This window comes from Miscanthus floridulus, chromosome 7 (genome assembly GCF_019320115.1).
Source record: "Miscanthus floridulus cultivar M001 chromosome 7, ASM1932011v1, whole genome shotgun sequence".
Taxonomy (NCBI): Eukaryota; Viridiplantae; Streptophyta; class Magnoliopsida; order Poales; family Poaceae; genus Miscanthus; species Miscanthus floridulus.
In genome coordinates, this window is record NC_089586.1 from 46956823 (window position 1) to 47028911 (window position 72089).

The following is a 72089-nucleotide window of genomic DNA, read 5'->3' on the forward strand; positions in this document are numbered from 1 at the left end:
AACTAACCACCTTGGCTGCACAACGATGCCTTGGTTAAACAACTCCATCTCGATTGAAAGACACGCACACACGCCCGCTAACAAACACCCCTCATATAGTTCTACCCGAACCGCCCGGGGGCTTGAGGGCTACACCCACGGGTGTGCTCGCGCGCACCCACCGACGAAACAAAAACCTCCCCTGCTAACAACACGGAAAACCCCCTAGACGGTTCTGCTCAAACCGTCGAGGGCTCGGGGGCTCCTGTTGGGTTCATAAACCTGGGGTCCCTCGTAGACCGACTTCCCCGCAAAAGCTCGGCCCAAGCAGACAGCGCGCAACTCATGGGCCGACCCAAGAGTCTAAAAAACAGGCCATAAGGGCAGTCCAGTCATCGACCGGAAGGTCTAGCCGAGGAGGAACAGCGCCCGCTTGTCGACTCTATCCCACCTCTCCGACCAAAGTGCTCACTTCGGTCTCCAGCCGCCTTCGGACGGTTTCTCCGACCGGAAGGCCTGGCAAAGCACTACCTCTTACTCTGACCCCACGTCTCTGACCAGGGTATGCAAAGACCCTGCTCACTGCACTTCTCCGACTAGTGCAACTAGAGCTGACTAGGACCAACCGACCGGGGACGCCCACCCAGAAAGGACCAGGGAACGAACAGAGAAAGCAAGGCAAGGCGCTCAAGTCAAACTGTGATACCAGGGACCGTACCCTATACACCTGCAGGAATAGTACTCTACAACCGCCCTGACATAAATAGTATTGTAGGCGCTGACATTTCCCTCTATAGTATTGTGGGCGCCGTTAACTCCCATTCGGTAAGCCCCCCCCCCCCCACATGCCTCTAGGCATTGACAGTGTTGTGGGCGCCGGGATTTACCATACCGAGTGAACATGGTGAAACTCCTCACATGCCTCTGGACATCAATAGTATATGTAGGGGCCGACATCTGCCATACCCGAAATAAGACGACGTAACCTCCCACGTGCATCTGACATCCAACAGTGTTGTGGGCGCCTACCATCATCCTATACCCACCGGCGTGGGCAACAAGACTTAGAAGCATACGTACTCTCTCCCTCTCACTTGTAAGACCATCCCCTTCATCTATAAAAGGGGATGCGCTCTCTCCCAAGAGACTCAGTTGATTCAAGTTCATACAAGTTAATCCAGATTGATCAAGTTCACTAGCTCATAACCACAGAACCGCCAGGTTCAGACCTCAAGCACACACTTGAACATTTAGCTCATAGAGGAGCTCTTGTCGCTCTTGGCCCTTCTGACTGGAGCCGACCGGACCTCTCATGCACCCCATCTTTTTCCTTCTCGTTTGTAACCCCACTGCACACTTCGAGCACCTGGGCTCAGGAATAAAGTCACTGACCGACTCAAACTAGACGTAGAGCACGTTGCCTGAACCAGTATAAACCCTATGTCATTGAGTACTAGACCACCTCCGATCACAACGTACGGCAAAACTACAAATATTTACTTGTTTGTCACTTTCTGCACCGACATCGTGTATGTATGCTTTTTAGTTTATGCATTTTCCTGTTTAATTGGTGCTTAGAATTCATAAACACAAGCCCATTATATGATTCCATTCAATATGGTTTCAAGATGATGCATTAACGTTTAATCTTATGCAACTTTTATGTTAGGTCTGTTAGGGAGCTGTAATTATGTATATGTTGATAAGTTCTGTCACTGCTCATACGTGCCTTCACGTATTCTCTATTTGTAATGTTAATTTGGTTTATAGGATAACTAAGTTTATGCATGTTAACCTGACTTTCTGCTGTTGATGTGATAATGTTAAATGCCACAATGTTCCCTTCTGTTATTGCTCACCAACTGCACAATTTTTTTAAGGAGTCCAACTGCATAATTTTTGTATGGATATCAATCGGCTTTGTATTGTTGTGTTTGAATGACACATTTATGTCCTGCTATCTGATAGAATTTTATGTTCTTTTTGTTGGTCTCTTAAATTTGGAAGATGACAAACCACCAAGGCTGTGGAGAATATTAACCTTACTTAACAGTTCTGTATTCTCTAGTATTCCTTTCTTGTTTTTTTTGCAAGGTACCAGGTTTTCTTTTCTACTGTAATTTATTTCAATGTTAACTTGTTATAGTAATTTTCACAAAAAAGGAGCAGCATATTTATTGTCTCTCCTTGGTGGGGTGAGGTCATAGCTATGTGATTTAATATATTATTTCCCTTACCATTACTTCCAGCCACCTGAAAGAGATGTCATTTGCTCTGTTACATCTTTGAGAAGTCTAATTTTTTTATCAGGTATTCGTTTTTTGCCTCCATTGTTTTAGTACAAGTGAAAATTAGACCTTTACTTGCAGAATGATAGTTATTCATTAAGAAGAGGACCATGGACACTATTATGGATCTACTGCTTGCTTGAACTATCTCCTATCGACAATAATTTAACTGCTTACAACCTACTCTACCAATTCTGCAACTTATGATTTTTCTAGAAAATTCTGTAACTTGTAGGATTCACAAATCAGCCAGCCACATAGATGTTCAGATATCTTGACACTTTAGGAGATCAGGAGTGATATATATGAATGCCACACTTACAAAATTGTGGTGTTGTTTCTATGAAGGATGAGTAATGAAATGAACAAAGATTGCCAAGATCCTTTAATAAGAGTTCTATCTGAAGATTTTGAAACATGGGTTTCTAGTACTACTTTAGACATGATTGGAGCTTTTCTATTTTCAAGACGGTGTAGAATGGAAAGTGACCATATTTGGACCCTTGCAACGTTGATATAGGATTTTAGCAACACATATATGGGTTGCAAAAGGGAGTTTCATCTTGTAGTGGTAATGTAGGATAATACCTTCGACTTGGCTTTTAGCAATACTTTAGAGGATCGCCCAAGGTGTGTTTGGCAGATACGACAATGGAAGCCGAAGTGGTAGAGGAAGCTCGTCTCCTAGTTGGGACTTTTGTGCCACAATTTGAAGCTAGTTTTTTGGACCTCACCTAGTAGTTTAAAAGATGAGTTTAGATTGGAACACCTGATATGGTTTTTTGTTAGAAGTATTTTGTGATGCCAACAAAAAAATTGATCTGATGTACTAGGAGATATGCAATCATGAGCAAGCAACACAGTTCTGATATTTTGTGACTATACTACTATGGATTGCTTTGATGAATTATATGGCATGTACATGGCGTTGATGACTTTCGCCGAAGCTTCCTGATGATGGGCGTTGGCCTCTCCTGATGATGGTTGCCAGCCTAGCCTCCCACGATGACACCTGGGGCGCTAGGCAAAGGCTGATGGCTGCGTGCTCACCCTCCAGATGACAATGAGCGACGGCGTTTCACATGATCGTCTAGGGTGTGGCGTTTCTTGCGAGATCAATGTAGCCTGAACTACGATCGAGCGAACAAACGATGCTCACGTAATGCTGCTGTCACTGAAAGGCTCACCAAATATATTATCTATAGCAACACAAAAACCATGGCAACAGTAACATGATATTGCGTCTATTTAGAGTTGCAAAAGTACCTAACAATTGCAACGCCACCGAAGATGATTACAACCCAAAAAAAACATGGCAATAGGAACATGCTATTGCATCCATTCGGAAATCTTGTCGAACACACCTCAGTAGCCCAGTGGTAGATGAGTGTTTGCTTGTACTTTAGTTCCTGGGATCAAATCCTTTGTGGAACATTTTTTTTGTCAATAGAATACATTATTTAGAAATGCATGGAGCATTTTGTCTATTGCAACCATTTTTGATATATTGTAACACTTTTAGGCCGTTGCATTAGGGGTAGTCTAATGCGTGGAGCATTTTGTATATTGCAACCAATTTTGTATATTGCAACACTTTTAGGCCGTTGCATCAGCGGTAGCCTATAGCAACACAAAAAAATCGTGGCAATATTAATATGATATTGCGACCATTTAGGATTGTAGTTGCAATAAGTACTTAACAATTGCAATCCCACAAAAAAATTATTACAACCCCAGAAAACTGTGGCAATAGGAACATGCTATTGCATCCATTCGGAAATCTTGTTGCAATAACCACCCTAGCAATTGCAACACCATGGAACATTATTGCAACCCATAATAACCGTGGCAATAGTTACAAGCAAAAGCAACCAAATCCAATATATTTGCAATAACACCAAGTAATTGCAACGAAAATCAATACTGCTGCAACTCAAAAATGCCATTGCAATAATGCCAACTAATTGCAACACAATTCTTAAATGGTTGCAGTAGCACAAGCCTGTTGCAACAACAAACCATACATATTGCAATAAATTTAGTCCGCTGCATTATAGGCACATATTGCAACTATTTTTTAAAAAGGTTGGTATTGCAATCATGTGGCGTGGCATTAGAGGTAAAACCTTATAGTGATGGCAATATGCCCATATGACTATACTAGTTTCTATTGGATTTGTTTCGGCCAGCAACCTCACCTCTTGTTGGTTTTACATTGTTTCACTTAACAATGTGAGAATTAGTTACAGATTCTACTAGCAAAATGTATGCTGCCTAGGAGTAATTCAATTAGATGAACTGAACTGGTGTTATGAAACGGCGCCTCATGATACACAAGAGCTTGCATTGCTAATGCTGAAGACAAATGGACCAAATCAAGACATGCATATGTTTCGGTCTGATTTCCTGCAGGTAGAAATCCATTTGGTTTGGTTCTCATACTCGAGTGTGCATGCTGTTAACAAGTTTTGGTGTCAGTCCAGACAAATTTGGATTGCCATCCACTCCAGGCACATGCTCCTGAAACTGAATGAAATCCTAGTGGAGTAAAAAGCATTTCTTGGTAGCATTTGTTTATTCTATTCGCATGGTAGTATTTGTTTATTGATGGGGACTGTCAGGCATGGACGAACAGCAATGATCACCGCTCCAGGGGATTAGATTATTTGTGTGGCTGATTACCATCATTAAGGACGCTACCGATGAGCTTAAACTAGTACTACTCTTAGAACAGTACTACAGCTTTGCCATGATGACGCTTTACCTTGGAACAGTGTCAGTGTGTGGTTTATTCATTTTCCTGTCAGATTCTTCGGTCCCATCTCCGGGTGGATTCTTTAAATTCTGTTTATAATTATACTAATCTTTGCAAACGCTTTGGTTAGTTGGCGACGCCATTTTGTGCAGTTATTGGGCTAGTTCGCTAGATCCATCTAACCTTATGCAATTGCTTTGGATAGTTCGGTCAATTCAGAATTGCATAAACGATTCTGATGACCGATGAGAAATACTGTTTTGGGGAAAAAAATCTTGTACAGTTTTTTTGGAAGGGTGAAAAATCGTGCAGTTAGTACTAAAAAATCAGAAATGTTTATCCTGATCTTCTGCAAGAACTGTAGAAATCAAACCATAGTAGTGTACCATGTTTTCCATGCCAAGAAAAGCCTCCTTAGGGTCCTCCTAAATTTTAGTCGCTGTCCCATCAGATGTTTGGACACATATATAGAGTATTAAATATAGACTAATTACGAAACTAAATACATAAATTGAGACCGTTTTGCGAGACAGATTTTTTAAGCCTAATTAGCTCATGATTTTGAGAACGTAATGCTACAGTAGCATATACTAATAACGGATTAATTAAACTTAATAAATTCATCTCGTGAATTACTGACGAATTCTGTAATTTAGTTTTTTATTAGTATCTGAACACACCTTATACGACACCCTTATAACACCTCCTTAGTCTCTCCAAGCGGCAAAGCAAACAAGTGTCGGTCAAAAGAATAGGTGCCGGCGTGAACGAGTTCGGGGGCATGTTTTGAGGGTGCACTGAATCATTGCATTCCAAAGTGCATAGGCTGTGTAGCTGGTGCTGGTAGCTGTCCATGTAGAGGAATGGAGTAGTAGTAGCTTTGCTGTGGCACGAAGGAGCAGGACGGTGTCATTGGTGTGGGGTGCCGCATTTCAATTATGACGCCTTTAACCCTTTTGGGCCCATGGATCGATCGATTGGAATGATCCCGCCATGCCTTGACAGGAATAATGTGCTGGTGCTGCTGGTGTTTAACGCGGCAGTGGCACAGAGGCTGACAGGCCGGGTCAGATGATCGATACCAAAACAAAACAAAGCCCTTGTTTAGTTCCACCCCAAAATCCAAAAAGTTGCTACAGTACCTGTCACATCGAATGTTTGCGGCCCATGCATGGAGCATTAAATGTAGACGAAAAGAAAAACTAATTGCACAGTTTAGTGGGAAATTACGAGACGAACGTTTTAAACCTAATTAGTCAATGTTTGGACACTATTTGCCAAATAAAAACGAAGGTGCTACAGTAGTCCCAAAATCCAAATTTCGCGAACTAAACAAGGCCAAAGAGAGAGAGAGTTAGGGTGTGTTTAGTTGGCGAAATGAAAATTTTTGGATATTACGTTGAATGTTTCGGGATGTCGAAAGAGATTTTCGGATACTAATAAAAAAACTAATTACATAGCTCGCCTGGAAACTACGAGACGAATTTATTAAGCCTAATTAATCCATCATTAGCGCATGTTAGTTACTGTAGCACTTATGGCTAATCATGGACTAATTAGTCTTAAAACATTCATCTCACGATTTCCAACTAAACTGTGCAATTAATTTTTATTTTCGTTTATATTTAATACTCCATGCATGTGCCGTAAGATTCGATATGATAGTTTAGGGTGAAAATTTTTTAGAACTAAACCAGGCCTTATCCGGAATAGTTCTGTAGGATCTGAATCTTCTTGTTAAAAAATACGCCAAAATGGCTCTATTTTATTCTACTATTTCACTTCCTCCGGAACAGAGGATAAGTATCTTGGAATGGTATAGATTTTTGTGTTGAATCCAACCCACAGGAATTATGTTGACCCCAAATTCGTAGAAAGTTTTTCTTTTCTTGGAGTCTCTCTGTCTCCTAGATGGCTAGATCAAATTCTATACTTTTCCTTTGATCATAATGTATTATCCTATTCGAGCCATCATGTCATAATATGACAAACAAGGATTCCTTTGATCATAATGTATTATCCTATTCGAGCCATCATGTCATAATATGACAAACAAGGAGTTAGAGGTTGTAAGGGATGAAGCCTCCAAAGCTAAAAGCTTAGAGGGTGTTTGGATCCGGTGACTAAAATTTAGAAGGTATGTCGAGAGGATATTGTATGGGGTATTCGGATACTAATAAAAAAACAAATTACATAATACGTCAGTACTCCACGAGATGAATTTTTAAGCCTAATTAATCCGTCATTAGCACATGTTTATTGTAGCAAAATATTGTCAAATTATGGACTAATTAGACTTAAAAGATTCGTCTCGTAAATTAGTCACAGGCTATGTAATTGGTTTCGTAATTAATCTATATTTAATACTTCATGTATGTGCATAAATATTCGATGGGACAACAACTAAAATTTAGGAGGGGCAACCAAACACCCCCTTACTGGTCCACAAAGAACCCAGATAAATTCCTTTCGACATGCACACATATCACATCGCAGGCCCATATATATGTCCACATGGGTGAGTCCTAGCGCATGTCTAGATGGAGTTGGAGGCGTTACACGAAAAATGCAGAATAGTGAACAGAGCAAAAGAGGTGATATCTTGAATCACGTCACTAATGAGCCATTAGTGACATGGCACAAAATGATAGAACGTGTAACCTTTGGATACGATACCACTATAAAAATTAAAAACAGGATGAGTTTGTTTCTATATTTGCATAACGATATAAATAAAAATTTATTGGCATGCAAGTTCATTCCAACCCAATTTTAGGTTCGTCAACAACTCAACAATGCTTCATCGGAAATGGTGTAACTCTTCTATCTGGAGTGTGATAGAGGCCCATGAGTACTTGATGGAAATCTTATTTGATCAGCTTTCAAATGAGTTTGGTCTCACATTAATATCAAGTCAACAAGACTCCCAAATCATCACAATAATTTTCTTTCTAAGCACATTAAATAACTCTTCATTAGAGGATGTTTATCTCTTCGCTCAAGGAAATTTGCTTCATGGCGACTCGGATGATCTGTCCGCCTTATCCGACCGAAGGTCAGTCGGGCGAGATGGCCAAGCCAAGTGCTGGAGTGTCCAACCTTTTGCCTCAGGCCAATTGTGATTGAGTCAGTTGGCTTAGTATCTGGTGGGAGCGTGCGAGTGCACCCACCTGGTGTAGCCCCTGTTGATAAACTTTTTCTTTATACTACCCCTTTTTATATATCATTTTCATTTTGTTATAGACAACTTATTTTAATAAAGATACCAAAATAACATCGAGTTTTCCACATATGCATACACAATGATATGTAAAGGAAAAGAATTCCCTTCAAATTTAAATATACAAGAGAAAATATTTATTATATATACCTTTTAAAAGTGGGATTCAACACAGGTCATGAAAGGGAAAACCGGAGACTTGGGCTATAGCTATAGCAACTTAACGAGGTGTTGTGTTGATGGAACGAGAGATGATGGCACGAGTTGCATTGCAGAAGTAGAAATAATGCTTAGGTCAGGGCGTCCGATCGTCTGGATGCTCCACCCACCCTCTGCGTCGTCGCTGCCGCACCCACCCGTCCTCTGCGTCACCGCGCGCCCACCCCGCCCTCTATGCGTCGTCGCCTAGCTCCGCGCTACCGGCGAGCACACCGATGACCTCCACACGCCACCCACCTGCCCTCTGCGCCACCACCGCTCGTGCCACACCACCCAACCCCCGCCCTCTGTGCGTCGTTCCCCAACTATGTGTTACCGGTGAGCTTCGCGCCGCTCGTGATCACACCAATGACCTCCGTGCGCTAACGAGTCCATTCGCCAAAGTAGCAAGGAGATGATCCCACTAAAAGAGCATGTTTCAAGCGTATGTTTCAAGTGTTTCAGAGGTATGTTGCAAGTGTTTTATATCGATATTGCAAAAATAGATTGAGATGTTACAAAAGTCGATCCGGATGTTGCACATGTTGCGGTGTCTATACATGTATGTTTCAAGTGTATGTACCAAATGGTGCAAGTGTTTCATCTGGATGTTGCATATGTATACATGTTGTAAGTGCATGTTTCAAGTGTTTTAGGTGTTTCATATGTATGTTGCAAGTGTTTCATCTGGATATTGCATATGTTTGCCATGGCCTTCAAGTGTTTACAGGTGTTTTGCAAGTGTTTCAAGCATATGCTCCAAGTGTTTCAGCTGTTTTCGGATGTATGTTACTAGTGTCCCATCTGAGTGTTGGAAAAGTAGATGTAGTGTTGCACATGTTGTAATGGAACCCACCGACCATATCCACCTGCTACAGCTGCTGGGTGATGTCTAGGCGACACGGGCTTGTTGTTGGGGCGCCGCCAAGCGAGCATAGACGGGCGTGTGAGAAATCGAGCGCAGGTGTGGGGGCCTACGTGGTAGGACACGCGAAAAATAGGCAGCGCGGGCTCCATTTCTCTTGTGCGCGCGGCACCTTCCGACGATAGCGCTCCGGATCGGACGTCCGGGCGCTAGCAAGTCTCCGACAGACTCTCCATATCCTTCCTAAATGTTAGGAATATAGATTTTGGTGAAAAATTATCCTCTAACAATCATCCAACACCCTATTTGCTTGATTGTATCATCTATGATACAGTGTTTTCTCTCTCACAATAAAACAACATCAGTCGGCTTATAAGCCAAAGAAACGATCAAGCGAATAGGGTGCAAATATAGCCATCTTGTATTCCGGATTTTTCGCTAGCCAAAGATAGAAGACGAGAATGGCTCTCTAGAGTGCGCATGTGATATAGAAAAACTGTTGGAGAGTGAAAAGATATAGAAAGCGATTTTTATGTAAATGGCTCTGTAAATGATTATTTAGAGAGTGAGATTTAGAAAGACTCGTGGAGACTAGAGAGTCATTAACCTTATGTTGGAAAAAAAATTCCTCTAATACTAGCTATATTTACATGTGATTTAGCTAATCTCTCAAGATGCTGTAGTCAAAAACACATTTGCCTCTACATTCTTCTTACCGACATAGGGGGTGTTTGGTTCCACGGACTAAATTTTAGTCCATGTCATATTGGATGTTCGGATGCTAATTAGGATGACTAAACATGAGTTAATTATAAAACTAATTACACAGATGGAGACTAATTTACGAGACGAATTTATTAAGCCTAATTAACCCATCATTAGCACATATTTACTGTAGTACCACATTGTCAAATCATGGACTAATTAGGCTTAAAAAAATTCATCTCGCAAATTAGTCGCAATTTATGTAATTAGTTATTTTTTAGTCTATATTTAATACTCCATGTCTAAATATTCAATAAGACAGGGACTAAAATTTAGTCAAAGGAACCAAACATGCCCCTAACGCTGCAGGCATGCACTTCCTTTGCCACGATCTGCACCGGTTTCTCATCTTTTCGTTCTCGGTTGCACCAGAGCATTCAAGTCCCCAACCGATCATCCATGCCGACATCACTAGCCAGTTACACTATCTAGCTCTTCGCCGACTTTAACCGGATGGTCTAGAGTGTAGTAAAATTCAATTTGCATTTTTCATATCTAGGTACCTAGATTAATTTCCAACAACGCCCAAGCACAGGCAGGTCAGCACTTAGGGTATATTTAGTTGGGGAGTTGAAAATTTTAAGGTGTTACATCGGATGTGTTGGAAGAATGTTGGGAGGGGTTTTTGGATACTAATAAAAAAACAAATTACAGAACCCATCAGGAAACTGCGAGACGAATCTAATGATACTAATTAATCGGTCATTAGCACATGTGGGGTTACTGTAGCACTTAAGGTTTTTCATGGACTAATTAGGCTTAAAAGATTCGTCTCGCGATTTTGCTGAGAACTGTGCAATTAGTTTTTTTTCGTCTACATTTAGTACTCCATGCATGTGTCAAACATGCTCTTTTACTGTAGGAGGCAAATTTTTTTGAAAACTAAACACGCCCTTAATCCTCTTCGATCCCCAACGACGTAAATTTTGCCCAAGTGCTGATCTGTCATGACTTCATCTCTGCCTGTATAATTTTCGTTAAACGGGGAGTCAAGGTTCCACCACCTGTGGTTCACTGATCATGAATCCTGTTAGTTGCTGTGAATCAAACTTTTGGCATGTATTGCAAGACTTAGAATAGCTCACAAGATCAAGCAACAGATTAAGAAGATGATGCTAATACACTACGGCATATCATTCTCCTCTGTTAGAGTCTCAAGCTTTCACTCTGATGTTATGGTGGATCCGGTGACTAAAATTTAGGAGGTGTCATATGAGGGTGTCGCATGGGGTGTTTGATACTAATAAAAAACAAATTACAGAATCCATCAATACTCCACGAGACGAATTTATTAAGCCTAATTAATCCGTTATTAGCACATATTTACTGTAGCACTAAGTTGTCAAATCGTGGACTAATTAGGCTTAAAAGATTCATCTCGCAAATTTGTCATAAAACTGTGCAATTAGTTTTGTAATTGATGGGACAAGGGGTTGTTCCTGATCTTTTGGTGAGTGTGGATAAACTTGATTTGGGGTGGATTCGACGTTGGCTGTCCGACTACAACGACCACAAGGTTGTTGCGCCTTAGCAACAGGTACACCGGCTCCGATTGTGATGTTCTTGCCGTGCCAAGAACACCATGAACCTGCAAGCAACCGAGAACAAGCAAGAACAAGACGAACAAGCAAATAACTCACGGATTTAAGCCAAAGGCTGAATCTGAATCACAAGTTGGGGTCTTGAAACAAGCAAATTGAGTGGTCTAGCCGACACACGCGTTTACAAGGAAGCAGCAGCAGCTATCTTGCATCTAAACAAAACACATCCTCATTTTGATGGCTGCTGGTTCTATTTATAAGGAGGAGAGCACAAGGGGGAGTGGGAAACCCTAATCTGGACGTCCCTCAATGGGCTTTAGTCAGTACAAGGCCTAGGCCCAAGCTGTAGGTCTGTGCGTCCTTTTGCTTGCTGCGCACAGCTTCGGTAGATTCTGATAGTGGGGTTGGACCATCTGAAAGAGGACGACGCGCTCTTTCCAACAAATCAAAAACTAGCTTCATTGGATCTCGTATCTAGGAGTTATGGTACTTTTGATGGAGTGTTTCCTGCTGCCTCGAGATGAGCTGAGCGTCCCATTAATGATGATTCCCACTTGTTTGGCTGCTCCATCCTCATCGTGGGGTCTAAACATGAGGCAATGGGGTCTTGACCAACATTCCTAAGAATAAGACAATCATCACCATGATTTAGTAGCATCCAATTCTGAGACGAGTTTGTATGAACAGCGAGGAACGACTTTACCTGATAATTAAGTTGTCGTGCTCGAGCTCTTGTCATCGGACCTTGTTCTACAGCAGGTGTGGTTGTATCAATGGAAGGGATGTCCTCATCATCCTCCCCTTCTTGCAATTGAGTCGTCCTCGACTCTAGTTCATCCTCTTCTCCCAAATATGGCTTCAAATCTGCAATGTTAAATGTGGGGCTAACCCCAAAAGCTGCAGGTAGCTCAAGTTTGTATGCATTATCATTAATCCTTTCTAACACTTTAAAAGGACCATCGGCTCTAGGCAGCAACTTAGACTTTCGCAAATCAGGGAACCTATCTTTTCTCAAATGGAGCCAAACTAGATCACCTGGTTCAAAAATGACATGTTTCTTCCCTTTGCTACCAGCTAGTTTATACTTTGCATTCATGCACTCTATTTTCTCTTTAGTGGTTTCATGCAATTTTAAGATCAGTTTGGCACGTTGTTTAGCATCAAAGTTCACTCGCTCCGAGGTCAGAAGAGGTAACAAATCAATAGGAGCACGTGGCACAAACCCATAAACAATCTCAAAAGGGCTTTTCTTAGTGGTAGAACGTTGTGAACGATTATAAGCAAACTCAACATGAGGCAAGCACTCTTCCCACATTTTAATGTTCTTTTTCAAAACAGCCCTAAGCAATGTAGATAAGGTTCTATTGACAACCTCAGTTTATCCATCAGTTTGGGGATGACAAGTAGTAGAAAATAAAAGCTTAGTCCCTAGCTTAGCCCACAAAGTTCTCCAAAAATGACTAAGAAATTTTGCATCCCGATCAGAAACAATGGTGTTAGGCACACCGTGCAATCGAATAATCTCACAAAAGAACAAATCAGCAACATGTGTAGCATCATCGCTCTTATGACATGGTATGAAATGTGCCATCTTAGAAAATCTGTCCACAACAACAAACACAATATCCCTCCCCTTCTTTGTTCTAGGCAGTCCTAAAACAAAGTCCATTGAAATATCTTCCCACGGTGCACTTGAAATAGAAAGAGGCATGTATAAACCATGAGGATTAAGGCGTGACTTAGCTTTCTAGCATGTTGTGCAGCGAGCAACGAACCTCTCCACATCTCTCCTCATCTTGGGCCAAAAGAAATGACCAGCAAGGATGTCCTCTGTCTTTTCACACCAAAATGTCCCATGAGTCCTCCTCCATGCGCTTTCTGCAACAATAACAAACGCACAGAGCTAGCTAGAATGCATAGCTTGTTAGCTCTAAAGACAAACCCGTCGTTGAGGACGAATCTATTCCATGTTTTCCCCTCTTGGCAATTCAGCAATACATCTTTGAAATCATTGTCATGTGCATATTGTTCCTTAATAGTTTCCAAACCAAAGATTTTAAAGTCAAGTTGTGAAAGCATGGTGTAACGTCTAGACAAAGCATCAGCAATTATATTTTCCTTTCCCTTTTTGTGTTTGACGACATAAGGAAAGGACTCGATGAATTCAACCCACTTGGCATGTCTACGGTTCAGTTTTGCTTGACTACGGATGTGTTTCAAAGATTCATTATCAGAATATATGACAAACTCTTTGGGCCATAAATAATGCTGCCATGTTTCCAAAGTCTAAACTAGAGCAAGCAATTCCTTATCATAAGTAGAATAGTTCAAACTAGGGCCACTCAACTTTTCACTAAAATACGCCACAGGTTTTCCCTCTTGTAACAGCACACCACCCAACCCAATTCCACTAGCATCACATTCAAGCTCAAAGGTTTTGTTGAAATCAGGAAGTTGGAGTAAAGGTGCGTGTGTTAACTTATCTTTTAGAGTGTCGAATGCATTCCTGTGTGCTGCAGCCCAAGTGAATGCCACACCCTTCTTGGTGAGCTCATGTAGCGGGGCTGCAATGGTGCTAAAGTCCCTCACAAAGCGGCGATAGAACCCAGCAAGTCCTAGAAAACTTTTTATTTGTGTGATCGTAGTGGGAACTGGCCAGCTATGAATTGCCTCAACCTTGGCTTGATCAACTTCAATACCCTACGGGGTCACAACATAGCCAAGGAAAGAGACTCGATTTGTGCAAAATGTGCACTTCTCAAGATTACCAAATAATTGAGCATTACGTAAAGCATCAAAAACAGCACATAAATGATCAAGATGTTCCTCCAAAGTTTTGCTATATATCAGAATGTCATCAAAGTATATCACCACAAATCTGCCAATGAAAGCACGTAAAACTTCATTCATTAATCTCATGAAAGTGCTGGGTGCATTAGTGAGGCCAAAAGGCATGACTAACCACTCATATAGACCGAACTTGGTTTTAAATGTTGTTTTTCATTCATCTCCTAACTTCATGCGAATCTGGTGGTAACCACTATGCAAATCAATTTTAGAGAACACAATTGAGCCGCTCAATTCATCAAGCATATCATCTAGTCTAGGAATTGGATGATGATATCTAATTATGATATTATTAATCGCTCTACAATCCACACACATGCGCCAGGATCCATCTTTCTTAGGAACTAAAAGTACGGGAACAGCGCAAGGGCTAAGAGACTCATGCACATAACCTTTGTTAAGCAATTCTTGCACTTGGTGCTGTATCTCTTTAGTTTCCTCCGGGTTGGTCCTATAAGGAGCACGATTTGGCAAGGAGGCCCCAGGAATGAAGTCAATCTGGTGCTCAATTCCCTGAATTGGTGGCAGTCCTGGTGGTACCTCCTTTGGGAAAACATCGGCGTACTCCTGCAAAAGGTTAGTGACAGCAGGAGGCAAAGAAATAGGAGTATCCTCAAGTGAAAACAAAGTTTCTTTGCAAACCAAAGCATAGCATATAGTAGTGCAAGTATCAATCTCATCCAAATTAGATTTGGTGGCAAAGTAACAAGAGCCTTTTAGCTTGATCTCATTTTTATTATGATGAACAGATTTGCTAGACTTCTTCTTATGTTTCTCAAGTTCATTAGCGACAATCTGATTTTCACTAGCAATAGCCTGATTCTTAAGTTTGCTAGCTCTAGCAAGTTCATCTCTTAGAATAGCCTCAGGGGACATGGGGTGCAACACAATCTTCTTGTCATTATGCACAAAAGAGTATTGATTTGTTTTACCAAAGTGCAAGAAATCTTTATCAAACTGCCAGGGTCTACCTAACAACATAGAGCATGCTTGCATAGGCACAACATCGCAGTCAATGGAATCATGATAAGAACCAATGGCAAACTCTACCCTTACCAATTGTGTTACCTTCACCTTGCCGCTGCTGTTAAGCCACTGAATGTAGTAAGGTTGCGGGTGTGGTTTTGTGCTCAACGAAAGCTTCTCCACCATTTTAGCACTTGCCAAGTTGTTGCAGCTTCCTCCATCTATGATCACACGGCAAGAGCGTTCCTTGATCACACACTTGGTTTGAAACAAAGTGTGGCGCTGATTTTGTTCAGCCCTCTCCATTTGGGCACTTAGCACCCACTGCACCACGAGGCTCTCATAGTGCTCAGCAGCTTTAGCCCCAATGTGTGCTTCGTCTTGTTGGAAATCATCTCCTTCCTCTACATTGTTAGCAGCATCATCTCCTTCCTCTACATTGTTAGCAGCAAGCAAAGCATATGTTTCTTCATCAAAATCACTAGCAGAGGAGTACCCACCATCAACTCGCACAACCATCACACGTGTGCTTGGGCAGTCCTTGCGTACGTGGCCATATCCTTTGTAGCGTAGGCACTGAATATCCCTTGTTCTTCCCGTGGATACCACCGAGGATGAACTCTTGGCAGATGTAGCCATTGCTCCTCTAGTTGGTTCACTTGGGCATGGTACAGAATTTGTTGTAGATGAGCGTGGCTTGATGGTCGAGGAAGATTGTGGGGGTGCACGTGTTGACAGTGCAGCAGCATTGGAGGGTGTCCACGGGCTAGAATGACCTATAGGAATGTTAGCCCTCATGCTAGCTTGTCGTCCCTGCACTTCTCATTCAGCTTTACAAGCAAGGTGAAATAAACGATTGATAGAATTATATTCCTTGTAAGCTAGAATGTCCTGAATCTCTTGGTTTAGCCCACCCATAAATCTAGCTATGGCACCATCCTCATTTTCCTCTAGCCCACAACGAAGCATACCCATTTGTAGCTCTTGATAGTACTCTTCTATAGATTTGGATCCTTGCCTCAATTGTTGCAACTTATGTAAAAGATCACGGGCATAATAAGAAGGAACAAATCTAGCCCGCATGACCTGTTTCAAAGCATCCCAAGTTGGTGTGTTATTTGGGTTCTTACGATGGTATTCATACCACCAAATAGAGGCAAAGTCAGTAAACTCACTAGTTGCAGCCCTAACACGTTTGTCCTCAAGGAAATCATGGCAAGTAAATTTCTGATCAACAGCTAATTCCCAACTAAGGTACATATCAGGATTATACCTGCCATCAAAAGCAGGTATGGTAAATTTAATCTTGCCAAATGAGTCATCGGCATGTACCTCTTGCCGTGGTGGGCGAGGACCTATCTCATGGCGGCGGCGATGTTGTTTGATGCGTCGATGACCATTCACCTCGTCATCAAGCTCAGTGTCCGCTGCATATTCTTCTTCATCATGACCAGCAGCGCTGCCCCTGTTGTTGTTGTTGTGTTTGCGTCGTTCGAAACCATCACATCGATTCTGTTCCATCCTCTCCAATCGCTCCAAGACACCTACAAGAGATGTATTAAGAGAACCAAGAGTGCCTTCCAAGGAAGCCAACTTGGTGTTGGTCTCAATCTGAGCCGTCTCTAGTTGACCAAGGCGCTCATTTGTGACACAAACGTCCTCATCAAGGTGTTCAGCATGGAGCCTCACTTTGTGTTCAAAGTGTTGCAGCAAGGCTTTCGATCGAGGTGATTGTGGAGGGGTCCTTTCACCTTCTCCTGCCATGGTTAGTATGCAGCAAGGGAATCACAAGAAAATATGTCCTACCAACTAACTGAATTAGGTGGCAACAATTTTCATTCTCTCAGCATGTGCAACCGAGTTCTTACATGTCCTTACCTTGCTATGCAGATGGTGTTGGCGATGGCAAGAACAACACAAGTAGTAGCAAGTAGAACCCTGTGACATTGTAGATAATTTGTGGAGCTGTAGGTGGCTTAAAAAATCAAGGTACAGCTGGAACCACGTTAGTCAATGCAAGTTGAATAAGTGTTCAAAGATAATACCATGCTGGTCCTAGGCTAACCCGTGCTAGAGACGCGAGCCTAGACACAAATGTTGTCACCGGACAGTAGCAAACAATGGATATGATGAGAGTAAATAGCATCAACTTAACCCTTCTTTTTTTGTTTCTTTTTTCCTCCTTTTCCTTTCTTTTTCTTTTCTATTTTCTATTGTGTTTTCTTTTTCTTTTCGACAAGTAGCACAAACTGAACTTTTGCAATATGATTATAACAAGAATGCAGCAAGTAGCATAGACTTTCTTTTACTAGGGATAAGGATTGCAACAAGTAGTACAAATATGCAATTTGAACTCTCTTATTTTCAAAACTGAGTGTACTCAGATTTGCACCAAAAGGACAGGTGCATAAGGTAGTGTTTGTGTAGGCGTGGCTGAAGGTGATGGTGGTGTGGGTTTCATCAAAAAGGTCGAGAGAGCAACGGTGCTTTTGGTGGTGGTGGTGGTATTGGTGGAGATTGCAGCAGCTGAAGTGGGGGGAAAGGCAACAGCGGATTGTGTGGTGACTGAAACGTGACAAGAACTCGAAACTCTAAAGGATTAGAACCTAAGAACCAGCACTTGACACCACGATGTAAACCACAAACTCAACAAGCAAAGAACTAAGCAGATCAGCAAGGCTCAAACTTGTGTTTGGAATTTCAGTTCTATCTTATTTTTATATTTCTGGACTATAGGTAAAGTAATGAATGGTAAATCACTCTGAAAGGATCAAGATGCCCAAGAGGGGGGGTGAATTGGGCTAATTCTAAATTTTCTTGCAATAATCAAATCCTATGGTTAGCCCAATTAACCCCTTGTGCCTAGAAAAGTGTTTCTATTAATCTAACGCACAACAGACTTGCAACCTATGTTCCAAACTTACTCTAGCATGGCAATTCTATGAATGTAAAGACAAGTATTGAATTGCTCAAAGTAAATGCTCAAGGTAAATGCTCAAAGTAAATAGAGAGAGAGGAACGTGGCGATGTTTTGCCGAGGTATCGGAGAGTCGCCACTCTCCACTAGTCCTCGTTGGAGCACCCGCGCAAGGGTGTAGCTCCCCCTTGATCCGCGCAAGGATCAAGTGCTCTCTACGGGTTGATTCTTCAACACTCCGTCGCGGTGAATCACCCAAAGCCGCTCACAACTTGAGTTGGATCACCCACAAGCTCCGACGGGTGATCACCAAGCTCCCAATCACCACCAAGCCGTCTAGGTGATGGCGATCACCAAGAGTAACAAGCACGAACTCTCACTTGACCACGTGAAGCCTAATGAGAAGATGGATGCACACTTGACTACTCTTGATTCACTAATGAGGCTACTCTCTTGGATTCTCAAATCTCAATTACCTCACTAGGACCTTGCTCTTCTTGGCACTCACAAACGTGTTTCTCAGCTGTTGGAATGAGCAAAAGTAACTCCACACACGAGTGGAGCTTCTATTTATAAGACAGCCTAAAAAATGAACCGTTATGAGCTTCTGCGGGGTGACTGAATACTCCGGTCATATTGACCGGACGCTCCAGTCAGTTCAACCCGCGAACCAGTGAAAATGTGTTGACCGGACACTGGCAAGGTCTAGTCACCACTGACCGGACGCGTCCGGTCGCATTAAACCCTTACTGGAACCTTACTGGACTCGACTGGACGCTGAACCCTCAGGGTCCGATCAGTACTGACCGGACGCGTCCGGTCGTAGATTCCCTTCTCTGGAACCTTACTGGAGTCGACCGGACGCTGCCTTTCAGCGTCCGGTCACATGACCTCTCCAGCGTCCGGTCGCACCGAACACAGTCTGTTGATCAAATGAACTGACCGGACCCTGCAGCCAGCATCCGGTCGCACCAGGGCCAGCGTCCGGTCAGCATTTGACCCTCCATTCACTTCCAACTCTCGATCATATGTGAATGAAGTTTTCTCCAAAGGATCTTAGGCATTCATAGGAGCTACCTAGAGCTAGTTTTAACAAGTGTGCACCACACCTAACTCACTAGACTCACCTAGGTCAAGCTACCCATCCATACCCCTCTTAATAGTACGGCCAAAGGAAAAACAAAGTCCTAAACCACTCTAAGTATCTCTCCAACTCCAATCGACACTTAGAACTAGTCATCCTTAACCTTGTCATCCATCCTTTGAAAACCGAAACGATTTCCATCGTAGGGGCATGACAACTTTGATTTCCCAATTTATCTCCATTACCGTGACCTAACTTAATTGCATCTGCAAAACACACGTTAGTTATAGTAATCTTGTATTATCATTAATCACTGAAACCCAACTAGGGGCCTAGATGCTTTCAATCTCCCCCTTTTTGGTGATTGATGACAATACCACCTCGAGTATGTGAAAGAGTGAGGTTTTTGACGGGCTTGGTTCATATAAGCTTTTGTCGATAAGAACAAAAGTGTTAGTCAAGCTTATATGACCCAAGCCAACACAATGTACTCAAAAGGATATGAATTAAGCATGAGTACAAGTAACAAAGCTCATTTGCATCGGAGTATAAAAATGGAAGCAAAGGCAAATGAGCATGACACAAGTGATATGACATATACATAGTGTAAAGTAGAGAGCACACATGTCATATATCACAATCACATAGATATAATAATATGCATGAAAGTAACACACGAATGCATGAAAGTAATAGTGTATCACACAGATAGAACTCCAAATGTATATAATAAGCTAATACTAATACTAGATAACTAGCTCCCCCTAAAAGTCGCTCCCCCTGAGTCTACATACTCGAACCCTCTCCCCCTTTGGCGTCAAACACCAAAACCTAAGGGTCGGTCGGCGGGGCTGCAGCGGACAAGCCAGGCGCTGAGGTACGAGGAGCAAGCTGAAACTGGGTGCCATCATCATCTAACCTTGAGCTCTGAACTGACTGACCCTCTATGGCTGGCAATGTCTTTGAAGCGATCTGGGTTTGAGCTGGGGCAGGTGCTGCCTGTGATGCTGCTGGGATGTCAGTCGTAGGATCTGACGAGGTGACAGATGGGGGGAGCCTCTGAGTAGTCATAGCGACTGGGGCTACTGTAGAAGGACCGGTAGTATGCATATGAGGCGGTGTAGGCATGCCGGTCAACTCGCTGAAGGATGCTCCAAGACTCCTGGAGACTAACGTGTCAGGCATGAATAGCGAGGGTGACTGCTCTAGTGAGAAGCCCATGTGATATGGAGTGAACTGCGGGGCTACCACTGGTGAGGACAACCACTGGGACACCTGAACTGTAGGTGAAGCAAACTGAGCTAGAGGCTGACCCTGACTCTGAAGCCCACTGGGCTGTACAGCTGGAGTCATCGAAGTGGTGGCAGGCTGAGCAAGCTGGGGCGAAGGCTGTGGCTATGGGGCCCCAAGTGTTGTCACTATATGCTGCATAAATCCCATAAGCTGCTGCTGCATGAGTAACTACTGCTAATGCATCTGCTGCTGCTGCTGCTGGAGGAGCTGCTGCTGCTGCTGGAACTCATCCTGACGAGCCTGAAACTGTGCGAAGTTGGTAGCCATCTCCTATGTCTGTCATGCCTGATCCTGCTGCATCCGCTCAAGAATGGCAATCAATGCAGGGTCCGTCTGCGGTGTAGGTGGAGCTGAGCTGGAACTGCCGGCCTCTGCATCGTGTCTGCATGGAGGCATCTGAGGAATCGGCTGATAGTCATCATCCGAACTATCATTGGACTTGGTCATCTCCTGCTGTGCCTCAAGTTGCTCCTCCTCAGTAGCGGCTATGCCTCTGATGATCTCGTCCTGCTGAGCTACTGACTCTGGAACATCTGGACGACGACTGGGCCGAGCGGGTGCCTGTGGTTTGCTATGCCGGATCCTCTATGCCATGTTATAAGCCAGAAACTCTGTGGTGGCACCTCCATACTCGACAACCATCTCTAGGGTCCTAACCTGCATAGACTGAAGCATCAGGAAAGTGATCCAATGTGCATACGGAAGCTGCCTGTGACCCTTGAAGCCCTCAGCTATAGTATCCTCCATCTCTGATAGAAGGAGGTCCTAAATGTCGAACATGGTCTGCTGCATCAGGGCATTAAGGAGCCAGAGCTACAAGCGAGTTAGACCCTCCCTGTATCCCAACCTGGGAAGTAGTGTCCTCCTGATAATGGCCTCTAGCACTCGCGCTGTGGGAGTAAGGTCACTGGGGTTCCTCCTCGACCCCTCACCAAAGGGCTCCTTGAAGCAATGGCGCACAAGATCTGTAGGGGGCACCAACCCTCCATGAGGGCACCTGGGAGGCTTCTGCTGTCCATAGCATACCTCATGCAATCTGACAGGCTGATCCTGTAGCCTCAGTATCTCTCGGGCCCTAAAACTCATCACCCTATAGTCTCTGCCGTTGAATGCAAAGTGTATGAAGTTGTGATGCGGATCAACATAGAGTGAAGCATAAAACTGCCGAACCCAAGATGGTACATATACTCCTGTCCGGCCAATCAGATCTGTCAGCCCCGGCAAATATGACAAGTAGGGGCAGATATGCTCTCCGGCTGCTGCCATAATAGACCCTATACTATAGACTCTCTAAGATCTAAACACTGCCCTGCTGTTGAGATAAGCATTATAGAAATCCTCCTGGAGCGGTGTATAGAAACCCTCTGCTGCTCTCTCATCCCTCCTCGAAGGGAACCACATGTCAAACTCAACAAACCTCAGCTGGCGAACCTGTCTGGCTATGGCGGCCCTCAAGTCAAGGTGTACCACTGGAGGCGGACCCTGTGGTCTGGGTGGTGGGCGTGAACCCCTATGCTGTGTAGCTGGCCTCGGTGGAACTGTAGCACTGGTACGACCAGAGCGGTGCAGCTGGGGTGCTGGCTCGGTCTCCTCGGCCTGCTGGCCCTCCTGAGTCTCCTGAGCTTGCTGAGGCTCTACTGGTGGGGGCTGCTGCTGTGGCTCCTACTGAGACTCCCCCTGACGCTGAGGCTCTTCAATAGCCAGACGACATCCTGCCATCATGACAGTCCCAGGTGGACTACCATGAAGTCGCTCAATCTCCCTCAGTCTACCCTGAGCATCGAGTGCCAGATGATCTGCTATGATGACTCCACTGTAGGTACCTCCTCTCTCAGCACGCTCTACGGCCTCAGTGACTGCTACTGCTCTCGCTATCTCTGCGTTGGGGTACTTGCGCTTCTTGGATGTCACCTGCTTCGTTGCCTTGCCTTTTGATCCTACAGGCTGGCGAGGCAGGGGCCTCCGATCATCATCTCCTGGACCACCACTAACATTCTTCGTGCGAGCCATCTGACCTGACAAGAGGATGAACTGCCGCTGACAAAGATAAACTGTCAAACTGACACTCCCGAGGCTTGGCCTCGATCCGTACTCGCGAGCTTGGCTCCGAGTTGACTGACAACTACCACAAGAACCTCAACGGCACCGACTCGCTGCATGATAGAATAGATGGATATACGAGTAAATACAATATATCTAATAGATGCGAAAACCCTGGGAAGCAAGCAGTGGGTACGTAATTGAAGCGACAAGCATGCTACCTGATGATCAGCGATCCGGAAAAAGAAGAGACGTCGTGCGGGGAAACACTGAACCGGCTAGGGTTAGGGTTCACGAAGCTCTGAATGTGATTTGAAATCAGTGCATTGCAATTTGATATAGGTCACAGGCAAATCAAATTGGGAGCAAAGGTCTGGCCTTACCAACGAATGAGGAGGCTAGGGCTAGGGCACGGCAGATCGGCTCTGGCGGCGCTGGATCACGAGAGGCATGCGTTGGCTTGAGCGCGTGAGGAGAGGCGCGGTGGCGTGCGAGGCTCTACTGCGGCGGCTCAGTTGCGGGAGGCCTACGGATGCGGTGGCGCGAGGGGCACAGCACGGGCAGTCGCGGATGGTGACGAGCGCGGGCGGCTGGAGATGAACGGCGGCAAGAAAGGTTGGCGGCATGGTGGAGCGGTGGTGGCACGGTGGCTAGGGCACAGAGGTAGCTGTGGCGAGCTTGTGGGTTAGGTCAAGAAAAAATGTGATGGCTGTGGTTAAATGAGGACCCCCAACGCGACTGAGAAGGAAACAGGAAAAGAGTCCTGATGCCACATGAGATCCACTGACCGGACGCTCCGGTGGTAGCGACCAGACACTACCACCCAGCGTCCAGTCGATTCCAGAGAGGTCCAATTTCTCTAGAATCGTGACCGGACGCGTCCGGTGGTCCATGACCGGACGCAGGCAGGGTCCGGTCAGTACAGCCTGATTCTTCTTCAAACGATCGGGCGCTGGATCCCTTCCTGACCGGACGCACCAACGCAGCGTCCAGTCACTCCTACAGCAGCAGTTCACCTCCTGTGAACTGACTGGACGCTGGACAACAGCGTCCGGTGGTCTTTTTCTAGCAAATCTTCAAAGTTCCTTCGCGCTGCCTGTTCCCAATCAAGTCCCAACTTGAATAAGATCCAAATAAAACACCAATTGGGACTAATGTGAGTGACCTTTCTCAAACCCTCATATTTTTTCAAAATATTTTGCCTTAGGCTATAATTCTTTTTTAAGAAAATAGGCAATAAGAGGGCAAATGGAACAAAACGACAGAACAACATCCATGCATATGCAATACTTTGTAAGTAAATCTAGTTGCTTGTCAAGTTTGATCCAAGGTTAAGCTTCTTCACACGCTTTTCGGCGGTTATCTTAACCATGTTAGACAAGCCCTATATGCATTGCCAAAAATTAAACATGTTGTATATTACAATGAATGCAAGGGACAACACAAGCTCAATTTTTAGTGAAGTTGCTAAAGTCAAGTACATTGAGCTCATTCCGCAATCTACAAAATGTAGCATCATCTAGCGGTTTAGTGAAGATATCCGCTAATTGATCTTCGGTTCTTACACCTTCTAGTGATATATCATTTTTAGCAACATGATCTCTTAGAAAGTGATGGCGGATATCTATGTGCTTGGTGCGAGAGTATTGAACCGGATTATTTACAAGTTTTACTACACTTTCATTGTCGCACAAAAGAGGTACTTTTTCTAGAACTACACCATAGTCTAGCAAAGTTTGTTTCATGTATAAAATTTGTGCACAACAAGCACCCGCGGCAATGTATTCCGCTTCGGCAGTGGACAAAGCCACACTATTTTGTTTCTTGGAGGACCAAGACACAAGTGATCTACCAAGCAAATGGCACCCTCCGGATGTGTTTTTTCTATCCACTTTGCATCCGGCATAATCCGAATCGGAATAGCCAACTAATTCAAATATAGCTCCTTTGGGATACCAAAGGCCAATGCTTGGTGTGTGCTTAAGATACCTAAGGATTCTTTTTACGGCAATTAAATATGTTTCCCTAGGACTAGCTTGAAATCTAGCACACATACACACACTAAACATGATGTCGGGCCTAGATGCGGTTAAATATAACAAGCTACCAATCATAGAACGGTAGAGAGTTTGATCAACCAGGTTACCTCCCTCATCTAGGTCGAGATGTCCATTGGTAGACATTGGTGTTTTGATTGGCTTACATTCATCCATCTTGAATCTCTTGAGAAGATCTTTTGTGTATTTCTCTTGAGAGATGAAGATGCCTTCTTTCATTTGCTTGACTTGAAAACCAAGAAAGAATGTAAGCTCACCAATCATGGACATCTCGAACTCCTTCGACATCAATTCACCAAATTCTTTGCATGAGTCTTCATTTGATGATCCAAAGATAATATCATCAACATATACTTGACAAATGAAGATGTGCCCATCAAGTTTCTTGGTGAATAGTGTGGTGTCGACCTTCCCAATAGTGAAGCCCTTCTCAATGAGGAAATCCCAAAGACGCTCATACCAAGCTCTTAGGGCTTGCTTAAGCCCATATAACGCCTTGGACAATCTATAAACATGATTAAGATATCTAGGGTCTTCAAACCTGGGAGGTTGATCAACATAGACTAGTTCATTAATAAAGCCATTTAAAAATGCACTTTTCATATCCATTTGATATAGTTTTATTTCATGATGTGATGCATATGCAAGTAGGATACGGATGGCTTCTAATCTTGCAACCGGTGCAAAGGTCTCCCCAAAATCCAATCCTTCAACTTGGGAGAACCCCTTTGCAACTAGTCTTGCCTTGTTCCTCACAACAACACCTTGATCATCTTGCTTGTTATAGAACACCCACTTTGTTCCAATGACTCTTGCACCTTTTGATCGCTCTTCAAGAGTCTAAACTTCATTGCGAGTGAAGTTGTTCAACTCTTCATGCATGGCATTGATCCAATCCGGATCTTTGAGAGCTTCTTCTACCTTGGTAGGCTCATAGCAAGAGACAAAAGAGTGATAAGCAATAAATAAAGTAAGTTTTTGAGATCGAGTCATTACACCCTTTGATGGACTCCCTATGATGAGATCTTGTGGATAATCTTGTAGGAGAGGTGTATTTCTTCTATTGACCACTTGAGGAGGAGGTTGTGGAGCATCAACATCTTGTGCTTGTACCACCATTTGCTCATGGGAGATATGAGTATCTTCATTTTCTACTCTCCCATCTTTCTCACCATCTTGTGGCATACTTAATGAAGAAGGTTGATCAATGACTTATACATCATCTTTTGGCTTGATGTCTCCCACCGGAATATTCTTCATAGCCTCCCTCAATGGTTCATCACCTACATCATCAAAATTCTCATGTGCTCCTTGGGAGCCGTTAGATTCATCAAATTCCACATCATATGTTTCTTCAACCAAGCCGGTGGCATGATTAAATACTCTATATGCTTTGGACTTTGATGAGTAACCAACAAGAAAACTAATATCACAATGTCTTTGAAACTTCCCTAGGTGTTGCCGCTTCTTGTAGATGTAGCATTTGCAGCCAAACACCCTAAAGAAGGAGACGTCCGGCTTCTTCCCATTGAGCAACTCATAAGGAGTCTTGCCAAGGAACTTTTGAAGGAATAAGCGGTTGGATGCATAACATGCGGTGTTGATTGCTTCTGCCCATAGAGCTTTGGGGGTGTTGTACTCATCTAGCATTGTCCTTGCAAGAGTGATCAAAGTCTGGTTCTTCCTCTCAACTACACCATTTTGTTGAGGAGTATAAGTTGCAGAGACTTCATGCTTGATCCCAACTTCATCACAATAGGCTTCAATGTTTGTGTTGTCAAATTCTTTGCCATTGTCACTTCTTATCTTCTTGAGCTTTACTTCAAATTCATTTTGAGCTCTCTTGGCAAACTTCTTGAAGCAAGATGCAACTTCGGATTTGTCATGAAGGAAGAATACCCATGTATACCTTGAATAGTCATCAACAATCACAAGACAATAAAGATTCCCTCCCAAACTCTTGTATATTGTTGGTCCAAACAAATCCATGTGTAGGAGTTCTAGCACTCTTGTGGTTGACATGAAAGCTTTGGTTGGATGAGTATTTGCAACTTGCTTGCCGGCTTGACATGCACTACAAAGCTTGTCCTTCTCAAACTTCACATCCTTCAACCCTCTCACCAAATCATTCTTCATAAGCTTCTTGAGTGAGCTCATCCCAACATGAGCAAGTCTTCTATGCCATAGCCACCCAAGTGTTGTTTTGATGAATAGGCAAGTCTTCAAATTTGCATCTTCGAAGGTAAAATCCACTAGATATAAGTTGTTGTATCTAAATCCATTGAATATCATTTGATTGTCATCTACCTTGGATACAATAACCTCCTTCTCGGTGAACAAGCATTGGAAGCCAAGATCACACAATTGTCCAACGGATAGCAAGTTGAAGCTCAATAAAGCAACATAGAGCACATTGGAGATGGAATGATCATTTGATATTGCCACTTTGCCCAATCCTTTAACCTTGCCCTTTGAGTTATCTCCAAATATTATTTTCTCTTGTCCATCTACCTCTTCATCTAGTAAGGTGAACATATGAGGATCACCGGTCATATGTTGAGTGCAACCACTATCAATAACCCAATGACTTCCACCGGTCTTGTAGTTCACCTACATACAAGAGATTCAAGCTTTAGGAATCCAAACTTGTTGAGGGCCCTTCACCTTCTCAACAAGTGACTTAGCCACCCAAATCTTCTTAGGCCTATTCTTGTTAGGGGAACCTAAGAACATGACTTTCATCTTTCCACTAGAGTCCTTTCTAAGCATGTAGTGAGCATTAAAGGCAAAGGGTCTAACATGCTTGGGCAAGGGTTGTGGCGGTGGAGTTTGACACTCATGAGCAAAGTGACCTTCTTGTCCATACTCAAAACATCTCTTTGGCTTTGGATTTGGCTTTGATTGTTGTTGTTGAACTTGAGCCTTCTTCTTCTCTATACTTGCCACATATCCAATACCACTTCTATCCATCTTCATGACGGTGTTCATGAGTAGCTCACTTTGGAGGTGCTTGCCTCTAGCAAATTTGCTTAATCCAATCTTGAGATGCTCTTTCTCCAACTTGAGCTTCTTATTTTCTTCCTTTAGAGCATCATCTTTCTTCTCTTCCTTGAGCTTCTTGTTTTCTTCTTTGAGCTTTTCATTCTCAAGAATCAACTCTTTATCATGATCAAGAGTTTCTAGCACAATAGTGTTGTGGCTTTTTATTTCTTCAAGATCTTTCATGAGCTTCTCATTTGTGTTCTTGAGCTTGACATATTCATCATAGTCATTGCACTCAACCACTTGCTTGCCTTTGCCACTAGATCCTTGCTTAATGCTCTCATCAATCAAATCATCACATGATGTAGCTATATCAATCTTAACAACATGGTTAGTAGCATCATGTGGCTCATTTGGTAGGAATTCTTGAGCAATGACAAGAGTATCATGATTGATCTTAAGAGTTGCATACTCATCTTTTAGCTTATTGTGACTAGTGATGAGCTCATTGCGCACCCACTCAAGTTTATCATGTTTATCTTTAAGCTCTTTCTTAGAAGATTTGAGCTCCTTGAGTTTGGATGATATAGCATCATTAGTTTCTCTAAGCTCATCATTAGCCTTTTCCAATGTATCGCACTTAGCTAAGAGTGAATCATTTTTAGCATCAAGCTTTTCATTTATAGCTCTACTCTTTCTAATGATCTTAGTGTATTTTCTTAGTATTTTGACAAGATCATCATATGTAGGTGAATCATCATCATCGCTATCGCTATCATCATCACTAGCTTGCTCATCATCACTACTATCATCATTCTTAGTTACCTTGCGTTCACCCTTGGCCATAAGGCATAGGTGTGTAGAGGATGATGGCGATGGTGGCGGTGAAGATGCAAGATCAATAGCAATGGTGGCCACCTTCTCATTGTCACTATCATCATCGGATGATCCACTTGATGAATCAATGTCTGTGAGCCAATTACCGACAATGTAGGCCTTTCCACTCTTCTTGTAGAAGTCCCTCTTTTTGCCATCTCTCTTCTTGTATGGCTTGTTCTTTTTCTTCTCATCTTCATCTTCATTACTTGAGTCATCTTTCTTGCCCTTGTTCTTGTTCTTGAACTTGTCTTTCTTGGGCTTTGTGCATTGATGAGCTAGATGGCCAAGTTCGCCACAATTGTAGCAATCCATCTCAGAGATTGGCTTTCTTCTTGAGCTAGTGAAGAACTTCTTCTTGCCGTCAAACTTGATGCCACTCTTGTTTAGCTTCTTTAGCATCTTGGCGGTCTTCTTCACCATGAGAGCAAGACTTTCTTCATCATCTTCTTCATCACTTGAGCTATCATACTCAAGTCTTGCTTTGCCCTTATCTTGGCTAGCTTTGAATGCTAAGTCCTTCTCTTTCTTCTTTGTAGAGGATGAGCCATCTTGTGGCGTGATGTGCATGTATATCTCATGAGCATTGATCTTTCCCAAGATTTGTGTCGGTGTAGAGGTAGTAAGATCACCTTGATGTAGCACGGTCACAATGTGCCCATATTTGTCAATGGGGGGGACACTCAAAATCTTTCTCACAACGTCAGATGGTGACATTTGAGTAAGTCCAAGCCCATTGACTTCCTCTACAAGAACATTTAAATGTGAATACATCTCATTAGCACTTTCTTTAGGAAGCATCTCAAAGGAATTTAGCTTTTTGATTACAAGATGATGGCATTCCTCACGCTCACTCTTGGTTCCCTCATGGAGCGCACAAACGTCTGACCATAGTGCATGGGCGTCTTTGTGGTTCCTTACGCGGTTGAACACATCTTTGCAAAGGCCTCTAAAGATGGTGTTTCGAGCCTTTGCATTCTATTTTTCATAATTAACCTCATCGCCTTGTAAATTAGTTGCATCCTGAGGTTTTGGGAAGCCTTGAGAGGTGGCTCTAAGAATACCAACGTCTAGAGCTTCTAAGTACGCCTCCATGCGGATTTTCTAATATGGAAAGTCATCTCCCTCAAAGATAGGAGGAGGTCCATCCCCGTGAGACATCTTGCTCTAAGCAGTTAAGCTTAAAAACGTGAGCACGAGGCTCCGATACCAATTGAAAGGATCAAGATGCCCAAGAGGGGGGGGGTGAATTGGGCTAATTCTAAATTTTCTTGCAATAATCAAATCCTACGGTTAGCCCAATTAACCCCTTATGCCTAAAAAAAGTGTTTCTATTAATCTAACGCACAACAGACTTGCAACCTATGTTCCAAACTTACTCTAGCATGGCAATTCTATGAATGTAAAGACAAGTATTGAATTGCTCAAAGTAAATGCTCAAAGTAAATAGAGAGAGAGGAACGCGGCGATGTTTTGCCGAGGTATCGGAGAGTCGCCACTCCCCATTAGTCCTCGTTGGAGCACCCGCGCAAGGGTGTAGCTCCCCCTTGATCCACGCAAGGATCAAGTGCTCTCTACGGGTTGATTCTTTGACACTCCATCGCGGCGAATCACCCAAAGCCGCTCACAACTTGAGTTAGGTCACCCACAAGCTCCGCCAGGTGATCACCAAGCTCCCAATCACCACCAAGCCATCTAGGTGATGGCGATCACCAAGAGTAACAAGCACAAACTCTCACTTGACCACGCGAAGCCTAATGAGAAGATGGATGCACACTTGACTACTCTTGATTCACTAATGAGGATACTCTCTTGGATTCTCAAATCTCAATCACCTCACTAGGACCATGCTCTTCTTGGCACTCACAAACGTGTTTCTCAGCTGTTGGAATGAGCAAAAGTAACTCCACACACGAGTGGAGCTTCTATTTATAAGATAGCCTAAAAAACGAACCGTTATGAGCTTCTGCGGGGTGACCGGACGCTCCGGTCGTATTGACCGGACGCTCCGGTCAGTTCAACCCGCAAACTAGTGAAAATGTGTTAACCGGACGCTGGTAGGGTCCAGTCACCACTGACCGGATGCGTCCGGTCGCATTAAACCCTTACTAGAACCTTACTGGACTTGACCGGACGCTGAACCCTTAGGGTCCGGTCAGTACTGACCGGACGCGTCCGGTCGTAGATTCCCTTCTCTAGAACCTTACTGGAGTCGACCGGACGCTGCCTTTCAGCGTCTGGTCACATGACCTCTCCCGCGTCCGGTCACACCGAACGCAGTCTGTTGATCAAATGAACTGACCGGACCCTGCGGCCAGCGTTCGGTCGCACCGAGGCCAGCGTCCGGTCAGCATTTGACCCTCCATTCACTTCCAACTCTCGATCATATGTGAATGAAGTTTGCTCCAAAGGATCATAGGCATTCATAGGAGCTACCTAGAGCTAGTTTTAACAAGTGTGCACCACACCTAACTCACTAGACTCACCTAGGTCAAGCTACCCGTCCATACCCCTCTTAATAGTACGGCCAAAGGAAAAATAAAGTCCTAAACTACTCTAAGTGTCTCTACAACTCCAATCGACACTTAGAACTAGTCATCCTTAACCTTGTCGTCCATCCTTTGAAAACCAAAATGATTTTCATCGTAGGGGCATGACAACTTTGATTGCCCAATTTATCTCCGTTACCATGACCTAACTTAATTGCATCTGCAAAACACACGCTAGTCATAGTAATCTTGTATTGTCATTAATCACCGAAACCCAACTAGGGGCCTAGATGCTTTCACACTCACCAAAGAACCTTGCTCTGATTACCACATGATGGGACAAGGGGTTGTTCCTGATCTTTTGGTGAGTGTGGATAAACTCGATTTGGGGTGGATTCGACGTTGGCTGTCCGACTACAACGACCACAAGATTGCTACGCCTTAGCAACAGGTACACCGGGTCCGATTGTGATGTTCTTGCCGTGCCAAGAACACCATGAACCTGCAAGCAACGAGAACAAGCAAGAACAAGATGAACAAGCAAATAACTCATGGATTTAAGCCAAAGGCTGAATCTGAATCACAAGTTGGGGTCTTGAAACAAGCAAATCGGGTGGTCTAGCCGACACACGCGTTTACAAAGAAGAAGCAGCAGCTATCTTGCATCTAAACAAAACCCACCCTCATTCTGATGGCTGCTGGTTCTATTTATAAGGAGGAGAGCACAAGGGGGAGTGGGAAACCCTAATCTGGGCGTCTCTCAATGGGCTATAGTCAGTACAAGGCCTAGGCCTAAGCTGTAGGTCTGTGTGTCCTTTAGCTTGTTGCGCACAGCTTCGATAGATTCTGATAGTGGGGTTGGACCCATCTGAAAGAGGACGACACGCTCTTTCCAACAAGTCAAAAACTAGCTTTATTGGATCTGGTATCAAGGAGTTATGGTACTTTTGATGAAGTGTTTCCTGCTGCCTCGAGATGAGCTGAGTGTCCCATTAATGATGATTCCTAGTTGTTTGGCTGCTCCATCCTCATCGTGGGGTCTAAACATGAGGCAATGGGGTCTTGACCAACATTCCTAAGAATAAGACAATCATCACCATGATTTAGTAGCATCCAATTCTGAAATGAGTTTGTATGAACAGCGAGGAACGACTTTACCTGATAATTAAGTTGTCGTGCTCAAGCTCTTGTCATCGGACCTTGTTGTGCAGCAGGTGTGGTTGTATCAATGGAAGGGATGTCCTCATCAGTAATTAGTCTATATTTAATACTTTATGCATATGTTAAACATTCGATGGACAGTAACTAAGGGCGCGTTTAGCTGGCAAAATTTTTTGGTTTTGGCTACGATAGCACTTTCGTTTGTATTTGGCAATTAGTGTCTAATTATGGACTAATTAGGTTCGAAAGTTTCGTCTCGCGATTTCTCACCCAACTATGCAAGTAGTTTTGTTTTTCGTCTATATTTAGTACTCCATGCATGTGCCGCAAGATTCGACGTGACACTTTGGGGTGAAAATATTTGAAATTTAAACAGGACCTAAAGTTTAGGAGGACCAAACACTCCTTTCGGTAGTACTCCGTATCATTTTAGCCCAATTTTAGTATGATTTATTTGTGTAGCCCGATATGCTAATTTAATGTTTTCTTAGGACTGCAGGAGCTAATTAGGGAATTAATGGAAGAGGACTAGAGGAAAATTTTTATCCCCTTGCGGTGCAGTGTGCTATGTGCAGGCTGTGCTCGTGGCTTGTGTGAAAGCGAGGAGGAGACAAGGGTCACATGGCGTCTGCCTAGGGTGGCCCCTCACATGCAATTTTGGCTGCGAGCCCATGCCACGCCGCTGTTCGCTGTACCACCGCCCTCTCCCTCTCCCTCTCCCTCAGCACTTCCCTCTTGAGCAGCACAGAGCAGGCACACTCACACACAGCACAGTCACTGCAACTGTGTTAGTGCCTTGGAAGTCAGATATTATTGCGGCCTCCAACCCCCATTAAGCGCCTACACCTCCCTCCCTGCTCTCTTCCTGAGAAAGAAATGTTTCATATCTGCTCCCTCCTCGTGTTCCCCTCTGACTGATTTGAGAGCTCGGGCACCAGATCTGAATCCTCTTGTGTTGTGCCTTTGGTGTTAGCATTCAGCTAGTAGAGGTGCTGTTCCAGTTCCAGTTCCAGTTCCAGGATGAGCAAGGAGGATGTCCTCAAGGTGCAGGTGTGTGAGGCATTTGCTGGCCTCTTCTCAACTCCACCACCGTTCATCTTGTCTTGGTTTCTTGCTGCCATTTTCTCTCCAGGGCAGGCGGAGGCAGCTTTGCTTGTGTTTGCAGCATATGTTCCCTTTCCATGGCACCTGTAGTCCTACCATGTTTGTTGTTGTCTCTTGAAATCCCTCTGTTCCGCTGTTATTTCGTGACGCTTTCCTTCCTCGTTCCAGACTCTGATGCTGAGAGTCAACATACACTGTGATGGGTGCGAGAAGAAGGTCAAGAAGACCCTCCACAAGATTGACGGTACAAGAAAAAAACTCATCTTTTGCAACAGCGATTTGCTTGTTTTTCTGTCTTTGTCAACGTTTGCTCTGCATTTTTGTTGACGGAAACGTGACGAAATTGATCTGTACTGTAGGTGTCTACCAGAGCAGCATCGACGCGGAACAGGGGAAGGTGACGGTGTCCGGCTTGCTGGATCCGGACACCATCATCAGGAAGCTCAACAAGGCCGGCAAGCCGGCGCAGCTGTGGGGCTCCAAGCCCGGCGTGCCTCAGAACGCCCACCATGGTGGCGGCGGCGGGGGCAAGGGCCAGCCCAAGGACGCCGGTGGCAAGGGCCATTCCAAGGACGCCGGCGGCGGCAAGGGCCACTCCAAGGATGCCGGCGGCGGCAAGGCCCAGAAGGGCGGTGCGGGTGGTGGCGGTCACAAGGGTGCTGGCGGCGGAGGTGGTGGTGGTGGTGGTGGCGGGGGCAAGGATCCCAAGATGGTGATGCCGCAGCCGACGCCGCAGCAGCTCCAGCAGCTGCAGCAGCAGCTGCAGATGAAGGGGCTGAAGCTTCCGCCGCACCTCTTGGGCGGCAATATGCCGGCGTTCCCCGCGGCGGCGCCGTTGAAGGACCCCAAGTCCGTCAAGTTCGCCCTCCCCGAGGACAACTTCGACGACGACGGCAGCGAGTTCGACGATGAGTTCGACGACGACGCCTTCGATGACGAGGACGACTACGACGACGACGCCTTCGACGACGATGTCTACGACGACCCCAAGATGATGATGAAGCCCATGGCTGTGCCGCCTGCGGCGGCCGGCGGGGGCGACAAGAAGGGCGGGGGTGGCAAGAAGGGTGGTGGAGGAGGCGGGAACGAGATCCCGGTGCATATCAAGGGAAACAACCACGGCGGTGGGCAGCCGCACAATGGCAAGGGAGGCGCCCCGGGCGGCGGGAGCCACCTGGGCCAGGGGAAGAAGGCCGCCGTCGGTGTCGGTGGCCCGATGGGCGGCATGCTGCCTCAGCAGGGCATGATGAGGCCTAACATGCTGCCTCAGCAGGGCATGATGAGGCCTAACATGCTGGGTGGTGCCGGTGCCGGCTTCCCCGGCACCGCCCAGATGGGCGGCGGAGGACCTATGGGCATGCCGATGGGCCACCCGCACATGGGTGGTATCATGCAGCAGGGCGGCGGCGGCGTGCCTGGCCGGGGGTTCTACCAGGGAAGTGGCAACGGCAGCGGTGGCGGCGGCATGCATTCTGGGGCGGAGATGCTTCAGGCCGCCGCAGCAGCCGGGAACCCCATGGCGCAGCAGCAGTACATGGCCCTGATGCAGCAGCAGCAACAGCAGCAGCAGATGATGCTGCAGCACGGGAACGGCGGAGCAGGATACCCGGCGGCGATGGGCTATGGCTACGGCCGGCCACCGATGCATTACCCAATGGGGTACCCAATGCCCCCGCACTCGCATGCCGACAATTACAACATCTTCAGCGACGAGAACCCCAACAGCTGCTCACTGATGTGATCAGCATGGGGATGGTGCCGGCCGGTTGCTCCCTCTGGCTGCCCTGTTCCAAGTGAAACCGTCTCAAGGAGCCTCAATGGTCACTGCTGATTACCGATGGACATCGCCATGGTTGAAACACCGTGAATCAATCAATCGTCAATCAGTATACTTGGGGGAGTCCTAGCTAGAATCTATCTATCTATTAATCTTTTTTCATTTTCGCCTTTCTTTCAAAAAAGGAACTTCCTTGAATGCGAAGTTGGGTATAGTAATTATGAATAGTTTTCATCATCATAGAGGATGGGGCCTTTCATAGCCACCCACCCAATAGGCGTGGTTCGCTTGTGGCCTCGTCCCTTCTGGCTTCATAAAGGTGGACTGATGGTAGAACAATGTTGGCTCAGTTCGGCTGAAGCTGTTTAGAAAAATATTATAGATTCTGGCTATTAAGTCAGCTCAAGCCGGCTGTTTTGTTAATCTCAGTAAATCAGTGTGTGCATATGTCGAGGTTTCTCTTCTAACTATCAGGGTGGGTGTGTTTAGTTCGCGAAATGAAATTTGGATGTCACAGGAAGGGTTTTTTTTTATACTAATAAAAAAAAACTAATGTAAATTGCGAGACAAATTTATTAAGCCTAATTAATCTATCATGAGCATGTTAGTTACTGTAGCATTCATCATGGACTAATTAGTTAAACATTCGTCTCGCGATTTTCAGTCAAACTGTGTAATTAGTTTTTTTTCGTCTATATTTAATACTCCATGTGTGTGCCGTAAGATTCGATGTGATAGTTTGGGGTGAAAATTTTTAGAAACTAAACCAGACATCAGTCTGCTTGCTGGTTTTAGCCCGGGCTTATCAGCCAGTAACAGTGTTTTTCTCTCACAACAGATCAACGTCAGCCGGGACTTATCAGTCAGCCAACAGTGTTTTCGTTTCATAATAAATCAGTATGTGCATAATGGTAAGTTATGTTTATCAGAGTCAGCTAAGCTGTGCAGCACGCGGTTGTGCAGTCATCTGGCTTCTGAGGCTATCACTGAACCCTTAATGATGTGTATATGCTCGTTCCTTTGATCTCATGAAGTCATGAGCTTGCTTTGCTTTTTGCTTTTAAATTTAAATTCCACACGGTTGGTGTCGACAGAAGCAATCTTGTGTAGTTGTGTTATTATCTTTTTATTGAAGTAGTTGATTGTTGGGTTTATTTTTTAGATAATGGAAAACTTATAGCTTCAATCTTCACGAAAGAGGCATCAATCCACAAAAAATTAACTAACAAACAAAGAAGTGTTGACATTTAAAAATCATCCATTGAATACATAGAATTGTGTTACTTTGTTACTAAGGGGCTGTTTGGTTCATTCCCCTCCTCCTAAAATTTCTGTCACATCGAATATCTGAACACATGTATAGAGTATTAAATATAGACTAATTACGAAACTAATTGCACAACTTGCGACTAATTTGTGAGACGAATCTTTTAAGCCTAATTAGTTCATGATTTGACAACATGATGCTACAGTAAACATATGCTAATGATAGATTAATTAGGCTTAAAAAATTCGTCTCGGAAATTAGCCTCCATCTATGTAATTAGTTTTGTAATTAATTTATATTTAATGCTTCTTATTAACTTCTAAACATTCGATGTGACATAAATTTTAGGAGCGCCTAGAGAACCAAACACCCCCTAAAAATTGGTACACCAAAATTAACTAAGGCCATGTATGGCAGAGTTTTGGCTATGAGAAAACAGATCTGGAGTGCCAGCTTCACCATAGGGTAGCTCCAGCGTGGATGAGTACCAGCTCCATCATAAAGCAGCTTCAGTCAAAACTAGCTTTTTTAGAGCACTCCCTAAGGTGCTCCGTGGATTTGGTGGATCTGAAAGGTAGACCTATGTTTTTGCAGATCTAAAGTTGAGAGTAGAGCTGTTTTTTTTTTCAATATATGGAGCTACGTGGATCTCTGCCAAACAGTATTGGCTAGAATCAAAGCTAGTGTCCCCTTCGATGTAACATTGTTAACAAATTTTATTTGGCCATTATAAGACACAGAATTGCCCAATAAACTCAGCTCCTGTGATTAACGAAGATCTGGCGAGGAGGGATGAGTATCTTCGGGCTTGGACGGAACCAGAAGACATTCCGCCCCAAGAAGAGCGCTCCATCAGGCAGCAAGGGAGCGCAGCTCCGAAAGCACATTAGATGCCACTCTCGGCAGTGGAAACCTTAGGGAAGCTGTGAGGTTGCCTCCTGGAGAGGATATCAATGAATGGCTTGCTGTGAATATACTGTAGATTTCTTTAACCAAGGCCCCGTTTAGTTGAAGCCAAAAACCAAAATTTTTTGCATAGTATCCGTCACATCAAATCTTGCGGCACATGCATGGAGTACTAAATGTAGACGAAAAAAAAACTAATTGCACAGTTAGCCAAGAAATCGTGAGACGAATCTTTTAAGCCTAATTAGTCCATAATTAGACAATTTTTGCCAAATAAAAACGAAAGTGCTACAGTAGCCAAAAGCCAAAATTTTTTGCAACTAAACGGGGTCCAAGTTGGCACACTCACAGAATTCTGCACGCCTGAGAGCTGCCCGACAATGACAGCTGGCCCAAAGTATATGAGTACAGATGGGCTGATGGTGTACAGATAAAACAAGCTAAAACACTGTTTCAAAAGCTAAAAAAGATGGATTCTAAGACAAGCGAACAGGACGAAAGAAACCAATAGAGATATTCGGCCTGTTCGTTGGTTAGTTTCTGGACTGATAAGTTCGGTCCCTGGCTGAAACCAATGAGCGAACAGGGTGTCAGCACCTAAATATGTGGAGTATCTTATGGATTGGATTGAAGGCCAGCTTGACGATGAATCCATATTTCCTCAAAAACTCGGCACACCATTCCCGCCAAACTAGTGAAGACAATATATATTCAAGCGCTTGTTTCGTGTATATGCCCACATCTACCGCTCTCATTTCCAGAAGATTGTTAGCCTTAAAGAGGAGGACCATCTCAATACCTGTTTCTAGCACTTCATTCTGTTTACAAATGAGTTTGGTCTGATTCCCGTTCGGCTTATCACATATTTGACTTGTTCGGCTTGTTTTTTTAGCCGAAACAGTGTTTTTCTCTCACAACAATTCAGCCAAAACAATATTTTTCAACCAGTTTTAGTCGAGTTTTAGACCAGCGAACGGGCCTTTAAGAGCTGGCTCCACTCCAGGAGCTCATCGAGTCCATCATCGTTCCTTACTGAGAATACGCCGTACTAAACATGGATACAGAGCTCTCAATGCTGATGGCTGTCAAACTGTTTGTGACAGTACTTCGCTGCATAGAGCTTATTGTTCCAGTTATTAGACATAAAAGGACGTGTGACATTGCTAATGCTTTATGTGCGTGTACCTGTGTGTTTCTTCCTGATCCTGTATTGGCCATGTAAGTGTGCTTGCTATCAGCTAAACCACTTTAATTAAGTCAGCGGCAAAATTCATGAATTTGCAAGAAAAAGAACACTACTAGCTAGAGTATCTAATGGCCGCCGCCACAACTGGTTTCGTAACACCTCTTCAGAATTGGTTCATGTTTATGATGATGTAGTGAGAAAGAAAAACACAAGCAGCTGTGTTGGATTAATGTATGCTGTTTTTCTCAGCTTATTTCAAAAAAAAAAAAACAAAGATCTAAAATTATGACCTCTTACTTGACCAAAAATTAAACAAATAATTTGACTCTGAAGGTCGAATGTCTAAGACGAAGTACACATCACAGTAGAAAAGATTTGAAATAATAACACTCAAAAAGATTTGGCATAATTGTTGTAACACCCTAAAATTTGCATCATTTTGAAATAGGTGAATTTGATTTAATTATGCATTTTGTGAGCATGTAAACTTAGAAAAATAATAACGTTGTTAAAATTAAAATCAAATATAAGGTCTACATACATGTTTATGCATTCATGCTGATGCATATTTATTTTGGGATACTTTGGTTTGATTGAAATTTAAAAAAGAATTTGAATTTGATTTGAATTTGGATTTGAAAATGCGCTTAAGAAAAAGGAAAGAAAATATTTTCCCTTTCTCTCTTTTCCCCTGGTTTTTGGCCCACTCCCTCACCTCCATTCCGTTGCCTAGTTTCTTCTACCCGCTTGGCCCAGTCCGGCGCCGAAGCCCAGCTTCGCATCGGCCCAAGCCGCGCACCGGCCTAGCACAGCGTCGGCCGCGTCCGTCCATTTTCTTCCCAGCGGCCCAGCAAGCAGGCCGGCCCAACAACGCGCAGACGCCACTCTCTCCTGTCGCTGACGATCCGGGTCCGCGTGTCAGCCGCGCCATCGTCTTCCTCCTCCCGTTTCCGTGTCGGACTCTGCTACGGAGTCCATCGCCGCCCCGCTTCCGAGCGATGTGGCGTGCGCCCGACGCCGCTATCCTCATAAATAGCGGACCCCGCACCGCGCTGCCTCCCTATCCCGCCCTAGCGTTAGCCGCCGCCTCCAATCGAGCTCGCGTCCGCCGCAACCCTAAGCGACGCCATCGTCGCCGAGCACGTTCCGCTGTCCCGAGCCGCGCGCCGCCACCATCCGCTCCACGCCGCCGTTTTTCACCATGGTAAGTTCACCTTGGCCTCCTCTTGCTCTCTGTATCTTTCCCGAGTCGAACCATGGCCCGTAGGCCGTTTTCCACGTGCACCGCTCATCGCCGGCCATGGCGCCGCCGCCAAAGCTCGTCGCCGGCAGCCTCTCTCCCTCGTTCTCTCTCTGTGCTGTAATCTAGACCGTCCATATCAGATCCAACGGCCGATACCCTTTCGCCGAGGCCTTTTTGCAAAAGAGTCCTTTAGTTTCTTAGAATTCGAACCCGCTGTCCCTGCATTTTTTCTAAAGAACCCGTGTACTTCTTCTTTATCATGCCTGCCGTCCTTGACTCAGTTTAAAATTTGATTTTATTAATTTAAACTCTAAAATCAAGTTCAAGCTATTTATAGAAGTGCCACTGATCTTGTTTTAGCCATAAAATCTCCGTTTGAGCTCTGATTTGACCCGTTCAAGTTGCATTAGATTCGTAATTGTGTAATCTACATGTTTATCCTACTGTTAGACATGTTTTCAACTTTTAAAATTCAAGGTTAGATTTAATCTTTTATTTAATAAAGAAAATCTTTTTTAATTCATAACTTTTTCGTTATAGCTCTGATTTTTGTGATCTTCGCGTCTGTGTGTTCGTAGCAAGACGTAGATTTGTTTTATAAACTTTTCATCTTGATTTTATGCTAGTTGGTGTACTATTCTAATCTATAGCTTTTGTTTGCTATGCATGATTGCTTCTGGATGCTTGTATGTTGCTGTGATTATCGAGTATAGACGGTGAGCAATTCGTGGGTGATCAAGAGTACAACTTTGACGAGTAGGACCAGTAGGAACACTTTGTTCAAGGCAAGTATAACATGAGACCATCCTTGTTTCCTATCAACTTTAATACATTTAATCCATATTTGCATGTGTCACCTTGATAGAGATTCTCTAGAATTGAACTTATGCCTTGTCTCATATGGGTTATACATTGGGTAGCTTTGCTAGTGCTCAACTAAACCATGATCTTGTAACTTGACTAATGGTATATACAATAAACATTAAAATATGACTTTTTAGCAACTTGGAAACAGGGGATAGGGTATTTAGCTACTTTCTAAATGCTTTAGATTCCTCTCCCTAAGGACTTATCCGTAAGTGATCATCCGGGACTTACAGTACAGCTGTGAGGGCTACATGGCTCTAGCTTTGGCTCAGTATGAGGACCTTTTCTAGCTTGTTAGTGGTTACCTTTATTGGCGTAAGAATAGCTCGACGAATTGGGTATAGGACATCCTCTACTCTTATGTGTATAGCTGTGATAGAGTTGTGCCATTCGACAGGGGGTTCCCATATCTATTTGCCGAGTGAATCTAATGGCCCTAACTTGTTAGACGAATCTTTGAAAGGCTTCATAGTGAACCCTACCTGCTTACCTTGGGAGTGTTTTGGTAGTAATGAACCCGAGCATATGGGTATCATGACTCATAGTGAAAGTGATGAGGACATCACTCCTTCGGATGTACCCGCTGATCCTCCAACCGTTATGCAATGTCCAATGACCCGAGCTCGAATGCGTCAACTCAATTTAGAGGTGAGCTCGTTCTTAAGCGATCCTTTTCATACTTTTGAGAATAGACTACTATCTAATGATGTTATCTTGCTTAGGAACATAGGAGAGGGTTATGAGGAACTTGGAGAAAGGTATAGAGGTGGAGAAGACCAGCAAGGACGACCAACACAAGCTAGAGGCCCAGTCCAACTGAAGTTGGAGCCCATCTCGGGTTCCAGGACCAGTCTATTATAAAGCTGGTCACATGGGCACGTCCGGGCTCCGTTTTCGATGACCCAAATATGGATGGAAAGCTAATTAGATAAGGAAGCCAATGCAAGTGGTCTCACATCAAAAGCCCTTCGGAATCAATGGGAATCGTCGAAATAAGTCAGCGTCTAGAATCTGCCAGGGTGCTGCGACACCGTCTTTTGGTCCGTTGGACCGTGTATCATGTTTGGGCCCATTAGGGGCGAGTCCAGGGGGGTGACACCCAAGACTCTATATTATACCGCCATCACTCTCATTAGGGTTTTGGGTTTTGCTTAGATTAATCTGTCAAGAACAGTTTTGTCGTTCATCAGTTAGACCCCAACATCGTGAGTTTAATCATTCATCTGCAATTTGGTTGTTTTATTTCTTGTTCTTGCTTGTGTTCTTTATTGCGCAAATAGGGGTTAACCTTCTTGGTGAGGTCAACCGGATCTGTGTCTCGGTTGATAACCAGAGGAGTTGTGGTGCTAAGATTGTAGAGTTCGATCTTTCGATCTAAAGCCAGATCAGTGTGTCATTCTCCGTCACAATGATAGTTACCTCTACCTGACGGAAGATCAGGATCCCCGTCCTTATTAAGTAGTATCAGAGCTAAGGTATACCGTTAGGTTCACATTTATCCCCTAGTTTTGAGTGTTTCGCATTCGTCCCATAGTCCAGTGCCATACTCATTTTTTTCCTGTCCTAGAACCTTCCGCGCCATAGCCTTTGCATATTGGAGTTTAGAGTCCGTCGTGTTGAGTTTGTGTCCTGGTCAAGGTCTTGTTGCTGGTTAGGTCGTGTTAGAGTCTAGTTCGTGTGTTTTTTCCCATCGTTTCCATTAAATTCTTACTGCCGTGACCAATTTTGCGTGTATTGTTCCCATTTTGTCCTCTAATTCGGAGTTAGTTCTCAAAACTGGTCTAGTTTTCGCATACGAACTCGGATTTCGACGTTCCATATATCAAAATTGATTAGAAAAAAACCAGATCCATTCGTCCCTTGCATCATCGGGGTCAAAATTTTTATTTTGGCCAAAAACTGGTCACACGATCCTCTTTTCGTGGTCACAAGCTTTTTGTCAATTTTGAGCACGACTTCTGAATTTTCCACAGGCCACGCCTTTCACTTGTTTAAGCTCATATTTTCTGTGGTTTCTTCTTTTCTGCTCCTAAGTGAAAAAAATATCAAAAAAATGTAGAGAAAAAGTCAAAGAATCCCCAAAAAACAACGACAACCCAAAAATAGAGAAAAAAGAGAGGGGCAAATGAGGAACAATATCTAGAGGAGCACATAGAGAAGGCCAAAGTGAGCTATGTTAGCATGTGCTGTCTGGTGCCTTGTTCGTGTTGCTCTTGCTATCCACCATACTTGTTTGTCACACACCTAGCACTTGGAACATTTTAGACCAACAACGAGAACAAGTACTTTGGACTATAATTCAACATTACTTTCTGCTACTGACTTGTGTGCCAAATATACATATTATTCTTCATGTGCCTTCCAAGCTCCACAAACTCTTCAGATCAGTACAGAAAAAGGCCCTTGCAATCTCGGTACCACTGCCTCACAGTATCACGAACCAGTCGCCGGTTGTACCGTCCTCTGCTTGCGTTGGTAAGAACTTTGTAAGAGCTTGGTAAGACGCTTCCACTTGCTATGAAAAGTGACACCACTGCAACCACATAGTCATTTGGTAGGGATAACTTTCACCGTTTGTTCCTGTTTTTATGTTTACAATGGTAGGAGATGATCAGACTAGAGATAACAATCCTAAGGATTTCAACGAGTGTGTCAGCCAAGACCAACTGCAAGCTGCTATAGAGAATGCCCAAAAAGGATGAATGAGGCCATCAGGAAGGCCGTCACCGACGCACTCATTAAAATCAACATTGGCAACAACATGGAGAGATTGGACAAAAGAATTTCCACGCTAACCAACAAGGTTACTGAGTTGGAAACCTTTGTGGCGGTCAACAACGACGTCTCCGGCAGCAACACCGATGGTCTCTTGCTAGAAGACACGGTGTATGATGCCAATGGGAACATAGATCGAGCAGCCTTCCGACAAGCAAGATTACGACAACGTCTTCGCCACAACACGATAGGTATGGGTGGTGTCCACCACCATCAAGGTAATAATCATCATGTGCCCGATGATCCTTATGCTAAGATTAAGTTCACAATACCATCTTTTTTGGGTCATTATGATGCTGAGGGATATCTTGATTGGGAGATGATGGTAGAACAAAAGTTTAGTGCCCACCTTGTGCCTAAGCAACATAGAGTTCGACAAGCTACTAGTGAGTTTAAGGACTTTGCCATTATTTGGTGGAATGGGCTAGTTGCATAGGATGCTTTACCTGGTACATGGGAAGAACATAGGATAGCTATGCGTGATCATTTTGTTGCTCCTTATCATAGAGACTTGCGTAAGAAATTAATGCGTTTAGAACAAGGAGAGAAATCTATATAGGATTACTATGGTGAGCTCCAAAAGGGATGATGTGTTGTAGTGTTGTGGAGGGGAACGAAGATTCTATTTGTCATTTTATTTGGGTTTGAGGCATGAGATTCAGGACATTGTTGATTATAAAAGAATTTCACACTATCAACCAGTTGTTTCAGTTCGCTATGCTTGCAGAAAAGGAATTGCAGGGGCATGAACAACAGAGCAAGAGCAAGGTCAGCACCACATACACGCCATGCTCGGCACCATCTTCGAGGCTGACCAAGCCAACCACTTTTCGGGCACCTCCACCAGCGAGCAAGCGACCAGTAGCCTCTGGAGTTATCGCTACACCTAAGGCACCTCCCGCATGACCTTTAGATTTAGGTAAAAATTCTTTGCAGGTGCCTACCAAGAGTGCCTCATCCATTGCATCGACAGGACATACTTTGGGCATTCAGTGCCACCGCTGACATGGAATTGGCCATGTGCAGAAGGACTGCCCAAGTCTACGGGCATACATTGCTACAAAAGATGGTTACATCAGCACCTCTGACATTGAAGATGAAGAAGATGAATATACAGATGAGGAGGGGGGCAAAGTCCTTGGTGACAAGGCCACGATGGCCTATAGGAGCATCATTGTACAGCGGGTGCTCATCACACAAGTATAGCAACCTAAGAAGCTACAACTCCATAACTTGTTCCAGATTTTCTTCATCATCAGCAACCATCGAGCACGTGTCATTATTGATGGAGGTAGCTACAATAATTTGGTGAGTTCTGATTTGGTCAAGAAGCTTGGCTTGACCACACGCCTGCACCCATGTCCATACCATATTCAGTGGCTAAATGATTCTAGAAAAGCAAAGGTAACACAAACTTATAGAGTTTCATTTTTTATTGGTTCTTATACTAATTCTGTTGATTGTGATGTGTGTGGTAGAACCACCCGGAATAGCGTACTTATGGAGGCGCTCGTCTTCCACCAGACACTAAGCACCCCGAAAGCAACTACCACGAGCGGTATCCGTCGGGCACATCCCGAGGGAGAACCCGAAAGATCCACATTTTTCCCAAGGATCCAATAATGAAAACAAGTTACAACACAAGTCCATCTCATACATTAGAGTTTCTTGAAAAGTACATTATTACAATACCAAATATAGAGTGCGGAATGATAAACAGCGGAATATTAAAAGATAACATCTAGCGATGAGATAACGAGGATTGCGTCTGAGCCCACCAGAAGAATCCTCCACACAAGGTACTCCTCAAGCATCACCTGCAACAGGGGTAAATAAACCCTGAGTACACAATGTACTTGCAAGACTTATCCGACCAGTGGGAATACTTTCCCGACTCCAAGGGATATGCTAGGCTTTATGGTTTGCTGGTTCTCTTTTAGCAAAAAGCAATACTAATAGTGAGTCCTTATTGATACATTGTTATCATTAGCCGTATTAAGTCTTCATCTAGTCAATCTATATAAGCACATGTTCTACTTTCAAGCAAGAGTTGAGCAATCGACATTGATCATTCTCCTTTTTCCACTTGCAGTTCTTACTACGCTGCTAAACCGCAGACAAGCCGTACCGGATAACCCGGCGATTCGCGAATCAATGTGCCCAGCTGGGTGCCCCGAAGACACACTCCCTGCTTGTACCCTAGGCACAAGCAGGACTAACCCACCACTCTCCTATCCCGGGTGTCCAGGTCCCCGTCCAAACTTGGACTCCAAGCCCCCGCCTCTGAGTCCCGGACTCAGTGCGGTGCAAGAACTTCCACCACCTCCTCTTCCCATCAGTCGGTCCGGAAAGACCTGGATCCACGACAAGAGAGCAGCAAGCCTTCCCTATGCCCATACCCAAGTATGTGCTCGGGACAATAATATGTGACTTGCCTAGAGTCATATGCAACGACCGGTCCTTAATTGACACGGACAGGGAAAAAGTGAAACCGGGCTATGCCCTGTTGGCCGCAGGACACAACCCCTCACACCCACCAGTACCACAATCCACATCCCTGTCCGGCCACCATTTTCCTTTCCATTATTTCATCATGATATCATAGTTTAATCACCTATTTGCGAGTAACGATAGGTTACTCACGCTACCGACATCCTGAGCATAGCAGCTACTCGATCTGTACTAGTAGGACTCATGGTGGATATATTTATGCATGTAGTTTCCATAAAATGCCTGTAACGTAAATGCATATCATATAAATATATTCAGTGATCATTTTAAAAATAGGGGTTATGCACCGGGGCTTGCCATGGGCAGGTGCCGGGTCAGCAAAGTCAGTACCAACCGGCTCCTGGGCTCCCTCCTATGCAAAGAGCTCCTCCTCGTGCTCCTCGATCACCTCGTCGTACTCCAGATCACCGACGGGTACGAAGTCTACCTGTTCGTGATCTACATGAAATGACGATGTAATGATTAACACTATGGCAACAGCAAGTCTCAATGCAAAAGTACCTCTATTAAATTACTAAGTGAGGTCTACCCACTAAAGTCTAAGCTACATACCAGTACTACTAACAAGTATGAACATGTCCTACATTCTTACGATGACTACGAATATTCATACTCCTAATGCCAGTTTACGATACATACTAGAAAGCAAGGATAATAACTACGCCATTAAACGACTCGTTCTATGGTTACCATTTTTACAGCAAGTATATAAATGCCTAAGGAACCTACTGTAACGATTTCAAAGCTAAAGCTATTGTCGGTTTACCACAACAAATCCTGCAATTAAAGATCGATATACCGCTAAGCTCTCTACTTCAATCTTATGAGCCTACCATCCTAACAGCTAATGGTGAACTAACTGTACTAACAGGTAGATGACATTTTTGCGAACCTAACAAACTTAGTTTCGCTATTTTTGGACAACCATGCAATTTACTACGATTTATCGAAGTTGGATTCATAACAGGAAATAAATAAGCATTTCAAATTCCAGGAAATAATGAAAACCGAAACCTCCTTTGCCGGCCCACAACGCGCGGCCCGATCCAACGCGTCACCCCGCCCGCGCGCGACGGAAGGCCAGCACGCGGCCCACGCGGAGGCGCGGCCCAGCCGGCCAATGGCCCGCGACGGTGACGGCCTACACGCGGAGGCGATTATGCACGGGCACCCCCGAAATACAACGAAATTGCAGCGAACTCTAAGTCACTATTGAATCAGTCAGCGCTTTTAGAACAGCACCCTCTGACTTCTACGTCTTCACCGTGGTGAAGTCCCTGACCATCTCGGGCACGCACCGGCACGACGGCGCGGCACTAGACGTCCACGTCGGCCACCCCAGCCCTCCCCTTACTAAAATAAAGAGCTGACACTCACCTACGTGCGAACGCAAATCACAGGGCGGAGACACACGCACCGAGACATCATAGCGAGCTCGGACCACGACGGTGGGCACCCTGCAAGTACGGCGATGCCGTTCCGGTGAACATCAGCACTACCAGGACAAAGCGAGGAGCGGACGAGTACCAGCGACTCACCATGGAACTGGAAGATGTGAAGAAACGATCGGAGATGGCTCAGGTCGAGCCGGCCACGTGCGCGCGATGAGTGCAGCGGAGCACGGCAATGACACGGCCGCGCCACGGGCTGCACTACGGCAGTAGGGTCTAGGATGTGGCGAGCATGGTGACAACCGACCGAAGGGGAGGCTAGTGGCATGAGGAATTTGACCGAGCTACTTTGGTGGCGATGAAAGCCGACGGCACAGGCACTCCTAGTCTTAATGGCCTGAAAGCTCGGCCCTTCAAAATTGGCGCATACGACTGAGCTACAGGCGGCTATGTGGGGCAGGATGGGCGACCGGCTGCCCAATAGAGCTGCGGGCACGGCCAATTGAGGCACGGTTCATTTACCATGGTGAATTAGAAAGCTGGCCCCGCCAGTCACGGCGATAGCGGAGACAGGGGAGCTCACGGCACGGCATGGCTCGTCTGCGGATGGCAACGCAAGGTACCACCGTGCCTGGCCATGGGGAACCTCAGGGCGTGCTCCAGACAGCCATCCGCACGGCCGCTGCAGCAAACGACGAGACTCGGAATGGCCCGTCTGCGGACAGCGCCAGGCAACGACACTACGGACGCGACGCTGAGGTGACTGTGAAGCAGGCAGTCTTCTAGCGCGCAAGCGGCCAAGGGAGTCAATGGAGCGGTGCTGAGCGTAGCCGCTGGTGACGTGGACGCGGGACCTAGCGCGACCACGGCCACAGCGAGGCAGGGCAAGGTGCTGGCAGAGCACGGCCGGCGGCCAGGGCGCAATGCGTCGGCTGGTGAGGCGAGCAGCAGCGGGGCAGAGCGCGCAGGCGGCCAACAGCGAGTAGGTGGCTAGGACGTGCAGGTCATGCGCGTGAACGGCATCGTGAGCACAGCCGGGCGCGGCGGTGGGCTCAGCCGGGTGGCAGCGGGTGCGGCCCGCGCGGCAGAGCGCGCTAGCAAGCCAGGGGGAATGGTGACCGCACCCAGTGATCAGCCAGGTGGCGTGCACGATATTTAAAGCAGCTAGGAAACGTGTACGCCACGCTCCAAATGCTAAGCCAATTGCTCAATGCGAAAAGGAGTACACCGAGCCATCACCCTCAGTCGCGACATTGCGCTACTTCTTAAGCCAATTGTTCTACAACTAATGCCAAAGATGGCTTCGTCGACCACTTCAAAGACTTATGCGGAGGACGTCGATTTGAAAGGTTTCGCGTCGAATCCCAAACCCGACCCCGGGGCATACTCGCTAGCCATCCATGTCTTCGACCGCACATTTTTATCGCCGTTCGCGAAACGTTTCATAACATTTTGTTTTAACAAGAATTCGATTAAGATAATAATTATGTTATGTGACACGAAACATAACCTTTGCTTTCCTGTTTCGTAAAAATGTTTCAATACCAAACATGGATTATAAAGCCTATCATACACAAATGCACATAACTCAGATGCTTATGAAATGTTTCAGCAAAACATTACAATGTAACACCAAGGTGTTACAAATCTACCCCCCTAAAACAAAATCTCAACCCGAGATTTCATGTGCCTAGTGTGAGAAAAAGGTAGGGAGTACATTCGGCGCAAAACTAACTATCCGATCTAGAGAGGAGGTGGGGGTAATGCTTTGATAAGTAGCTCTCTTGCTCCCAGGTGGCTTCGTCCTCTGAATGGTTTTGCCATTGTACCTTGTAAAACTTTATCACCCTATTCCTGGTCACTCTCTCCTTCTCATCCAAAATTTTTATAGGATGCTCCACATAAGACAGATCAGGTTGGAGAGGGAGTCCTTCTATTTCTACCGATTCTTCCAGAACTCGTAGGCATTTCTTCAGTTGCGAGACATGAAATACATTGTGAACTGCCGAGAGAATTTTAGGGAGTTGGAGACGATAAGCAACGGGACCACACTGCTGCAACACCTTGTATGGACCCACATACCGAGGGGCTAACTTGCCATGGACACCAAACCGATGTACCCCTCTCATAGGAGATACCTTGAGATACACATAATCTCCAGCTACAAATTCCACAGGTCTTCTTCGCTTGTCTGCGTAAGTCTTCTGCCGACTCTGAGCTGACTTCAAGTGTTCACGAATTATTTTTACTTTCTCTCGAGCCTCCTTTATGAAATCAGGCCTGAAGTACCCACGGTCTCCTACTTCAACCCAGTTTAGTGGCGTCCTACACTTCTGTCCATATAAAGCTTCAAATGGTGCCATACGGATACTCTCCTGATAGATGTTATTATAAGAAAATTCGGCCAGCTTCAAACACTGATCCCACTTCTCAGGAAAAGAGATTGTACAAGCCCGCAACATATCCTCGAGCACCTGGTTCACCCTTTCAGTCTGACCATCATTCTGTGGGTGGTATGCCGAGCTTCTGAGAAGATGAGTACCCAAACACTCCTGGAGTTTCTCCCTGAAATGAGAGACAAAAACTAACCCTCTATCAGAGATGATGGTGAGAGGAACTCCATGTAGGGTCACAATCCGATCAAAGTATAACTCCGCATACTTCTTGGCATTGTATCTAGTGTCCACCGGAAGGAAGTGGGCAGACTTGGTGAGACGGTCCACAATGACCCAAATAGAATCAAAACCAGAGGAGGTGCGGGGTAAACCCACAATGAAATCCAGAGAAATATCCTCCCATTTCCAAACAGGAATGGGCAAGGGCTGCAGATATCCAGGAGTACGCATATGATCTGCCTTGATTCTACCATAAGTGTCACACTCTGCAATGAACTGGGTGATATCTTGCTTCATGTAAGACCACTAGTACAGTTGGCGTATATCATGGTACATCTTGTTGCTACCAGGGTGGATAGACAGCTTGGAATGATGGGATTCTTTTAAAATCTTTCTTTTTAGCTCATCATTAGATGGAACCACCAGTCTATTCTTGTATCTCACGACTCCTAGCTCATCAATGCTAAAATGATATCCACATCCTTCAGCTAGCAATTTCTTGATGTGAGGAATCTCTTCGAGGTCTTCCTTTTGTTCCCGAATAATTTGCTCCAGCAGCTCTGAGGTCAAAGCAATCTGAGCTAGCACCTCTATGTGGTGAAGTGACAAGGGTATTTCCTCAACCTGATGCGACTTACAACTTAAGGCATCAGCTACCACATTGGCTTTTCCTGGATGATAGTGGACTTCCAAATTATAATCCTTGATCAACTCTAACCATCTCCTTTGCCTCATGTTCAACTCAGACTGAGTGAAAATATACTTAAGGCTCTTGTGGTCAGTGAAGATATGCACTAAGTTGCCCAACAAATAATGCCTCCAAATCTTCAGAGAGTGAACTACAACAGCTAGCTCTAAGTCATGGGTAGGGTAGTTCACCTCGTGCTTCTTTAGTTGGCGCGAAGCATAAGCTATCACACACCCCTCTTGCATAAGCACACACCCCAATCCCATCTTCGAGGCATCATAGTAAACATCAAAGGGCCTCTCAATATCAGGTTGAGCCAATACAGGAGCAGTGGTCAGAAAGGTCTTCAGGGACTGAAAAGCTTCTTCACAAGCTGGACTCCAAACAAACTTAGCTTCTTTCTAGAGCAGCTTAGTCATGGGTTGGGCTATCTTGGAGAACTCAGGGATGAAACGAGGATAGTATCTAGCTAGTCAAAGGAACTGACGGATCTGGTGCACAGACCTAGGAGACTTCCAATCTAATACATCTTGCACCTTGCTGGGATCCACAGAAACGCCCTCAGGTGTCAACACATGTCCCAAAAACTGCACTCGATCAAGCCAAAACTCGCACTTGCTGAATTTAGCATACAGCTGGTGCTCTCTGAGTCGAGTCAGGACTATCCAGAGGTGACAGGTATGCTCTTCATCATCCTTGGAATAGATCAAAATGTCATCAATGAACACTACCACAAACTTATCCAACTCCGGCATGAAGACTGAGTTCATCAGGTACATGAAGAAAGCCGAGGCATTGGTGAGACCGAAAGACATCACTAGGTACTCATACAACCCATACCTAGTAGAGAAAGCTATCCTTGGTATATCCTGTGGCCTGATCTTGATCTGATGGTAGCCCGATCGAAGATCTATCTTTGAGAACACCTTGGCACCAGCTAACTGATCGAACAAAGTATCTATGCGGGGCAAAGGGTACTTGTTCTTAACTATTACCGTATTGAGGGGGCAGTAATCCACACACATCCGCAGAGTACCATCCTTCTTCTTCACAAAAATTGCTGGGCAACCCCATGGTGAAGAACTTGGGCAGATGAAACCCTTGTCCATCAACTCCTCTAGTTGCTTCTTCATTTCTACCAGTTCTCTCAGAGCCATGCGGTACGGACGCCTAGAGATAGGAGCAGTACCAGGCTCAAGCTCAATGGAGAATTCTACCTCACGGTCCAGTGGCAATCCAGGAAGATCTTCAGGGAAAACATCTGGGAACTCACACACTACTGGAATGGAGGTAAGATCTGGAACGGCTTCAGCATGGGCAGCAATAGATAAGACCAGTTCTGAGGGTATGATGAGGGACATCCTATCCTTAGAAGACGAAAGCCGTAACTCTACACTTCTTCTCTTCATATCCAATACTACCCCATACACCCGCAACCAGTTCATTCCAAGAATAACATCAATGCCTTGCCCAGGCATTATCATGAACTGTAGACGGTAAGTGTGGGTGGCTAATACCAAACTTACTGTATCAGTGCGGGTATTGATGAACATCTGAGAACCCGCAGTACGGATCTTATAGGCATATGGTATAGCCACTAGTGATAAGTTGTGCTGCTCTACAAACCCCATGCTCATAAAGGAATGCGATGCACTAGAATCAAACAACACCAAAGCTGGATGGGATTCAATGGTAAACATACCAGCCATAATTGTCTCCTGCTGCACAACCTGCTGAGCATCCGTGAAGTGCACCTGACTAGATCTGCTGGGCACCTTCCTCTTGATGAAAGTCCTCTTAATGAGCCTAGAATTTGTAGACGACTGAGTTGCCTGCTGCTGAGGACACTCCCTGGCATAGTGGTCATCCTTGCCACACTTGAAACAAGCACCAGGCTTGTTCCCGAATCCCTGACGGGGTGGGACCTGCTGTCCCTGAGCCTACTGGGGCTGCACCTGCTGTGGAGGTGCCTTGTACTGAGTAGCGGAAGTCTATGATGTCTGCTGGGGTGACCGGAACGGAGGCCCGCCAGATGGTTGAATGGGCCCCTGCCTAACAATCTGCACCTTCTAAGTATGGGGATGGCTAGAGGATCCAGCTGCCACCCACTTCCGCTTTCAATCTGCCTGAGATGCCCGCTGAAAACCCTCAAGAGCAATGGCGGTGTTCATCAGTGCCCCAAAGGTTAGATAGTTCCCTAGGTACAGTTTCTCCTGAAGAGCAGGAGTGAGACTGCGAAAGAAGCGATCCCTCTTCTTGTCATCCGTGTCCACCTAACTACCAGCATACTGAGCCAAGTGGTTAAACTGGGTCACATACTCCATTACCGTCCTGCTCCCCTGACGCAGCTCCATGAACTTGGTCACCTTCTAGTGGATAACACCAGTAGGTATGAAGAACTCGCGGAAGGTGGTGGAGAACTCCTGCCACATCGCCGGGTGATCCGGCAGCCCCGCGGCCTGGAAAGTCTCTCACCAGGCACCTGTGGACCCCAAAAGCTGCTGGGACGCAAAGTGCACCTTCTGCTCGTCGGCCACTCCAAGCAGCCGAAACTTCTGCTCCAGCGTGCGAAGCCAGTGCTCTGCCTCCAACGGATCGTCCGATGGCGTGAACGTGGGCGGGTGGGTCTTGAGGAAGTCCTGGTAAGAGGACTGCCCCTCAGGATGGCGAGCACCACCCCCATTCCCACCGTTGCCTCCGGGGCCTCCACAGGCGAGACCCACGACGGCCTATGCCATAATCTCCAAGGCACGAGCAGTCTCCTGACGAGCAGCAGCTGGCTCCCGACGAGCGGCCAACAACTCCACCATGACCTCCACGGCGGACAGCGGCGGAGGCGGTGGCGGTGGCGGGAAAGGATGAGGAACCAAAGGTGGAACCTCCCGAGCTCCCTTGTTGTCACGCTCAAAGGCCCGAACACTGTCACCATGGCCCTCATTGGCCGCTCCCGAACTGGTGCTCCCATGTCTAGACCTCAGATTCATCTATAAGAGAGACGAACTATCCATTAGGACACCTTCCCAATTAGAATCTAGGGATTAGAGAGATGGCAGCACATTTATTAAAGTATTCATTAAGTTAGTCCTACCAATTTACTACTTTCATTATACATGAAGGGGGATTCCTAGTTCAAGTAAGATGCTATTATATGATGCATGCTTCGACCTATACGTTCACTCCAGCCGGAATATAGCGGCGCTCGTAATTTTTTTTGGCACATCGCACACTCACTCTCCATATACTAAGTGATTTCTTACGCAACGTAAGTCAGTGTACCTACAGAAAACTGATTAGGTAAAACTAGTGCCGCTATCCTAGATATACCATATAGCTAGGGCTTATACTTATATAACTTACTTAATCGCATCCTACTTTTCACAAAACTTTTGTTGGTCAACTTTTAGTTTTGTAAAAGAGTGAGGACCTCGTGACCATTATTGGCTCTGGTACCAACTGTGGCAGAACCACCCGGAATAGCATACTTACGGAGGCACTCGTCTTCCACCAGACACTAAGCACCCCGAAAGCAACTACCATGAGCGGTATCCATCGGGCACACCCCGAGGGAGAACCCGAAAGATCCACATTTTTCCCAAGGATCCAATAATGAAAATGAGTTACAACACAAGTCCATCTCATACATTAGAGTTTCTTGAAAAGTACATTATTACAATACCAAATACAGAGTGCAGAATGATAAACAACGGAATATTAAAAGATAACATCTAGCGATGAGATAACGAGGATTGCGTCTGAGCCCACCAGAAGAATCCTCCACACAAGGTACTCCTCAAGCATCACCTGCAACAGGGGTAAATAAACCCTAAGTACACAATGTACTCGCAAGACTTATCCGACCAGTGGGAATACTTTCCCAACTCCAAGGGATATGCTAGGCTTTATGGTTTGCTGGTTCTCTTTTAGCAAAAAGCAATACTAATAGTGAGTCCTTATTGATACATTGTTATCATTAGCCATATTAAGTCTTCATCTAGTCAATCTATATAAGCACATGTTCTACTTTCAAGCAAGAGTTGAGCAATCGACACTGATCATTCTCCTTTTTCCACTTACAGTTCTTACTACGGTGCTAAACCGCATACAAGCTATACCGGATAACCCAGCAATTCACGAATCAATGTGCCCAGCTGGGTGCCCCGAAGACACACGCCCTGCTTGTACCCTAGGCACAAGCAGGACTAACCCACCACTCTCCTGTCCCGGGTGTCCAGGTCCCCATCCAAACTTGGACTCCAAGCCCCCGCCTCTGAGTCCCAGACTCAGTGCGGTGCAAGGACCTCCACCACCTCCTCTTCCCATCAGTTGGTTCGGAAAGAGCCGGATCCGCGACAAGAGAGCAGCAAGCCTTCCCTGCGCCCATACCCAAGTATGTGCTCGGGACAATAATCTGTGACTTGCCTAGAGTCATATGCAACGACCGGTCCTTAATCGACATGGACAGGGAAAAAGTGTAACCGGGCTATGCCCTGTTGGCCGTAGGACACAACCCTTCACACCCACCAGTACCACAATCCACATCCCTGTCCGGTCACCATTTTCCTTTCCATTATTTCATCATGATATCATAGTTTAATCACCTATTTGCGAGTAACGACAGGTTACTCACGCTACCGACATCCTGAGCATAGCAGCTACTCGACCTGTACTAGTAAGACTCATGGTGGATATATTTATGCATGTAGTTTCCATAAAATGCCTGTAACGTAAATGCATATCATATAAATATATTCAGTGATCATTTTAAAAATAGGGGTTATGCACCGAGGCTTGCCTTGGGCAGGTGCCGGGTCAGCAAAGTCAGTACCAATAGGCTCCTGGGCTCCCTCCTGTGCAAAGAGCTCCTCCTCGTACTCCACAATCACCTCATCGTACTTCGGGTCACCGACGGATACGAAGTCTACCTGTTCGTGATCTACATGAAATGACAATGCAATGATTAACACTATGGCAACAGCAAGTCTCAATGCAAAAGTACCTCTATTAAATTACTAAGTGAGGTCTACCCACTAAAGTCTAAGCTACATACCAGTACTACTAACAAGTATGAACGTGTCCTACATTCTTACGATGACTACGAATATTCATACTCCTAATGCCAGTTTATGATACATACTAGAAAGCAAGGATAATAACTACGCCATTAAACGACTCGTTCTATGGTTACCATTTTTTACAGCAAGTATATAAATGCCTAAGGAACCTACTGTAACGATTTCAAAGCTAAAGCTATTGTCGGTTTACCACAACAAATCCTGCAATTAAAGATCGATATACCGCTAAGCTCTCTACTTCAATCTTATGAGCCTACCATCCTAACAGCTAATGGTGAACTAACTGTACTAACAGGTAGATGACATTTTTGCGAACCTAACAAACTTAGTTTCGCTATTTTTGGACAACCATGCAATTTACTATGATTTATCGAAGTTGGATTCATAACAGGAAATAAATAAGCATTTCAAATTCTAGGAAATAATGAAAACCGAAACCTCCTTTGCCGGCCCACAACGTGCGGCCTGATCCAACGCGTCACCCCGCCCGCGCACGACGGAAGGCCAGCGCGTGGCCCATGCAGAGGCGCGGCCCAGCCGGCCAACGGCCCGCGATGGTGACGGCCTACGTGCGGAGGCGATTATGCACGGGCACCCCTGAAATACACCGAAATCGCAGCGAACTCTAAGTCACTATTGAATCAGTCAGCGCTTTTAGAACAGCACCCTCTGACTTCTATGTCTTCACCGCGGTGAAGTCCCTGACCATCCCGGGCGCGCACCGGCGCGACGGCGCAGCACTGGACGTCCACGTCGGCCACCCCAGCCCTCCCCTTACTAAAATAAAGAGCCAACACTCACCTACGTGCGAACGCAAATCACAGGGCGGAGACACACGCGCCGAGACGTCGCAGCGAGCTCGGACCACAACGGTGGGCACCCTGCAAGTACGGCGATGCCGTTTCGGTGAACATCAGCACTGCTGGGACAAAGCGAGGAGCGGACGAGTACCAGCGACTCACCACGGAACTGGAAGACGCGAAGAAACGATCGGAGATGGCTCAGGCCGAGCCGGCCACGTGCGCGCGATGAGTGCAGCGGAGCACGGCAATGACACAGACGCGCCACGGGCTGCACTATGGCGGTAGGGTCTAGGATGTGGTGAGCATGGTGACAACCGACTGAAGGGGAGGCTAGTGGCACGAGGAATTTGACCGAGCTGCTTTGGTGGCGATGAAAGCCGACGACGCAGGCACTCCTGGTCTTAATGGCCCGAAAGCTCGACCCTTCAAAATTGGCGCACAGGACTGAGCTACAGGCGGCTATATGGGGCAGGATGGGCGACCGGCTGCCCAACGGAGCTGCGGGCACGACCAATTGAGGCACGGTTCATTTACCACGGTGAATTAGAAAGCTGGCCCCGCCAGTCATGGCGACAGCGGAGACAGCGGAGCTAACGGCGCGGCATGGCTTGTCTGCGGATGTGAACACAAGGTACCGCCATGCTTGGTCATGGGGAACCTTAGGGCGTGCTCCAGACAGCCGTTCGCACGGCTGCTGCAGCAAACGACGAGACTCGGAATGGCTCGTCTACGGACAGCACCAGGCAACGACACTACGAACGCGACGCTGAGGTGACTGTGAAGCAGGCAGTCTTCTAGCACGCAAGCAGCCAAGGGAGTCAATGGAGCGGTGCCGAGCGTAGCCGCTAGTGACACGGACGCGGGACCTAGAGCGACCACGGCCACAGCGGGGCAGGGCAAGGTGCTGGCAGAGCACAGCCGGCGGCCAGGGCGCAACGCGTCGGCTGGCGAGGCGAGCAGCAGCGGGGCAGAGCGCGTAGGCAGGCAAAAGCGAGCAGGTGTCTTGGACACGCGGGTCATGCGCGTGAACGGCGTCGTGAGCGCAGCCGGGCGCGGCGGTGGGCTCAGCCGGGTGGCAGCGGGTGCGGCCCGCGCGGCAGAGCGCGCTGGCAAGCCAGGAATGGTGGCCGCGCCTAGTGATCAGCCAGGTGGCGTGCATGATATTTAAAGCAGCTAGGAAACATGTACACCGCGCTCCAAACGCTAAGCCAATTGCTCGATGCGAAAAGGAGTACACCGAGCCATCACCCTCAGTCGTGACATTGCGCTACTTCTTAAGCCAATTGTTCTACAACTAATGCCAAAGATGGCTTCGTCGACCACTTCAAAGACTTACGCGGAGGACGTCGATTTGAAAGGTTTCGCGTCGAATCCCAAACCCGACCCCCAGGGCATACTCGCTAGCCATCCATGTCTTCGACCGCACATTTTTATCGCCGTTCGCGAAACGTTTCATAACATTTTGTTTTAACAAGAATTCGATTAAGATAATAATTATGTTATGTGACATGAAACATAACCTTTGCTTTCCTGTTTCATAAAAATGTTTCAATACCAAACATGGATTATAAAGCCTATCATACACAAATGCACATAACTCAGATGCTTACCAAATGTTTCAGCAAAACATTACAATGTAACACCAGGGTGTTACAATGTGGTACCTATGCAAGCCTGTTCACTCTTATTGGGTCATCCTTGGGAACATGACAATGATGTTACACACCATGGTAGAAGTAATAAATACACTTTTGTGCATAAAGGAAAGAAAATTACTTTGGTACCTTTGACCCCTGCTCAAATTGTACAAGCTGATAGAGAACGCGCTGCTAGTTTGAATGATGTTTAATCTAAAAATCAGCTAGTTGCTAATTCTATTCTCCCACCTAAAAAGGATAAGTCTACATCTATTTCTAAGCCCGACTAGATTAAATTTAAGGGTGGTGTTATGCTTGAAACAAAATGTGACTTTGCTAAAATTTCTGATGATGATATTTGCTTTGCTTTGGTATGCAAATGAGCTATGTTTTCGCTTGATGATATTGTTAGCTCGGTGCCTCCTGCTATCACTAACCTTTTGCAGGAGTATGAGGAATATTTTCCAGCTAAGATACCCCTGGGGCTGCCACCTATGAGAGGGATAGTGTCGGGGATGTAATACTGGGGTACCCAATGAGGTGGAGCTAATAACCATCAAACGTTGATGCTTTCAAGCGGACAAGAACGTAACTGCACTTCTTGTCCATATGATCGGAGGTTGGCCGCGCCTCGCCCAGCCCCTAAGGTTGGCTCCGCCTCACCCGACCCTGAGGGCTAGACTCTGCCTCGCCCGATGTCTGGGGGCAGACTCTGCCTCGCCCAATGACTAGGGGCTGGCTCCGTCTCGCCCGATGGCTAAGGGCTAGCTCCACCTCGCTCAATGACCAAGGACGGGTCTCGACTCGCCTGACCCCTGAGGGCTAGCTCAACCTCGCCCGATGGCTAATGGCTGGCTCTGCCTTGCCCGATGTCGGAGGGCTGGCTCCGCCTCGCCCGATGACCGAGGATGGGCCTCGCCTCGCTCGACCCTCGAGGGCTGGCTCTGTCTCACCCGACGACCGGGGATGGGCCTCGCCTCACCCAACCCCCGAGGGCTGGCTCCGCCTCTCCCGGCGACTAAGGGTTGGCTCCACCTCACCTGGTGTCTGAGGGCTGGCTCCGCCTCGCCCGATGGCTGAGGGCTGGCTCCGCCCCACCCGACATCTTGGGATAGGCTTTGTCTCACCCGACGACTGTGCCCTGCTCCTTCATAATGACGGGCATAGGGTAAGATAGGACATTTGAGTCAACCATAGTACTAAGGACCATGCCCTGCATGTCTATAGGAAAGTACCATCAGGATACGATGGGATGGGTGCTTTAAGCCCTTCTAGGCATGGCAGAGTCCGAACAGTGTTGTAGGCACCGACTTTTGTCTTACAGTGTTGTGGGCACCGCCATCAGCCCTAGGACGCGGATCCTGACATAAGCATATGACAACCATTACAATCCAAGAGAGAACTCGCATCATCTACAATTATGGATGTATAGTCACTTCCCCATTTGCTCTCCGTAGGATCATGGCTCGGCACCTCGGCATGCCGCACCATCTGCCGGAGTGGGATGGGATGTAACCACTTGCTGAAGCAAAACCAAGGCATGACCATGTCAGCAGGATAGGCTCGAGGGAAAAGGAAGACCCGTCGCCTTTGAAGGAACGTCTCTACCTTTGGTTTTTTGCTCTTTCTCCCATCTATAACCCCTGCTCCCCCTTGGTCTATAAATGGAAGGGTAGGACACCCCACTAAGGGGATGAATCAATTTTCATACACAACACATCACACAACACATAGCCAAGCAGCAACCGAGCTCTTGACATCCTTTTGACCCTTCCATCAGAGACTTGGGACCTATCCCTCTCTCGATCATTTGTACCCCCTACTACGAACCTTTTTTCGGTGCTATTAACACGAGCAGTAGCAGACTGGACGTAGGGACATTCTGCCTAAACCAGTATAAACCTTGTGTCCTTTAGCACACCATCCGGGCCTAACGCGCAACAAATATAAATTTACTAGTTGGTGTTTATTCGAAACATCGACAGTTGGCGTGCCAGGTAGGGGACCTTTGTGCATTCCACATCAGGCCATGGATGGCTAACCACAGCATCAGCTGGGTCCCAGGTGCACACATGTGCTTCGGGAGCCTAGACTTCATCATCACGATGGGAGGAGAGTTGGCATTGTCTCACGCCGCCATCCAATCTCTCTCCTCCATCGGCCTCAACCACGAGAGGCTTGGGCTCTAGCTTGGCGTCTCCCTCAAACCCCAGCAGTCTAGGGATGACCAGCATTGCCTCACCATTTCTGATGACAACGACATGGCATAGTCTTCTAGAGGAGGATCCCTCTCTCCAGAACGCCACATACGGAGCGCCCCAATAGCGCTTCCATTCGATCTCTGCAATGTTGCGGCGACCGTTAGCCACCTTGTGGCACGACGCATGGTTCAGCTACCTATGAACAACGAGTTCGTGGGGGTGATCGAACATGTCATGGAGTCTCTCCACAACCTCCTCACAAAGCAGCCAGGGTTGTCCTCTATCTCTGACTCTTGCAGGGGGAGCCATCACCCCTCTCGGGACTGCTTCATGACGGGTACCCCCGAGGGACACGTTGAAAGCATCTTCGTGGAGGAGGCTACCCCGGCGGCCAACCTCAGCGGCAAAACCAAAGGGGAGACAGTGGCCCCACCTCGCGTAGGGGTGGAGCAGCTAAGAGCCCAAAAGCGGGAGATCGAGGAAGCTAGAATCCAGATTGTGCGGGAATGTGCGAAAGTCGATCGAGAGATCGAACGCTGCGGAGATGGTGGGCGCATGCTAGGGCCTGTGACATGAATTGAAGGATCATCGCAGACGATGAAGCCCTTCCTCGCTTCGCTCGGGCAAGCCAGAACATCACCGCCGCAACAGCCTTGCTCCATGGCCTTCTAGAGGCCACGATGCCTAAGGATCGTTAGGCCCACCGCGAGATTCGCACGCTACTCAAGCGTGCGGTGGCGTAGCAGGCTGAGAGCTCACTGTCTTGACGACATGAGCTCGACGCCCGCCAGCACACAACCTTGGTGCGCCCCGCCCATGATGCATCAGTCCATCAGGCACCACAAGGCGGCAGGCAGCGCGCCGTGGTCCTAGTGCATCAATGCCTCAGCCGCAACCGCGATGCACGTAGCACCCTCGATGCCCGTAGACGCACAATGGCTATCATCCTTGTCATGGTGGATGCTACGACAGTGGCGAGGACTGGAGCCCGAGCCCTAGCGTGCCAGGCCCTCAGGCCTTCGACCGGCACATCCTCAACACTACTTTCCCGCCAAGGTACCAACCACCTACCAATATCCCTAAGTACTCTAGGGAGACAAACCCTAGACTTTGGCTCAAAGACTATCAGCTTGCCTACCAAGCTGGTGGTGTGGATAATGATGACTTTATTATCCGCAACCTTCCACTGTTCTTAGTCGATTCGACACGAGCGTGGTTGGAACACCTACCGTCCAACATGATCTAGAGTTGGGGGATCTAAAGGAGATCTTTGTGGGGAACTTCTAGGGCACATACAAGCACCCTTGGAACCCATGGGACCTCAAGGACTACCGTCAGAAGGCCGGTGAGACCCTCTGTGGGTACATCCGGTGCTTCTCCCGGCAGTGCAACAAGCTCCCTAACGTCGATGACGCCGATGTTATAGGAGCCTTCCTATGAGGCTTTGGTTCATAAGCTAGGATGCAAGGGCCCATGAACCACCAAGGAGCTCCTAGACATCGCCACTAGCCACGCCTTAGGAGAAGATGTGGTTGGAGCAATCTTTGATCATCTTGAAGGAAAGGCAAGGCGGGACGAGGGCGCCGGCGAAGGCACCTCCAATCGTTTCGCCAAAAGGAAGAACAAGAAGCAATGGTGCGAGGACTCGCTCGTGGCTGCTGCTGACCACAAGGGTGGCCAGAAGCCCGTGAAGGGCACTCCAAAGCACTTCGAAAAATTACTCAAGGGGCCATGCCAGAACCACGCCTTTCTAGTGAAACATCGGCTCAAGGACTACAGCCTCATGCGGCGGTTCTTGTCCAGAGGCTCCAACAAAGGGGAGCAGGGAAAGGAGAAGGACAATGGCTTTCCAATGTTGGATGGCTACCTTATGATCTTCGGGGGATCAGCGGCCTATGACTCCAAACGCCGCCAGAAGGTCACACGCCGTGAGGTCTATACGACCAAACCGGCCACGCCTGCCTTCCTACGGTGGTCAGAGTCCGCCATAACCTTCGATCGGGTCGACCATCTAGATAGCTTCCCGCACCTCGAGAGATATCTGCTCGTGGTCGACCCGATTGTCAGCCCAAAGTGACTCACAAAAGTACTGTTGGATGGGGGCAGTGGCCTCAACATCATGTACGCAAAGACGCTCGACGAGATGGGCGTCGACCGAACACGCCTCCACCCAACCCGAGCGCCTTTCCACGGCATCATGCCCGAGAAGCAGGCCATGCCAGTTAGGCAGATTGATCTACCCGTCACCTTCAGGGATTAGTTCAATTACAGAACTGAGACCCTTACCTTCGAGGTGGTTGGGTTCCCCGAAACTTTCCACACCATCCTAGGATGCCCATGCTACGCAAAGTTCATGGCCGTCCCCAACTATACATATCTCAAGCTGAAGATGCCGGGCCCCCACGGGGTCATCACCATTGACACCTCCTTCCAGCGGGCCTATGAGTGCGAGGTCGAGTGCTATGGCCACGCCACAGCAATCATCGCCTTCGGGGAACTCACCGCCCTTAGGGAGGAGGTCACGAAAGGAGCGTCCGATGCCAAGAAGTTGACCGGGTCATTCGAGTCGGCCAAGGGCTCTAAAGAAGTCCTCGTAGACCCCGGGAGTACCGAGGGTAAAACGATGCGCATTGGTACCATGCTTTCCTCCGAATAGGAAAGCACGCTCATTGACTTCCTCCGCGACAACAAAGACATCTTTGCGTGGAAAGCCTCAGATATGTTGGGCATTCTGAGGGAGGTTGCCGAGCATACCTTGAAGATCCACCCAAGCTCTAGACCGGTGAAGCAATGCCTGTGTCGCTTCGACGAGGAGAAACATAGGGCCATCGGTGAAGAGATAGTGAAACTATCAGCTATCGGATTCATCAAGGAAGTATACGATCCAGAGTGGTTAGCTAATCCCATTCCTGTACAAAAGAAGAGTGGAAAATGGAGGATGTGTGTTGACTATACAGGTCTAAACAAGGCATGCCCAAAGGATCCATTTCCTTTGCCACACATAGACCAAATAGTCAACTCTATCTTGGGGTGCGAAACCCTCTGCTTCCTTGATGCGTACTCTGGCTACCATCAAATTGCGCTGAAAGAGTTCGACCAGCTCGTGACATCTTTCATCACCCCTTCGGATTGTTCTGCTACGTCTCAATGCTGTTCGGTCTGAAGAATGATGGGGCTATGTACCAGGGCTGTATGCTCAAATGCTTTGGGGACCTCATCGGGCGGACCGTTGAGGCTTACGTTGATGACATCGTGGTTAAGTCCAAATGGGCTGACCACCTCGTTGCCGATCTTGAGCAAACCTTTGCGAAACTCTGAGCGAATGGCATCAAACTCAATCCTGAGAAGTGTGTTTTCGGGGTCCCAAGGGCATGCTGCTCGGCTTCATCGTCTCTGAGCGTGGCATCGAAGCCAACCTAGAGAAAATCTTAGCCATCACAAGGATGGGTCCAATTCAGAACATAAAGGGGGTTCAGTGAATCATAGGGTGCCTCACCGCACTCAGCCGATTCATCTCACGCCTTGGCGAATGAGGTCTCCCCCTTTATCGACTCTTGAAGAAAGCCGACCACTTTGAGTGGACATCCGAGGCCCAGGAGGCACTTGAGATGGTCAAACTACTTCTGACAAGGGCCCCGATCCTGGTTCCACCAAGCAATAGAGAATCCCTCTTGCTATACATAGCGGCCACCACATAAGTGGTCAGCGCCGCCCTGGTAGTAGAGCAGGAGGAAGTGGGGCAAGGCCTCAAGGTGTAGTGCCCTGTGTACTTCATCACCGAGGTACTATCCGACTCTAAGACCCGCTACTCCCAAATCTAGAAGCTCCTATACGCCATCCTCATCACCAAGAGGAAGCTACGCCACTACTTCGAGTCACACCCTATGATGGTCATGACGTCATTCCCCCTTAGAGAGGTCATCTAGAGCCAGGATGCCATGGGAAGAACCGCAAAGTGGGCGCTCGAGTTGATGGATCAAGGCATCATGTATGCCTCCCGAACAGCGATCAAGTCCTAGGTGTTGGCTGACTTCATCGCGGAATGGATCGAGGTCCAAACACCACTGGTGGTCGTCGATCAAGAGTACTAGATGATGTACTTTAATAGATCACTGATGAAGAAGGGTGCTGGTGTGAGGCTGGTCTTCGTATCACCCCTCGGGGTTTGCATGAGGTACATGGTTCGTCTCCATTTCCCCTCATCCAATAATGTGGCTAAGTATGAAGCGCTCATCAACGGCCTACGCATCGCCATCGAGTTGGGCATCCGATGCCTTAACATCCGAGGCAACTCCTAGCTGGTCATCAACCAAGTCATGAAGGAGTCAAGCTACCACGACGACAAGATGGCTGCGTACTACCAAGAAGTCCGATGACTGGAGGACAAATTCAACGGCCTCAAACTCAATCACATCCAAAGGCGCCTCAATGAGGTAGTCGACGTGCTTGCAAAAGCGGTGTCTAGCAGAGAGCCAATGCCAATGGGTGTCTTTGCCAGCGACCAACACAAGCCCTTGGTACGCTACGAAGGGTCAGAATGGGCCAATGACGGTCCATCCGATCTAGCCTCGGGGGCTAGCCAACCAACGGCTCCGTCCGACCCTGAGGTCATGGAGCTTGAAGAGGATCTAGCGACAGAGCCCGACCCTCTCATCGACTGGAGAACGCTCTACCTCGACTACCTCCTCCATGACACACTACAGATGGAAGCTCGACGGCTCGCACGGTGCGCCAAATCCTTTGTTCTTGTAGAAGGCGAACTCTACAAACGAAGCCACACCGAGATCCTGCAACTCTGCATGCCCATCGAACAGGGGAAGCTTTTGCTGAGTGATATCCATGGTGGGGTCTGTAGTCACCATGCCACACCTAGAATCTTGGTTGGGAACATGTTCTGATAGGGCTTCTACTAGCCCACTGTAGTAGCCGACGCTGAGCGGATCGTACGCACCTGCGAAGGGTGCCAGTACTATGCTTGGCAAACTCACCTCCTGTCCCAGGCACTCTAGATGATCCCCATCACGTGGCCCTTCACGGTCTAGAGGCTCAATCTAGTTGGGCCTCTCAAGAAGGCGCCCGAGGGCTACACCCACTTACTTGTCACCATAGACAAATTCACAAAATGGATTGAAACTCGGCTGATCTCTATGATCAAGTCCGAGCAAGCTGTGCTGTTCTTCCTTGACATCATCCATAGCTTTGGAGTACCGAACTCCATCATCACGGATAATGGCACACAATTCATCGGTAAGAAATTCCTTCGATTCTATGATGAACAACACATCTGGGTCAATTGGGCCGCCGTCGTGCACCCCCGAACGAATGGGCAGGTCGAGCGCGCAAACGGTATGCTCCTATAGGGCCTCAAGCCTAGGATCTTCAACCAGTTGAACAAGTTCAGCGCACGCTGGGGCACCGAGCTCCCTGCGATGCTCTGGAGCCTAAGGACAACCCCCAGTCGAGCCACCGGCTACACATCTTTCTTCATGGTCTATGGTTCCGAGGCCATCCTCCCAACCGACCTTGACTCTGGAGCGCCAAGGATCAGAGCATACGACGAACAGGGAGCAGAGGCATCCCACGAAGATGCATGGACCAGATAGATGAAGCTTGTGATGTCGCCCTCCTCCGCTCATCCAAGTACTAGCAGGCGCTGCGTTGGTACCATAGCCGATGAGTGCGGGACCGAGCCTTCAACGTTAGAGACTTAGTTCTCTGCCTCGTGTAGAGCAACAAGGACCGTCACAAGCTCTCCCCGCCCTAGGAAGGGCCGTACGTCACCGCGGAAGTACTCCAGCCAGGCGCCTACAAGTTGAAAACCATCGACAGCGAGGTCTTCACCAATGCCTAGAACATTGAGCAGCTATGTCATTTTTACCCTTAAATAAATGCATACTTTCTGTTATCTGTTTTTGTCATAAGAAATCCTCGATCTTTCGTGACATCCGACCCCTGCAAAATGCGAGGAGTTAGACCTCACTCGGGGGATGATATAAGTACGTTTATCTTGCAAACACTCTCTGTGTTATCTTGTAAACATTCTCTGTGTTTTCCCTCTTTTCTCATGGTAAGTCCTAAGGGCTAGGATTTCAGGAACAAAATTTGAGTATAACTGGTAGGACTGTAGGAAACCCACGCCCCAGTGGCTATGGCCTCCTTGCTCACTAGCGTGATCAGAATTGTCTCGCCCGCACTCAGAGTTTTTTGTGACTTTAACTACGAGAAGGGTCAGAAGGCACTAAACCTCTTTTACAAAAAGAGGGAGAAGAGCTGAAAAGCTGTTTGCCGTAACAAAATTTAAGAATTTGTTCATTTTTGCACAAATTCATCGCTTACAAAATGATTTCATCACGAAAAGGGAACTAATGTATTCATGAATGCAAAAGACTATTCCCATGGGGGCTCCCCCCACAACTTAAATGATTACACTTTCTGGCCAGATCTACTCTAACTACTACTATGGTCGACACACCATGCTCTCCATCGGCAACGTCCTACCGCTCCGTAGGATCCCTGAGGGTGCCGTCTTCTGTAATGTCGAGCACCATGCTGGTAACCGTGGCACCTTCGCTAGGGCATCTAGGGACTATGCCATCATGATCAGCCACAACCCTAACAATGGCACCTAGACGGGGGGCGCTCCCTACCAAAGAAAGGCCACCATGGCTGATGGATGTCTCTAACATCTCATCAAGCTTCATGAACTAGCCGATTTGAGTGGCTGCAAGGGTGAAACCCCCCATCAACGTAATCCTGCATGGCTTCCCCACCAACAAGGCTCATCTAGAGAAGATTCGTCGGAGGAGGCCCCCATATAGGTCCATCCCGGTGAAGGCCTCGCGGAACGACAGCAAAGCCGATGACGCTCAGCACCCTCCAGTGCGCCTCCTCCTTCGGTGGAAGCGGCCCCTTCTTGGCAAAGGCGGCTGACTCCATCTCACCTACATTGGATGACCTCCAGCTCGACATCGTGCTCTGGATTCACGAGCGGATCTATGAGTTTTTCTCTCCCCTGCATTACCTTCTCTCACTTTGGAACCGCTGCAACGCACGAACACATTCGGTGAAAAGGAAGGTGAGGAGGTAGCAGCTCAAGAATAGGCGGGGGAATAGGGACAAGAACCCCCTCCCTCCCCCCTATTTAAGAAGGAGATGCAGTAGCTAAAGAAAGGCAAAAGGTTGGGACGAAAAACCCTCTCCCTTCCCCTATTCAATGCAGATGGGAAATCGATGCTGATGGGAATTCGACCGGACGTGCCTTGACCAACGGGACATGCCCTGCTTGATGAGACGACGCCTGATCGAACAGGACATGGCCCGAGCATGGCCCGCCACTACCACATGTCGGGTGCGAGAAACAAGGCGCACCTCGCTCAGAAGCGAACTGGGACATCTCGACCTTTCTCGTTTGATTCTAACCTCAAGCCAAACCCATAGAATCTCCATTGAGGATAAGCCAATGGGCCACTTGAGCCTATCAAACGGCTCGAGCATCTACCGGGAGGTGGGTTACGAAGTAGTGGAATGCCACATGAGGGCTCTGCCGACCCTGTCAGCGAATGACGGACCCGGATTCCACACGAACATGCCCGTTAGTGAGCTCATTGAGTGCGACACTCGAGCCATTGAGGCAAGTATCGTCAGCTCAGCCCCTCTAGTTGTAGAAACTGAGGATGGGGTGATGCGTAAAACACGGCCGACCCCTATCAGACCCCAAGGGGCTCGGGGGCTTGAGCCGCCCGATCCTAGATCGGGAGACCAAGGTTCGAAGGCTTGCCCACGAAGGGCCCGAGGCCGCCTCGCGTTGAACAAGAGCTAGGGGAGGAAACATAGATGAGCCTTAGTGGCCTTTGCCCAACCCGCATAGAGGTGGATAGGGTCATCTCAACCTTCTAGTTCAATCCAACCTCAAGCCGAGCCCATAGAATCTCCATTGAGGGGGTATCTGTTGTAAGGCGGGTTACGGAACAACGGAATACCACCCGAGGGCTTTGCCGACCCTATCACGAGCGACGGGACTAGATTCCATTCGAACATCCCCATTAGCAAGCTCATCAAGCACATCCCTCGAGCTATCGAGGCAGGCAACATTGCCTTAACCCCTCCAGTTGCGAAAACCATGAACGGAGCGACAGTCACAAAACGAGCCGACCCTTGACCGAATCCCCACCACGTGTGTGGGCTCAGGGAAGGCCGGGCCAGCAATGAGACCAAATGCATGGTCATGGAACGATCGTTAAAATCCTAAGTAAGGGGTACGTGCGAATACAAGAGTAAGTTCGCTACCCTCACTTCGGTCTCTAGTAACATCCGGCCCCAGTGACCGCAAGGGGTCGGATCTCACTCGGGGGCTGATAAAGGTATAAATACCTCCCTTTTTTTGAAATAGTCATTGCATCAAACATCTTCCTCGCATTAAGGTTAGCGGCAAGGTTTGTGGGAATAGATAAACGAGCATGCCTGGTAAGACTGCAAAAAACCCATGCCCCGACGGCTATGGTAACTTTTCTCACCAGCATAATCAAAATTTCCTCCTTATACACCTCGAGCCTTACGGTCTTAACGAACGGAAGGGTCAGATCACATAAACCTCTTTTCTCAAATGCAAAAAGGAAGAAAACAAGGTCGAACAAATGAAACAAAATTACGAAACAAAATTATGAATCTGTTTTTGGACACAAAAGTACCAACACTTGTCCACATATTATAGATAAATGTTTATCAGACTCGTTCGACTAACTACCTCCTTGGGGGAGAACTATGTCTTTCATCCTGTCTGCTAGGTTCCATGCAATGGGAGTCACCACCTTCTCAATCTCATCTAGCTCGGAGGCTTCATAGTCAGGCGCAAAGCCGAGGCTCATTATCTCCAAGTCAATTTCCCGATCATAATGAGAGCGGACAACAGCAAATGCTTGGGTGATCCCAGTGTGAAAGGCGTTCTCCTCTAGTTGGCACACCCGCACCATAATATATACGGCATGGGCCATAAGTGAGCTGGTTTCCTCCGGCCGTGCCACCCCCAGGTCATCGAAAACCACCCCGACGACAGCGTGTAGGAGATCATGCTCATCACTCTCAGCCTAAAGAATCCCCCGCACCTCAGTGACCTCCATGCCTAGCCTGGCAAAGACGCTCTCGGCCTCCAACCTTTAGGCCACTGTGGTTCCAAGATCCACTCGGAGGGAGCTGACCCCCTAACATGCCTCATCGCGCTCTCAGACGGCCTGGTCGCGCTCCTCGCAGGCCGTGCCATGCTCCAAGCGGAGTCTTTCTGTAGTCTAGCACAGCTCGTCTCACTCCCTGCATAGCCAGGCAACCACCTCGGCATCTAGATTCGCCTTCTGCTGCAGGGCCACAGACCTTTCCTCAGCTTCTAGCTTGAGATCCTGCTCCCTCTCCACCTCAGCCAGGAGGTCGACAACCCACTAGTAGGCCTCGGCATCCTTCTGGAGAAGCTCATCCTACTCCTTTTGGACCCTGGGGGCCACCTCCTCATCCTGCTGCACCCTCGCCGATAGATCCTAGAACATCCCATGGACCTCCTTCGCGTCCCGACACGCCTTGGGTTCCCACTGTTGGACGACAGCAAGCTGGGTGCTCACATCTCCACACAGTGGGGCCTGCTCGGTGAGGTGATCCCATTCCACCTTCTGCTCATGGAGGAACCGAGATTTCTCCTGGCTACGAGCAATGAGGGACTAAAAAGAAGACCAGTGTCAAAAACACAAAAATACATGAAAAAGAAGAAAGCAAGAGGGAAGATCAAGCGGATACCCAGCCAGTGGGAATGATGATGTCATGTAGGACGCCCTTGGCCTAGTTTAGGACATCCATCATAGCCAAGATCCCTCCGTTGAGACTCTCCCGCTCTATGCTCTCGGTAGCATCGTCGAGCAAGATGAGAATCGACGTTGGGTCTTGAGGATTCATCCACTAGACCAGCGACTCATCCCACGCGGGCGAGTGGCTGCCCCCCGACACTAGGGCCAAGGGTGACTCCCTGATGGTTCTCTCCACCACCACCATGATGCCTAGGGACTCTCTAGCCATGTCACCCTCTAACCAGCCCACCTCGGGCGCCGTCGTCTAGGTCACCGGTGGCACAGATCGTGCCGCTCCCTCGGACACCACCATGGCTGCGTCTGGCTACACCGGGCTTGTCATGGTCATGGCCATCTCCACTTGCGATGTTAGTGCCTCGACTTTTGGTGCCGTGCCCACCACAAAGGGCGCCACAAGCGTGAGCGGCAGCTCCGTCCGCTCTGACGTAGGCAGCAAAGTCACCTCCATCGCCGTTTGCTCGGTGACCCCCGAGGGTGCTCCGTCAGCCCCGGCGTCTTCTTGACCTACCGAGGGCACAGGTGCCACCACAGGAGGTGCCTGACCGGCCGATGAGGCCACAACATTGGCTCTGCTCCTGCTCGAAATAGGAGCAACGTTGGGCATCGGCGCCCATCCTGCCTGAAGAGCAACGCTCTTCTTGGGCACCAGGGCCAAAGAACGGCCCCATCTCAACACTCTACAAGAGTTAAAAGGCATAAGGTCACACTAAAAAACAAAAAAATAGAGGAATCAGTGACTTATGCTGGTGCTGTTGGGCGGTAGGGATGTTTTGGGGATGAACCCCTAGATTCCTGGTCCAATTCATCTGGGCGGAACCGTTTTGAGCTTGCCCCCTGCTCCCAGGCAGAGGGGCTTGTCTCCCTTGCCTCCAAGGGCACGGCGGCGGAGCCACCCCTCTCTGTCAACACCTCGGGCACGATGATAGATCCACCCGCCCCTATCAGCTCGTGGGGTGCGACAGTGGAGCTGCCCCCTCCATCGGCACCCCAGGCGTCGCGGTGGATCCGTCCGCTCCCACCAGACCAGAGGACGGGCCAATGGTCTAGCCCGCCTCTTCTGGCCTCATGGCCGCATCTTCCTCTACATGGAATGGGAAGGGTCCTTGCATTGACGAGTGGGCACCTATCAGCACGTCCTCACCTCCCAGGTCACCCCACTCAATGTCGATAACTACCTCATCATACTCCTCCTTGTCATCGTCATCATCGTCGTCACTATCTATCTCCTCTCCTCGCTCTTGTGTTTGCTGCTTCTGTAGCCTCCTCTTCCTCTTGAACTCCTCTGTCTTCCTATCCCACTCAGTCGTGGTGCGATTCGCCGCCACCACGAGCGGGTCCTTCGGCAGCAGAGCCAGGCTATCCACGAAGATAAGTCTCTTCAGCTGGTCCCGATGGCTAAGGGCTGGCTCTGCCTCGTCTGATGACCAGGCATGGGCCTCGCCTCACCCCACCCCCGAGGACTAGCTTCGCCTCACCCAATGGCTAAGGGCTGGCTCCGCCTCGCCTGACCCCTGAGGGCTGGATCCTACGACAGGCTCTGTCTCACCCGACGACTACGCCCTGCTCCTTCATAATGATGAGCATAGGGTAAGATAGGACATTTGAGTCAACCATAGTATTAAGGACCATGCCCTACATGCCTACAGGAAAGTACCATTAGGATACGACGAGATGGGCGCTTTAAGCCCTTCTAGGCATGGCAGAGCCCGTAGGCACCGACTTTTGTCTTACAGTGTTGTGGGCGCCACCATCAGCCCTCGGACGTGGGTCCTAACATAAGCATATGACAACCACTACAATCCAAGAGAGAACTCGCATCATCTACAGTTATGGACGTATAGTCAATTCCTCATCTGCTCTTCATAGGATCATGGCTCA

General features: G+C 47.0%; 1 protein-coding gene and 1 pseudogene across 1 annotated transcript; both read left to right on the top strand.

The window, feature by feature from the left end:
* Positions 1–33056: 33056 nt before the first annotated feature.
* Positions 33057–35667, top strand: LOC136463170 (heavy metal-associated isoprenylated plant protein 33-like). Its single transcript, XM_066462190.1, has 3 exons — positions 33057–33373; positions 33596–33671; positions 33787–35667. The coding sequence occupies exons 1-3, from the start codon at positions 33344–33346 to the stop codon at positions 35166–35168; spliced, it is 1488 nt and encodes a 495-aa protein (XP_066318287.1). The 5' UTR covers positions 33057–33343; the 3' UTR covers positions 35169–35667.
* Positions 35668–37263: 1596 nt separating this feature from the next.
* On the top strand, positions 37264–38413 carry LOC136463171 (MOB kinase activator-like 1A; annotated as a pseudogene).
* The last annotated feature ends 33676 nt before the right edge of the window (positions 38414–72089 follow it).

Coding starts and splice junctions, on each gene's coding strand:
- LOC136463170 (XM_066462190.1), top strand. CDS start 33,344: ATGAGCAAGGAGGATGTCCTCAAGGTGCAG. Junction 33,374..33,595: donor AGGATGTCCTCAAGGTGCAG/GTGTGTGAGGCA, acceptor TCCTCGTTCCAG/ACTCTGATGCTGAGAGTCAA. Junction 33,672..33,786: donor GACCCTCCACAAGATTGACG/GTACAAGAAAAA, acceptor TCTGTACTGTAG/GTGTCTACCAGAGCAGCATC.